Source organism: Pleuronectes platessa, chromosome 12 (genome assembly GCF_947347685.1).
Source record: "Pleuronectes platessa chromosome 12, fPlePla1.1, whole genome shotgun sequence".
Taxonomy (NCBI): Eukaryota; Metazoa; Chordata; class Actinopteri; order Pleuronectiformes; family Pleuronectidae; genus Pleuronectes; species Pleuronectes platessa.
This window is the reverse complement of record NC_070637.1, coordinates 18,646,850-18,718,938: the sequence shown is the minus strand read 5'-3', so window position 1 is coordinate 18,718,938 and position 72,089 is coordinate 18,646,850. Positions and strand designations below refer to the sequence as shown.

Sequence of the window (72,089 nt, the reverse complement as noted above, 5' to 3'; positions counted from 1 at the left end):
AATGCGGTTATCAGACGGTCTCCATCCAATCTGACTGAGCTTCATCTTTTTTGCCAAGAAGAATGAACAAACCTTTCCATCTCTAGATGTGCAAAGCTGGTAGAGACATACCCCAAAAGACTTGCAGCTGTAATTGCAGCGAAAGGGGGTTCTACCAAGTATTGACACAGGGGGGTGAATACTTATGCACCCAACAGATGTCAACTTTTTTGTTCTCATTATTGTTTGTGTCACAATAAAATTTATTTTGCACCTCCAAAGTACTATGCATGTTTTGTTGATCAAACGGGAAAAAGTTTATTTAAGTCTATTTGAATTCCAGTTAGTAACAGTACATAATGGGAAAAAGTCCAAGGGGGGTGAATACTTATGCAAGGCACTGTATGTCCTTTGTTTGGGTCTGTTAAGTCTTTACCACCTCCTGTAGACTTCAAACAGTGCTTTGATGTGTCAAAGGTTCTTTATTTGACCTTTAGAAACAGCTCAAAGCCAAATACTTTACAACAACCCTGTTACACTGGATCCCCTTTGTTCATTTGATAACATATAATAAGATAAGATAAGATTATCTATATTGATCCAGCCACCCGGAAAATTTCGTTCATCCAGCATGAAGTGGATCAACTGCCAAGGAGACAAAGTAGGTTCTGTTCTAAGCAGGACAGACTTCAGGTTAAACTGTTTTTAGTTTTATAATAAAAACACAATCGTCTTTAATTTTTTTGTGTTACTTTACAGTAATTTTACAGAATTTAGCAGCAGATATGTGTAAATGACTAAAGTTCATTCAGCTGTGTGTCTTTGAATATATCTGAAGCTAGGACGGGACAGTGTTTTTACCTGGTATATGTATATTTGTGTCTTTCAGTCAGTTGGACATATGCTGTCTAAAGGAGCTAAGGCCTTCTGCCGAGCCGCCCGCCGATTCCTCTGCTGTTTCCCAGCAGCAAGAGCCAGAGAGGAAAAGTTGGAGAAGGATAACAAAGATCTGAAGACAAAGATGAAAGTGAAGGAGGAAGAAATCTTCTACCTGATCTCTGGACAGATGCTGTCTGAAGGAACTAAGGCCATTGGCCCAGTCATCCTGGAGAAAACTGGTCTAGCTGCTGAGAACGTTGCTCTGGCTGCCGAGAACGCAGCTCTAGCTCCTCAGAACGTTGCTCTAGCTGCTGAGAATGCTGCTCTAGCTCCTGAGAACATTGATCTAGCTGCTGAAATCACTGCTCTAACGGCTGAGAAAGCTGCTGTAACTGCTAAAGATGCTGCTCTTACTGCTGAGTTGCTTGCTCAAGCTCGTGAGAACATTGCTCTAGCTTCTGAAATCACTACTCTAACTGCTCAGAAAGTTGCTCTAACTGCTTATAGTGCTGGTCAAGTTCCTGAGATCGCTGTTCTAATTGCTGAGACCACTGCTCTAATTGCCGAGAAGGCTGCTCTAGTTGGTTATAACAGCGGACTAAATGCAAGGAATGATAAACTGAAGAGGCAGCAGAAAGCTTTGTGTGCAGCTCTGGCTAAAGACAATGGTGCGGCCAGAGCTGCTCTGGAAAAACAAAATATGACACTGACAAAGAAGATAAACCCTTCTGCCTTACAGCTGTTACGGGACTCATTCATCTTGGCCAACACAGAAAAGACTATCGAAACAGCAAGAGCCAAAGAGGAAGATTTGGAGACGAAGCTTGAAGATCTGAAGATGACACTGAAAGTGGATCGGGAAGCCAGATTCAAACAGAGAGAGGATCTGATAATCCAGATCATAGAGACAGAGGAGAAGTTGATTATTGAGCAGCAAGAAGGAAAACTGACCAAGCAGAACACTGAGCTTCAGGTACGCTACATCAGATCATTTTAGATTTGAATTATATGGATTGTAGGGTTAGGGTTAGGGTTTGTTTCATGTTTAGACTTTGCAGAAGAATAATGCAGAAACTTATGTTGTCTCTGACTTTTCAGGAACTCGCATTGAAGTCCGATGAGAATGAGGCAAAGGTCAAAAAGCAGAGGAAGCAGGAAAAAGAGCAACTGGAGAGAGAGAAGAAGGAGAGAGAAGAACTGAAGAAGACAGAGAAGGAGGAGAGAGAAGAACTGAAGAAGACAGAGAAGAAGGAGAAGAAGGAGTGGATAGAACGGAAGAAGAGAGAGAAGAAGGAGAGTGAGAAGGAGGAGAAGGAGCGTGAAAAACTGATGAAGAGAGAGAAGAAGGAGACAGAGGAGAAGGAGCGAGAAAAACTGATGATGAGAGAGAAGAAAGAAAGATCTCGTGCCATCTGCCTAGAGCTCCAGCGAACCCTCAGTGATGTCCTCGTGGTGAAACCTGGTTTAGCTCCAGAGATTGCTGCTCTAGCTGCTGAGAGTGCTGCTCTAGCTGCTGAGAAGGCCATTGTAGCTCCTGACAAGGCTACTCTAGCTGCTGAGAACGCTACTCTAAGTCCTGAGAACACTGCTCTAACTTCTGAGAATGCTGAGCTAGCTGCTAAGAATGTTGCTCTAGCTGCTGAAAACACTGTTCTAACTGCTGAGAAAGCCGCTCTAGTTGCTGAGATCGCTCATCTAACTGCCTGTAACGTTGCTGTAGCTGCTAAGACTGCTGCTGGGGATGCTGAGAAAATTGCTCAAGATGCCGAGATAGCTGCTCTAGATGCTGAGACCGCTGCTCTAGCTGCTGAGATCGGCGCTCAAGCTCCCACCATCACTTTTCTAGTTTCCGAGATCGCTGCTCTAGCTGCTGAAATCGCTGCTCTTACTGCTGAGAAGGCTGCACTAACTGAAGTAAATATTATTCTGGAGAGGCAGCTGGATGTTTTGTTAGCAGCTCGGTCTGAAGACAATACTGAAGTCGTTGCTCTAACAGAACAAAATATTACACTGACAAAGGAGATGGACTATATAACCGTAAAGCAGTGTTGGACTACATTCGAATTGACCCTGAGGGAGACCGCCCTGGAAACAGCAAGAGCCAGACAGGAAAAGTTGGAGCAGGAGATTGAAGATGTGAAGATGACGATGAAAGTGGAACAGGAAGCCAGCTTAAATCAGAGAGAGGATATGATAAACCAGATCAGAGAGACAAAGGAGAAGTTGTTTATTGAGCAGAGGAGGTGCCCATCCAGAGCAGTGGCCTTGATGGGCTGGATCCAAGGTTCCTGATCAACATCCAGCTGCACGGCAAGAGTACAGTCCAGGAGATTGGTGTCGGCCCCAGAGTCAATAAAGACTGAGATTGTTTTAGTCTGTCCTTTGCAGAAGAGCTGGGCGTGGAGAAGGCAGGGTTCCCACGGTACCTGGAAACCATGGAAAACATGGAATTTATTTTTTCCTTTTCCAGGTTTGGAAAAGTCATGGAAACTGAGCAAAAGTGAACACTTACATGGAAATTTAAACAGTTATCCTGGAAAATTGTATTGGATGATGGGTAAAATAGTAATAAAATGAAACTATTGAGCACAGAATCAAGATAAGTTTATAAAAACCCTTTACATGTGAACAGCTCTTACTGTAGATAGAAATGGATGATCCCATGTTGTAGAACATGCTCATTAATGATGGTTAGCAAGCACATACAGTGCAATCTTGCTAGCCAACATTCAGCTTGCTAACTAACTAGCTAGTGTTGGCTAGCTTGCGTTGCTAGCTAACTACCAATACATTTTCACATTAGGCTGTGACATTACTTCTATACTAGTGATGGGAAGTTCGGATCTTTTTACCGTGTCGGTTCTTTGAATCTCGTTCAGTAAAATGAACGAATCTCTTTTTGAGTCATTAGTTTGTTTCAAGGGGGGGTTGCAAACGATCCAAAGACTCGTAAACGGCAGATGAATGAATTGTTCAACTCCCGACCGTGTGTTTGGATCAATGATCGGGTTCATCTGCCCACAGAGTCTTCGGCCGACGTGTCGGCCACACAGAGCGAGCTCATCTCGCCGGTGACCGCGGTGCGGGCGGCGCACGGGAAAATCGCCCGGCACCTCCATACCGCTGCACGTCCACCCGGACATGAACGGGAATCTACGGAGCTGGTGATCCGCACGCTGCCAGCACATCCAGCTGGCCCGCTGCATCCGCGGACACAGAGCTTAATCTGCTGCTGATCCACTGACTATAACAACGCCGCATTCAAATAAAAATGTGGGAAAGAATATTGTACAGTATCTAATATTGTGTTGGTCATATTTAAATCATTCATTATTTTTTTGGGGGGGAAAGAGAGGATAAAATAAAAGAATCGCATATTAAATCTTGATCGTTCAGCCCTATTCAGCCCTATTTGTTATTTTCACTTTACATTTACATTTACAGTTTAGTGCAGTGTAATTATTTCCCGTGATAATTAAATGCCAGTGTGACAATAAATGACAATTTAAACCCATACATACTGTCATGTTTTACTGTATTTACTAGAGGAGGTTTTCTTAAAAAATATATGATCTGCCACACAAAAGCCGTCAGTCATGGCTGCTTTTTAACAGCGGTCACGCGAAAGGGGATGAGGTAACTGTTTCCTCTTCTGAGCCTATGGAGGTCACGTCGAAAATGATCCAAAGACTCGTACCCGGCAGATGAACGAATCGTTCACATCCCGACCGTGTCTTCAGATCAGTGTTTCGTTCTTCTGCCAACAGAGTCTTCGGATCTGTGATTCGTTCATCTGCCGGATACGAGTCTTTGGATCCTTTTTCACATGACCTGCATCAGCCTATGCAACAGTCCCGATGCGCGGCCACGAGAAAATGAACGAATCTCTCTTTGAGAGGACTCGTTACTCCCGAGTCCTTGTAAGGATTCGTTCAAAACGAACGAATCGTTCACGACCGACACATCACTATTCTATACTAGTTGACATGACCATTCTAGTCTTGATCAATTTTGTAACATTCATTCTTATATCTACTTTTAGCTATTTTGTGATTTTTCGTTTTTTCTTTAAAAAAATGATACTACTAAATAGGAACATTTGGGGTGAGACATTTTTGAGGTTGCGGTACTGAGGAACCACAGGGGAACCAGCCTTATGTTTTTCCTTTTAGGTTCATTAGTTTGATTTACAAAAGCTTTTACAGAGTTAAGGCCGAATTATACTCGTGTTGCACGCATACACGCAAGACACGCAACACGCCCCTTTCGTGCCCTCTGCGGGCTTGCGTGCGTCCGCCAATTTTTCTAACTACACGACAAAACGACGCGAGCCTCACGCAGCCCGCAAGGCTTGTGATTGGTCTGCTTACTACATCCCGTCCGGAGTCTAGTTTCCGGTTTCATGTCCCACAATACGCGGAAATCACAGAAGATTTAGAAGAACGAATATGGAACAAATAGAAGAGCACTTGGCAGAAGAGATCCGAAAGTATGATCACTTGTATAACCCGTCACTGACTGGCCGATTTGTCCGCCAGAAATAGGCTATTAGGAGCCGGAGTGGCGATGTAAATAAAGATTCGACGAAGAAGAAGACGTCTCTTCTTTGTGTGTTTTGTTTTCGAAACAAAATGTTACTCCGCCTAGGGTTCTGGCGGGGAATTGCGTTGCGACATGCGCAACACGTGAGTGAAGCATAAACCAAAACGAGTCCGTCGATGCAGCTGCGTGGCCTTCCGCGGTTGCAGTCGCAGGAGTATAATTAGGCCTTAAGGGTAGGCATATTACCTCTTCTACGTAAGACTCATAATCTCAAATGTGTGATGCATTACAGGAGTGAGTGACAATGACACGCTGTAGATTCAGGATGAGGAAGAGAAGAGGGGAGAAGATGAAAGAGGAGGATACAAGAGTAGAGGATGACAGAGGAAAAGGGAGAAGAGTTGAGAAGAGTAGGAAGAGAAGACAGGAGCGGACACGAGAGGGGAGGTGTGGAGAGAAGAGGACAGGATGATATATGAGAGGAGTGGAAGAGAGAACAAATATCAATCCCAGTGCTCATGTGTCTCAAAGTTCCTGTTCAATAAATTGTTGTTCATCTACAGATTGTTGCATTATTTCATGCATTGATATATCAATAAGACATAATCTCTAAGCATTTACAATGTAGACTTGACTGGCACATCTTTTAAATCAAGCCAGTCAGCGGCTTTCGAAGATCCGTCAGGGACAACTGACCGTCCGGGAGGTGGTGATTCACTTCCAAAGTTGATCACGGCGCTCCAAAATGGCTTAAACCGGGACATTGGGAGGGAGAACGAGGCAATTCAACTCGCCATTAATACCGGCGACCATCTCCTCCTGTGGCGTGCTGACTCCGCTTGTTCCCCGGATTACTGTCGCTCCGAACAGCTGACTTCCCTCGGGGCCCGCCGAGAAATGCCGGAGATTTCCGAACCAGATACAATGCAAATAGTAGGGCTGCAACTAACAATTATTTTGGTTATCGATTAGTTTATCGACTATTTTTCCAATCAATCGACCAATCTAACGATTATTTCCCATAGCAAATAAAAAATAATGACTCAAAATGTTGGAATTTGAACTTCAAATGTATTTCAGTAAAAAGTTGTGTAAACATCATAATAAATAAACAAAATTGTAATACAAATTAAAGTGCAAATATGCTTTTAAAAGGAGAGAAAGTGCAAATTAAGTTCTAAAAGTAACTCAAAATAGCAATCAAGCCTCTGCAAGTGCAAAATAACTCAAAAATAACTGACATTCAAAGTCCAAATGTAAAAAAGTAAGTGCAAGTAAGGGTTTGAAAGTAATTCAAAATGACTTCAGGGGAACACACAATTATACGGCAGGTGTGTTATATCTGCCTCGGACCGGAAGTGAGGGATTCGGTTTGTTTACTAAACGGTCCGCTCCTTAAAACTACAGGCACTTATGCGAGGGGTGTCGCTAGGTTAAAAAGACAACAAATTACTAACTTAAATAACACAACACATACTTGAACTTAAAGAACAAAATAAACCCAACCCAAATAATAAATGAAACAATAAGCTTAAATTGGCAGGTTTAGCAGACAGTTACAGGTACTCAAGTGTGTGCACATGCACACACATAAGCCAATACCCTGCCACTCCCCCTTTTAAAGCACCCCAACCATTAAAATAGATTTTTTTGGCCAAAAGACACATTAGATATTGAATGAGGCAAAAAATTTTTCATCCGACAATGAGCTAAGCAGGAGTTTCTATTTAGTAAAATCACTGTACAAAAATCTAACCTGGCAACATCTCATCTCTCATCTCTCATCTCATCGTCATCCGCTTATCCGGGGTCGGGTCGCGGGGGGAGCAGCTCAAGCAGGGGGCCCCAGACTTCCCTTTCCCGGGCCACATTGACCAGCTCTGACGGGGGGATCCCGAGGCGTTCCCAGGCCAGTGTTGAGATATAATCTCTCCACCTAGTCCTGGGTCTTCCCCGAGGTCTCCTCCCCACTGGACGTGCCTGAAACACCTCCCAAGGGAGGCGCCCAGTGGGCATCCTTACCAGATGCCCGAACCACCTCAGCTGACTCCTTTCTAAGTAAAGGAGCAGCGGCTCTAATCCGATTCCCTCACGGATGACTGAGCTTCTCACCCTATCCCTAAGGGAGACGCCAGCCACCCTTCTGAGAAAACTCATCTCGGCCGCTTGTACCCGCGATCTCGTCCTTTCGGTCATCACCCAGCCCTCATGACCATAGGTGAGGATAGGAACGAAGATCGACCGGTAGATCGAGATCTTTGCCTTGCGGCTCAGCTCTCTTTTCGTTACAACGGTGCGGTAAAGCGAACGCAATACCGCCCCCGCTGCTCCGATTCTCCGGCCAATCTCACGCTCCATAGTACCCTCACTCGCGAACAAGACCCCGAGGTACTTGAACTCCTTCACTTGGGCTAAGGACTCATTTCCTACCCGGAGTAAGCAATCCATCGGTTTCCTGCTAAGAGTCATGGCCTCAGATTTAGCGGTGCTGATCCTCATCCCAGCCGCTTCACACTCGGCCGCCAGCCGATCCAGTGAGTGCTGAAGGTCACAAGCCGATGATCCAATGAGGACCACATCATCCGCAAAAAGCAGTGACGACCAGACCACCGAACTGCAACCCCTCCCCACCACGACTACGCCTCGATATCCTGTCCATGTATATCACAAACAGGATTGGTGACAAGGCGCATCCCTGGGAACTGAGAACGAAACTGACTGGCTGCCGAGGACCCGAACACAGCTCTCGCTTTGGGAGTACAGAGATTGGATGGCCCTGAGGAGAGACCCCCTTACCCCATACTCCCGCAGCACCTCCCACAGTTTCTCCCAGGGGACCCGGTCATACGCCTTCTCCAGATCCACAAAACACAAGTGGACCGGATGGGCATACTCCCAGGCCCCCTCCAGGATCCTTGCGAGAGTGAAGAGCTGGTCCGTAGTTCCACGTCCGGGGCGAAAACCGCATTGTTCCTCTTCAATCTGAGGTTCGACGATCGGCCGAACCCTCCTTTCCAGCACCTTGGAGTAGACTTTACCAGGGAGGCTGAGAAGTGTGATACCCCGATAATTGGTACACACTCTCTGGTCCCCCTTTATGAACAGGGGAACCACCACCCCGGTTTGCCACTCCTTTGGCACTGTACCCGACTCCCACGCGATGTTGAATAGGCGTGTCAACCATGACAGCCCCTCAACACCCAGAGCCTTTAGCATTTCTGGCTGGATCTCATCAATCCCTGGGGCTTTGCCACTGCGGAGATGTTTGACTACCTCAGTGACCTCCACCAGGGAAATTGACGACGAAACACCATCAACCTCGAGCTCTGCCTCCAACATAGAGGGCGTGTTATTCGGATTCAGGAGTTCCTCAAAGTGTTCCTTCCAACGTCCGACGACCTCCTCAGTTGAGGTCAACAGAGTCCCATCCTTACTGTACACAGCTTGGATGGTTCCCCGTTTCCCCCTCCTGAGGTGCCGGATAGTCTTCCAGAAACACTTTGGTGCCGACCGAAAGTCCTTCTCCATGACCTCTCCGAACTTCTCCCACACCCGCTGCTTAGCCTCCGACACGGCAGCAGCTGCAGCCCTTCGGGCCTGTCGGTACCCTGCAACCGAGTCAGGAGTCCTCCAGGATATCATATCCCGGAAGGCTTCCTTCTTCAATCGGACGGCTTCCCTGACCACCGGTGTCCACCACGGTGTCCGAGGGTTACCGCCCCTTGAGGAACCTAAGACCCTGAGGCCACAGCTAGCCGCCGCAGCTTCAGCAATGGAGGCTTTGAACACCGCCCACTCCGGCTCAATGTCCCCAACCTCCACAGGAATGCCAGAAAAACTCCGCCGGAGGTGTGAGTTGAAGATACCTAGGACGGGGGCCTCCTCCAGACGTTCCCAGTTCACCCGCACTACTCGTTTGGGCTTACCAGGTCTATCCGGAAATTTCCCCCATTCCCTGATCCAACTCACAACCAGATGGTGGTCGGTTGACAGTTCCGCCCCTCTCTTTACCCGAGTGTCCAAAACATGCGGCCTCAGATCAGATGACACGATCACAAAATCGATCATTGATCTTCGGCCTAGGGTACTCTGGTACCAGGTACACTTATGAGCACCCTTATGTTCAAACATGGTGTTTGTTATGGATAATCCATGACTAGCACAGAAGTCCAATAACAAACGACCGCTCGGGTTCAGATCAGGGAGGCCGTTCCTCCCCACCACGCCTCTCCAGGTATCTCCATCGTTGCCCACGTGGGCGTTGAAGTCACCCAGCAGAACTACGGAGTCCCCTACTGGAGCCCCATGCAGGACTCCATTCAGGGTCTCCAAGAAGGCCGAGTACTCTGAGCTGCTGTTTGGTGCATACGCACAAACAACAGTCAGAGTTTTCCCCCCTACAACCCTTAGGCGCAGGGAGGCGACCCTCTCGTCTACCGGGGTAAACTCCAACACCGCGGCGCTCAGCCGGGGATTTATGAGTATCCCCACACCCGCCCGGCGCCTCACGCCCTTGGCAACTCCGGAGAAGAATAGAGTCCAACCCTTATCCAGGAGGACGGTACCAGAGCCGAGACTGTGCGTGGAGGTAAGCCCCACCAGATCTAACTGGTAGCGCTCCACCTCCCTCACAAGCTCCGGTTCCTTTCCCCACAGCGAGGTGACGTTCCACGTCCCCAGAGCCAGCTTCTGCCGCCCGGGTCTGGTCCGTCGAGACCCCTGACCTTCGCTGCCACCCATGTGGCTGCGCACCCGACCCCAACGGGTCTTCCCACAAGTGGTGGGCCCATGAGATGAAGAGAGGGGGGGTGCCACGTAGTTTGTTCGGGCTGTGCCCGACCGGGCTCCGTGGCAAACCCGGCCACCAGGCGCTCGCCATCGAGCCCTCCGTCTGGGCCTAGCTCCAGGCGGGGGCCCCGGGCTTCCTCCGGGCCGGGTCACATCTCCTCTTCTGTCGAGGACATTAGCTACCGAATTCCATCATGCCAGCAAGTCAAAATACATTACATATTAAATATGGGATAGATTAGTCTGGCCTTGAGCCTGCCATGTGGAGATTGCATTACACACTATTTAGCTCTGTAAGACTTTCCTTCAATTATAGTCCTGGGATTAGAAAGTATTTATAATAGGTTGTACACTGTCTATAAAAACATAAACTAAGTATTAGTCAGCTGGCTGTCCCTCAACAGACTTTATTGAAGTCCAAAAAACAATATTGTAAATTGTGTACTGAGCTGACATTGACTTTTGCATGAAGGTTTGGTAAATGGTCCTGAATCACTTTTTATCTGAGAAAAAGAAACCGGGGTCTGGTTGTGTAATAACCACAACCAATTGGTCATGATATCTGTCTGACACTGTCTTCACAAGCTGGAGAGACACCAAAGCAGAGACGATATAGCTAGTTATATAGCAAGTCCTCGAAAGGTCAGCATCTACCAGTCAGGCTGTGCATGTACATTAGTGATGTGTCGGTCGTGAACGATTCGTTCGTTTTGAACGAATCCTTACAAGGACTCGGGAGTAACGAGTCCTCTCAAAGAGAGATTCGTTCATTTTCTCGTGGCCGCGCATCGGGACTGTTGCATAGGCTGATGCAGGTCACGTGAAAAAGGATCCAAAGACTCGTATCCGGCAGATGAACGAATCACTGATCCGAAGACTCTGTTGGCAGAAGAACGAAACACTGATCTGAAGACACGGTCGGGAGGTGAACGATTCGTTCATCTGCCGGGTACGAGTCTTTGGATCATTTTCTACGTGACCTCCATAGGCTCAGAAGAGGAAACAGTTACCTCATTCCCTTTCACGTGACCGCTGTTAAAAAGTAGCCATGACTTTGTGTGGCAGATCATATATTTTTTAAGAAAACCTCCTCTATTAAATACAGTAAAACATGACAGTTTGTATGGTTTTACATTGTTTACAAATAAAAATCTGAAAAGTGTTGAGTGCATATGTATTCACCCCCTTTACTGTGAAACCCCTAACAAAGATCTGGTGCGACCAATTGCATTCACAAGTCACATTTGCAAGTCACATAATTAGTAAATAGGGTCCACCTGTCTGCAATTTAATCTCAGTATAAATACACCTGTTCTGTGACGGACTCAGAGTTTGTTGGAGATCATTACTGAACAAACAGCATCATGAAGACCAAGGAGCTCACCAAACAGGTCAAGGATAAAGTTGTGGAGAAATATGAAGCAGGGTTAGGTTATAAAAAAATATCCAGAGCTTTGAACATCTCTCTGAGCACCATAAAATCCATCATAAGAAAATGGAAAGAATATGGCACAACCGCAAACCTACCAAGAGGAGGCCGTCCACCCAAACTGAAGAGTCGGACAAGGAGAAAATGAATCAGAGAAGCAACCAGGAGGCCCATGGTTACTCTGGAGGAGTTGCAGAGATCCACAGCTGAGGTGGGAGAATCTGTCCACAGGACAACTATTAGTCGTCTACTCCACAAATCTGGCCTTTATGGAAGAGTGGCAAGAAGAAAGCCATTGTTGAAAGGGATCCATAAAAAATTTGGAGTTTGCCAGAAGCCATGTGGGAGACACAGCAAACATGTGGAAGAAGGTGCTCTGGTCAGATGAGACCAAAATTGAACTTTTTGGCCTCAATGCAAAACGCTATGTGTGGCGAAAACCCAACACTGCCCATCACCCTGAGCACACCATCCCAACAGTGAAACATGGTGGTGGTAGCATCATGCTGTGGGGATGCTTCTCTTCAGCAGGTACAGGGAAACTGGTCAGAATAGAGGGAAAGATGGATGGCGCCAAATACAGGGAAATCCTTGAAGAAGATCTGATGCAGACTGCAAAAGACTTGAGACTGGGGCGGAGGTTCATCTTCCAGCAGGACAATGACCCTAAACATACAGCCAGAGCTACAAAGGAATGGTTTGGATTAAAGAATGTTAATGTCTTAAAATGGCCCAGTCAAAGCCCAGACCTCAATCCAATAGAGAATCTATGGCAAGACTTGAATGCGGTTATCAGACGGTCTCCATCCAATCTGACTGAGCTTCATCTTTTTTGCCAAGAAGAATGAACAAACCTTTCCATCTCTAGATGTGCAAAGCTGGTAGAGACATACCCCAAAAGACTTGCAGCTGTAATTGCAGCGAAAGGGGGTTCTACCAAGTATTGACACAGGTGGGTGAATACTTATGCACCCAACAGATGTCAACTTTTTTGTTCTCATTATTGTTTGTGTCACAATAAAATTTATTTTGCACCTCCAAAGTACTATGCATGTTTTGTTGATCAAACGGGAAAAAGTTTATTTAAGTCTATTTGAATTCCAGTTAGTAACAGTACATAATGGGAAAAAGTCCAAGGGGGGTGAATACTTATGCAAGGCACTGTATGTCCTTTGTTTGGGTCTGTTAAGTCTTTACCACCTCCTGTAGACTTCAAACAGTGCTTTGATGTGTCAAAGGTTCTTTATTTGACCTCTAGAAACAGCTCAAAGCCAAATACTTTACAACAACCCTGTTACACTGGATCCCCTTTGTTCATTCGATAACATATAATAAGATAAGATAAGATTATCTATATTGATCCAGCCACCCGGAAAATTTCGTTCATCCAGCATGAAGTGGATCAACTGCCAAGGAGACAAAGTAGGTTCTGTTCTAAGCAGGACAGACTTCAGGTTAAACTGTTTTTAGTTTTATAATAAAAACACAATCGTCTTTAATTTTTTTGTGTTACTTTACAGTAATTTTACAGAATTTAGCAGCAGATATGTGTAAATGACTAAAGTTCATTCAGCTGTGTGTCTTTGAATATATCTGAAGCTAGGACGGGACAGTGTTTTTACCTGGTATATGTATATTTGTGTCTTTCAGTCAGTTGGACATATGCTGTCTAAAGGAGCTAAGGCCTTCTGCCGAGCCGCCCGCCGATTCCTCTGCTGTTTCCCAGCAGCAAGAGCCAGAGAGGAAAAGTTGGAGAAGGATAACAAAGATCTGAAGACAAAGATGAAAGTGAAGGAGGAAGAAATCTTCTACCTGATCTCTGGACAGATGCTGTCTGAAGGAACTAAGGCCATTGGCCCAGTCATCCTGGAGAAAACTGGTCTAGCTGCTGAGAACGTTGCTCTGGCTGCCGAGAACGCAGCTCTAGCTCCTCAGAACGTTGCTCTAGCTGCTGAGAATGCTGCTCTAGCTCCTGAGAACATTGATCTAGCTGCTGAAATCACTGCTCTAACGGCTGAGAAAGCTGCTGTAACTGCTAAAGATGCTGCTCTTACTGCTGAGTTGCTTGCTCAAGCTCGTGAGAACATTGCTCTAGCTTCTGAAATCACTACTCTAACTGCTCAGAAAGTTGCTCTAACTGCTTATAGTGCTGGTCAAGTTCCTGAGATCGCTGTTCTAATTGCTGAGACCACTGCTCTAATTGCCGAGAAGGCTGCTCTAGTTGGTTATAACAGCGGACTAAATGCAAGGAATGATAAACTGAAGAGGCAGCAGAAAGCTTTGTGTGCAGCTCTGGCTAAAGACAATGGTGCGGCCAGAGCTGCTCTGGAAAAACAAAATATGACACTGACAAAGAAGATAAACCCTTCTGCCTTACAGCTGTTACGGGACTCATTCATCTTGGCCAACACAGAAAAGACTATCGAAACAGCAAGAGCCAAAGAGGAAGATTTGGAGACGAAGCTTGAAGATCTGAAGATGACACTGAAAGTGGATCGGGAAGCCAGATTCAAACAGAGAGAGGATCTGATAATCCAGATCATAGAGACAGAGGAGAAGTTGATTATTGAGCAGCAAGAAGGAAAACTGACCAAGCAGAACACTGAGCTTCAGGTACGCTACATCAGATCATTTTAGATTTGAATTATATGGATTGTAGGGTTAGGGTTAGGGTTTGTTTCATGTTTAGACTTTGCAGAAGAATAATGCAGAAACTTATGTTGTCTCTGACTTTTCAGGAACTCGCATTGAAGTCCGATGAGAATGAGGCAAAGGTCAAAAAGCAGAGGAAGCAGGAAAAAGAGCAACTGGAGAGAGAGAAGAAGGAGAGAGAAGAACTGAAGAAGACAGAGAAGGAGGAGAGAGAAGAACTGAAGAAGACAGAGAAGAAGGAGAAGAAGGAGTTGATAGAACGGAAGAAGAGAGAGAAGAAGGAGAGTGAGAAGGAGGAGAAGGAGCGTGAAAAACTGATGAAGAGAGAGAAGAAGGAGACAGAGGAGAAGGAGCGAGAAAAACTGATGATGAGAGAGAAGAAAGAAAGATCTCGTGCCATCTGCCTAGAGCTCCAGCGAACCCTCAGTGATGTCCTCGTGGTGAAACCTGGTTTAGCTCCAGAGATTGCTGCTCTAGCTGCTGAGAGTGCTGCTCTAGCTGCTGAGAAGGCCATTGTAGCTCCTGACAAGGCTACTCTAGCTGCTGAGAACGCTACTCTAAGTCCTGAGAACACTGCTCTAACTGCTGAGAATGCTGAGCTAGCTGCTAAGAATGTTGCTCTAGCTGCTGAAAACACTGTTCTAACTGCTGAGAAAGCTGCTCTAGTTGCTGAGATCGCTCATCTAACTGCCTGTAACGTTGCTGTAGCTGCTAAGACTGCTGCTGGGGATGCTGAGAAAATTGCTCAAGATGCCGAGATAGCTGCTCTAGATGCTGAGACCGCTGCTCTAGCTGCTGAGATCGGCGCTCAAGCTCCCACCATCACTTTTCTAGTTTCCGAGATCGCTGCTCTAGCTGCTGAAATCGCTGCTCTTACTGCTGAGAAGGCTGCACTAACTGAAGTAAATATTATTCTGGAGAGGCAGCTGGATGTTTTGTTAGCAGCTCGGTCTGAAGACAATACTGAAGTCGTTGCTCTAACAGAACAAAATATTACACTGACAAAGGAGATGGACTATATAACCGTAAAGCTGTGTTGGACTACATTCGAATTGACCCTGAGGGAGACCGCCCTGGAAACAGCAAGAGCCAGACAGGAAAAGTTGGAGCAGGAGATTGAAGATGTGAAGATGACGATGAAAGTGGAACAGGAAGCCAGCTTAAATCAGAGAGAGGATATGATAAACCAGATCAGAGAGACAAAGGAGAAGTTGTTTATTGAGCAGAGGAGGTGCCCATCCAGAGCAGTGGCCTTGATGGGCTGGATCCAAGGTTCCTGATCAACATCCAGCTGCACGGCAAGAGTACAGTCCAGGAGATTGGTGTCGGCCCCAGAGTCAATAAAGACTGAGATTGTTTTAGTCTGTCCTTTGCAGAAGAGCTGGGCGTGGAGAAGGCAGGGTTCCCACGGTACCTGGAAACCATGGAAAACATGGAATTTATTTTTTCCTTTTCCAGGTTTGGAAAAGTCATGGAAACTGAGCAAAAGTGAACACTTACATGGAAATTTAAACAGTTATCCTGGGAAATTGTATTGGATGATGTGTAAAATAGTAATAAAATGAAACTATTGAGCACAGAATCAAGATAAGTTTATAAAAACCCTTTACATGTGAACAGCTCTTACTGTAGATAGAAATGGATGATCCCATGTTGTAGAACATGCTCTTAGCATCCTATCTGGTGTATTGGATGTTGGAATTTGATGAGGCAACCTGGTGATATGGACTTTAAAAGTATAGTTTCGGGTTGGTGGACTTCGGGAATAATAACCGAGAAACATTACTCGCGATCTCAATAGAAGGGTCAAATACATGCATTTCCCAGCCAACACGGGAGCCTTGACATCTACAGTGAAACTTCTTATGCAAGTTTATCCTCAAATGTAAGAAGCTGTTTTTTAACTGTGTGGTAAACCTGGGTTTATCAACGTTAGTTAGTAACCTGTGCAATCTTGCTAGCTAGCAAGCTGCAACTTGCTAGCTTCAGATTACACTAGAATTGTTGATGTAATTTTTACCTTGCTTTTAAAATACTAGAACTATGTTCGATCCCCATATTTATTTCACTCACTGTCTTTTCCTAAAACCGTGTTATTCACCACATTTAGGGGAGTTTGTTTTGAATTTGGATTCATTAATGATGGTTAGCAAGCACATACAGTGCAATCTTGCTAGCCAACATTCAGCTTGCTAACTAACTAGCTAGTGTTGGCTAGCTTGCGTTGCTAGCTAACTACCAATACATTTTCACATTAGGCTGTGACATTACTTCTATACTAGTGATGGGAAGTTCGGATCTTTTTACCGTGTCGGTTCTTTGAATCTCGTTCAGTAAAATGAACGAATCTCTTTTTGAGTCATTAGTTTGTTTCAAGGGGGGGTTGCAAACGATCCAAAGACTCGTAAACGGCAGATGAACGAATTGTTCAACTCCCGACCGTGTGTTTGGATCAATGATCGGGTTCATCTGCCCACAGAGTCTTCGGCCGACGTGTCGGCCACACAGAGCGAGCTCATCTCGCCGGTGACCGCGGTGCGGGCGGCGCACGGGAAAATCGCCTGGCACCTCCATACCGCTGCACGTCCACCCGGACATGAACGGCAATCTACGGAGCTGGTGATCCGCACGCTGCCAGCACATCCAGCTGGCCCGCTGCATCCGCGGACACAGAGCTTAATCTGCTGCTGATCCACTGACTATAACAATGCCGCATTCAAATAAAAATGTGGGAAAGAATATTGTACAGTATCTAATATTGTGTTGGTCATATTTAAATCATTCATTATTTTTTTGGGGGGGAAAGAGAGGATAAAATAAAAGAATCGCATATTAAATCTTAATCGTTCAGCCCTATTCAGCCCTATTTGTTATTTTCACTTTACATTTACATTTACAGTTTAGTGCAGTGTAATTATTTCCAATGATAATTAAATGCCAGTGTGACAATAAATGACAATTTAAAACCATACATACTGTCATGTTTTACTGTATTTACTAGAGGAGGTTTTCTTAAAAAATATATGATCTGCCACACAAAAGCCGTCAGTCATGGCTGCTTTTTAACAGCGGTCACGCGAAAGGGGATGAGGTAACTGTTTCCTCTTCTGAGCCTATGGAGGTCACGTCGAAAATGATCCAAAGACTCGTACCCGGCAGATGAACGAATCGTTCACCTCCCGACCGTGTCTTCAGATCAGTGTTTCGTTCTTCTGCCAACAGAGTCTTCGGATCTGTGATTCGTTCATCTGCCGGATACGAGTCTTTGGATCCTTTTTCACGTGACCTGCATCAGCCTATGCAACAGTCCCGATGCGCGGCCACGAGAAAATGAACGAATCTCTCTTTGAGAGGACTCGTTACTCCCGAGTCCTTGTAAGGATTCGTTCAAAACGAACGAATCGTTCACGACCGACACATCACTATTCTATACTAGTTGACATGACCATTCTAGTCTTGATCAATTTTGTAACATTCATTCTTATATCTACTTTTAGCTATTTTGTGATTTTTCGTTTTTTCTTTAAAAAAATGATACTACTAAATAGGAACATTTGGGGTGAGACATTTTTGAGGTTGCGGTACTGAGGAACCACAGGGGAACCAGCCTTATGTTTTTCCTTTTAGGTTCATTAGTTTGATTTACAAAAGCTTTTACAGAGTTAAGGCCGAATTATACTCGTGTTGCACGCATACACGCAAGACACGCAACACGCCCCTTTCGTGCCCTCTGCGGGCTTGCGTGCGTCCGCCAATTTTTCTAACTAGAGAGCTGGAGAGACACCAAAGCAGAGACGATATAGCTAGTTATATAGCAAGTCCTCGAAAGGTCAGCATCTACCAGTCAGGCTGTGCATGTACATTAGTGATGTGTCGGTCGTGAACGATTCGTTCGTTTTGAACGAATCCTTACAAGGACTCGGGAGTAACGAGTCCTCTCAAAGAGAGATTCGTTCATTTTCTCGTGGCCGCGCATCGGGACTGTTGCATAGGCTGATGCAGGTCACGTGAAAAAGGATCCAAAGACTCGTATCCGGCAGATGAACGAATCACTGATCCGAAGACTCTGTTGGCAGAAGAACGAAACACTGATCTGAAGACACGGTCGGGAGGTGAACGATTCGTTCATCTGCCGGGTACGAGTCTTTGGATCATTTTCTACGTGACCTCCATAGGCTCAGAAGAGGAAACAGTTACCTCATTCCCTTTCACGTGACCGCTGTTAAAAAGTAGCCATGACTTTGTGTGGCAGATCATATATTTTTTAAGAAAACCTCCTCTATTAAATACAGTAAAACATGACAGTTTGTATGGTTTTACATTGTTTACAAATAAAAATCTGAAAAGTGTTGAGTGCATATGTATTCACCCCCTTTACTGTGAAACCCCTAACAAAGATCTGGTGCGACCAATTGCATTCACAAGTCACATTTGCAAGTCACATAATTAGTAAATAGGGTCCACCTGTCTGCAATTTAATCTCAGTATAAATACACCTGTTCTGTGACGGACTCAGAGTTTGTTGGAGATCATTACTGAACAAACAGCATCATGAAGACCAAGGAGCTCACCAAACAGTTCAGGGATAAAGTTGTGGAGAAATATGAAGCAGGGTTAGGTTATAAAAAAATATCCAGAGCTTTGAACATCTCTCTGAGCACCATAAAATCCATCATAAGAAAATGGAAAGAATATGGCACAACCGCAAACCTACCAAGAGGAGGCCGTCCACCCAAACTGAAGAGTCGGACAAGGAGAAAATTAATCAGAGAAGCAACCAGGAGGCCCATGGTTACTCTGGAGGAGTTGCAGAGATCCACAGCTGAGGTGGGAGAATCTGTCCACAGGACAACTATTAGTCGTCTACTCCACAAATCTGGCCTTTATGGAAGAGTGGCAAGAAGAAAGCCATTGTTGAAAGGGATCCATAAAAAATCCCGTTTGGAGTTTGCCAGAAGCCATGTGGGAGACACAGCAAACATGTGGAAGAAGGTGCTCTGGTCAGATGAGACCAAAATTGAACTTTTTGGCCTCAATGCAAAACGCTATGTGTGGCGAAAACCCAACACTGCCCATCACCCTGAGCACACCATCCCAACAGTGAAACATGGTGGTGGTAGCATCATGCTGTGGGGATGCTTCTCTTCAGCAGGTACAGGGAAACTGGTCAGAATAGAGGGAAAGATGGATGGCGCCAAATACAGGGAAATCCTTGAAGAAGATCTGATGCAGTCTGCAAAAGACTTGAGACTGGGGCGGAGGTTCATCTTCCAGCAGGACAATGACCCTAAACATACAGCCAGAGCTACAAAGGAATGGTTTGGATTAAAGAATGTTAATGTCTTAAAATGGCCCAGTCAAAGCCCAGACCTCAATCCAATAGAGAATCTATGGCAAGACTTGAATGCGGTTATCAGACGGTCTCCATCCAATCTGACTGAGCTTCATCTTTTTTGCCAAGAAGAATGAACAAACCTTTCCATCTCTAGATGTGCAAAGCTGGTAGAGACATACCCCAAAAGACTTGCAGCTGTAATTGCAGCGAAAGGGGGTTCTACCAAGTATTGACACAGGGGGGTGAATACTTATGCACCCAACAGATGTCAACTTTTTTGTTCTCATTATTGTTTGTGTCACAATAAAATTTATTTTGCACCTCCAAAGTACTATGCATGTTTTGTTGATCAAACGGGAAAAAGTTTATTTAAGTCTATTTGAATTCCAGTTAGTAACAGTACATAATGGGAAAAAGTCCAAGGGGGGTGAATACTTATGCAAGGCACTGTAAGTCACCCTCTCAGTTCCTCCGCAGATGTTCAGGGGCTGCATCCTTTTTCGACGGCCCTGGTTCACACCCACATGTCCTACTGTCAGAACACAGAAATGATAAATGGCAGGATTTGAGACCTCGGATAAGAAATGTGTCAATGCTGACATTTGGGAAAACACATCAGATCCTGTTGTTCAGTATAATCCATTTTTAAAAGTGAATAGAAGATGATTTACACTGGTTGTTCACACACTCAGGACTGTTCAACTGGTACCAGACACACATACAGACGTCCAATATACACACACTCATATTTACATGATACAAACAACATTTCAGGAGCACACCCAGCGCTAAAATAGGACCTTAGATACTTTGGCGATTCGGCCAAGTTGTCAAAGCTTCAGTACAACAACGAGCTCCGTCTGTTCCAAATCTTAAACAATCCTTTGGCAAGTTCCGCAGGATAGTAAATGGTTGTCTTTAGTTGATTTGGCAAATGCATTTTTCAGTGTTTAAATTGATAAAGACAGCCAAGAGCCGATACTGGTTTGAGTCTAACAGGGAAAGTTATACTATCGTGAATCAGCGACCATTTACAATCAGGCACTAAAGGAAAGCTTAAGCTCATTGGAGATAACACCAGGAAGTGCACTTTTGCAATATGTTGATCATGTTATGAGTTGTTCTCCGACTAAAAAACAATGTGAAAAGGATTCGGTGGCTCTTCTAAAACAAAGGGCCACAAGGCAAGTCTGAAAAAAAAGAACAAGTTTAATCTGTAGGGCCGTGTGATCACAGCTGAGGGCAATGGAAATGTAAAATATTCCTGAAAGTGTTACAAAAAAACAAGTCGTTACATTCCTGGGAATGTGCTCGTATTGCAGATAATTTATTACTAACTATGCTGTCCTCGAGGCGCCACCTCAGAGCAGTCCCACACGGGCGAGGCTAAGAGCACATGAGGTCACATGGACTGATGACACAGAGAAAGCTCTCACTGACTTAGAGCTGACGTTACAATCGACCCTGACCTCAGGTCTCCCGAACCCTGACTGACCTTTCACACAAACAGTTGATGAGAAGGGGGGGGGGGGGGGGCATGACATCGGTGACATCGGTGCTACTCCAAGAACATGGTGGCTAAGAGAGACCTGTGGCATATTTCTCAGTGAACCTTGATCCTGTTGTTGCAGTCCTGCCTACTTGTCATAGAGCTGTAGCAGCTGCAGAGGAGGCTGTAATGGCCTCCAGACCTTTAGTGGGTTACTCCCCACTCACTCTGCTGGTCCCACACGCTGTGTCTAGGATTTTGTTGGAAAAAAAGACATCTCATTTGTCTGCTGCACACTGGCTTCGTTATCGTGCTATTCTGTTGGAAATGCCGAACATCACCGTGAAAGGTTGTGGAGCAGTGGAAAGAGAAAATGCACACTAAACAACAAATTGGCTAAACGCTGTCAGGAAACTGGATTGTCATGGACTGAGGCTCTCCCACTCGTTCTCATGCAAATGAGAATGAGAGTCAGACCAAAATATGGATTGAGCCCATTGGAGATTCTATTCGGACGTCCAGCAAATTGAGAGAAACAGTGGATGGGAAAGTGAAAATAAATGTCAACAAAATCAATGCTGAAGAGAATTTTTGGAGTGTACATAATACGTTTGTTATTCAGTTTCTCATATGAGCTGAAGTAAAAAGGAATCAGATATAATAAACAATAATTACATAATAAATACACATTTGTTACATGTGATATCGTGTGAAAAGCACAGTCATCAAAGATGTCATTTAAAATGAATACTGTCTGAGTTTAGTAGCCTGATAGCAGAAGGAAAGAGAAAAGACATTTTAAGTATCACTTAGTTCTCCTCTGAGGTTCATGATAACAGCGGCCTGAAGGCATCATCTTGAACTCATGAGACAAAACATGAACACGTTGGCTGATTATATTCTTCACCTTCTTCATCATCTTCATCACCTTATCCTCACATTACTCCAATTATTTTGGAGCAAACCTTGACGATGCTATACATGCTGTTCTGGTTTTTATTGGATAATCCATTGAACCAACAGATAACAGAAAAAGTTGAAAAACCTTCGATCAATGAATAATAAAAGTTACTTGAAATCCGCTGTCTGACATTGAACGAGTTCAGCTTCCTCGTCAAATGGACTCTCTGTTGTCCAGGTTGGACAATAGACTCAGTGTTAATGTCAAACTTACGTTGATTGTTAAACAATCTGGACGTCTTCTCAGTGCATGAGACTAGCTTCATATTCAGTGAATGACTTGTTTCTGAAGTGATTTTCTTCCTTGGTTTTTGATGCATTGAGGTCGAGGTTATTATCATCACACTATTTAACAAACTCCGGGGTAGTACAGGACCATGATCAGACTCTGAACCCTGAAGTGGAGATAAGAGGACAGTGTCTAAGAAAACTTAATAACAAACCTGCTCTCCTGAGAAGTCCTGCAGCTGTCAGTGTATAAACAACACACAACCCTGAGGTGACCCTGTGTTTGATCTAGCAACAAATCGGGCGACTTTCCACCGTTTTCGCAAATTCACATTCACTGATTTGTGAATGAAGTCACGTTTGCCTTTTTTAATTCCCTCCTTCTCTAGAAACAGCCGTTTTCTCTAGGGGGGTCATCTCGCTTGATATATTGGCTTCACTGCAGTCACACAAGGAAACTTGAACCCATGCTAGATCTGTTTTTAATAATATATATATATATATATATATATATATACAATATAACATATAAATAATGTCTTTGTTCTTGGAAAAAGGCAAGAGGCAATTACAAAGTTTAGAAAGACAGAACTTGTCTGTGATACCCGGATCATTAATAAAATATTTTAGTCAAACACTCCTCTGGTTTGTCGCAGCTCACATGATTTTGACTAAACACAGTATTCTGCGGGAAAAAATGTAAACTGTGTCATCGTCCCATTTGAATTACTGACACGATCCGTTTGCACTCGAATCACAGCCTCTGTTGTTTTGCTTTGGATAAGATGTGACAGCGTCTCAGGCACCTTCCTCAAAGTAACAGCCTCTGTTGTCAACACAACAACACCCAGAAACAACAGAATGCATTTGGGTTTGATTTTTTCTTTTTTGGAAGCACTCCATCCTCAGATAATGAGCTGGAAGAGGGTTTCTGACTCTTTAAGCTATTTGGGTTAAGTTTGCAAAATTTAGTCTCAATCTGGTCCTTTAACGACAGCCCTGCACCTCGCTGTGTACTCTGTTGATGGCGAATAGATGAATATTATTAAAATGGCTTGAATATATGTAAACAAAGCTGGAGTGTCAAGTATTTCTTGTTGCACCCTCAGACGTTTCAGTAGAGTCCAAAGCAAAATAACAGATGTGAAAGGGGCCTTGAACTACGATTTGGACAAATACACCATCATTTAGTTCAACAAAAAAAAATTGGCCTCAGCCACAATCAAACTGAGACATGATTGAAATGTTTTTTTTTTATAGCTGACTTTTGAACCAACGGCACGATGTTCAAACAGCATTAGTGGAAAAATTAACTCTCCTTCCCCCACCATGGAACCTGTCTGGATTAGTTCAGAGGGACAGCCCTAAGTCCTCCTATATAAGATATGTGTTCTTGACTGTTCTGCATCATCACTCTGAGATCCTTGTGGTTTCCCTGTGTTGATCCTTTCTGCAGAAAGCCCCTTATTAAATACACGTAGATGATATTGTTGTTTCCAGCCTCTTGTTTCTCCAGATTTCCGTCACATACTTTTTTCTTTACCAGCGTTGAGAATACAGAAACATCCTCAACGTATAGTTTGCTAATTCCCCAATGCACAGGGATTCTTCTTAATGCAGCAGTTGGGTTGAGACATGTTTATAGCCTCAGGGATCTTTTGGTATATATCTCAAAACCTGAATAACACCGAGGTGGAATCATTGAACATGATCTGTCTCTGGGTTGTTTCTGTGAATGTGTGACATCCCTGTTTGTGGGCTTCAGATGTTGTTTTCATCTTCTTGTATTAAGGCAAAGGTAGTAAAAGCACGTTCAAATCAAGTTGAGCAATTCAGATCTGGGAGTCAGACACAGTCTGAGTTTATCTTCTCATCACTGCAGCAGAGCACAGGGCAGAACATATGGCGACTATCAACACCGAAGCACTTCAGGCAGACTTTGATGCATTTGAAATTTCTGAGGAGCTTGGATTTATCCTCCAGGAGCCACTGGTAAGTTTCATTGTCATCTCTTCTCTTCTCATAAAAACTCTTTGTTTTTTTACCATACAGTAATCAAAGCAGATCTGATACAAGACGGCAGAATGTCATGACAATAACACTTTAAATACTGCACAAACAGAGACATGTTTGTTTACCAGCAAGGATTAGCTTCTCAGGTATTTGATCGGAGGCACATTGGTCTATCTGGGGTGAAAATGATAATCATGCTTGTTTTTGAGTCAGGTTATAGACAGTTATTGATCCGCTGAAAGCCTGTCTCTTCAGGTTTCTATTGAGCCATTCACATGACTGGACCTTCTCTGTAGTCAGCAGAACGAGAGTTCCGTATATACCCATGTTGTCAAATTTTTGATAAAGAAACTCAGAACTAAGGACTTTACTGCATATATTTGAATTTTGAAATTTAATACACTTTCATCAACCTGTGAGAATGATAAATAATCAACTCTGGCATTTACTTTTCTAATTTTGAACAAAAAAATCAAACAGTGGCATGAAGCACAGCCCACTCTCCTGTTTACATAGTGATTTCCCATCAGGGCCTCCCTCATTTTCTACCCGACTCATTTTCTCAGCTTTCTCCTGCCTTCTCATTTAAATTGCTGTCTCTCTCTGATGGATAGCACCAGTCATTCCCTGACATGCAGGTCGGGCAACACAGCAAACATGAGCTGATGATGGTGCTTATTACATTCTACACGAAGAAAAAAAATCAATCAATCAATGAACAATTCATCTGACTCTTTATCATCTAGACCAACCTTCCAGACTATTATCGGGTGTGGCTGGACCTGGCAAATAACCTCACAACTCTGATAGAGTCACCTAAACTACGGGACCTGGTTCATGAGGTGAGAATGAACAAAGCTTTGATGGTGTTTGTCGCTCTCGAACATGGACCCATATAAACGCATGTGTTCCCAGATGCCGATGTTGAGTCCCCATCTCTTGAGCAACCACAGGGAGCTCAGGCTGGCTCAGCTGGTGCTGGGGTTCCTCACCATGGGGTACGTGTGGCAGAATGGACGACATGCACCTGCTCAGGTAAAAAACTGCCGAGCAATGGAAGGACAGATGGCTGAAATTGTTTTATTATGATGAATGTTAAAAGCAAGGAGACACATTAAGTCTACGGTACCTGCTGCTCTGGGATGCTGTACTTTACAACAGCAATGATTCAAGCTAAATTCCTGAGGAAATGTTATTTTTTGTGAATATTTGGTCATAAACCAGAGTTTTGGAGAAATACAAATGTGGAACTGATGATGGTGTTTTCTTTAAACCATTGAGTGTGTGTAAAGATGGATTTCTCAAGGTCCTCCCAACGTCCAGAAATGAAGCCATAATATCCCAGTTACAGGTGCTGTCGTCAGCTGTCAATCATGAGGCTTGACAAGAAAAACAAACACTTTAACAAACAGTGTGATGAGAATTACAAATGGAAGGTCAGAAACCATCTTCGATGTATTCAACGTGCGCAGTAACTTTTTTGTCTGGTCCACGTTCCATCATTTAACATGGAGGAGGTTTGGTTTATGAGCTATGCTGCAGCCAGCCACCAGGGGGCGATCAAGGCCCTTTGATTTCACTTTTGGGGAGCCATTAACTCATCCATGTTTATGCAGTCCACAGAAAGCTACTATTTTACCTGGAGACTCGTCACCAACATGGTCGGAAACCTCTTGATTGAAAGCATTGTTTTGCTTGGTTGACAGATTCTCCCTAAAGCTTTGGCCTGTCCCTACTGGGAGGTGTCTCACAGACTTGGACTTCCACCCATCTTAACTTATGCAGATTCAGTTTTAGCCAACTGGAAATTGAAGGACCCCAAAGGGTGAGCACTGTTTTTTGTTGCCTTATTAATGTCTTTACTTGATGCACGAGGCCAAACCCCCTCCTTTATCATGGTAGAAACCTCAGCATTAAACTGCATAGTCTGTATTACAGTCACGTAGAATAACTGTTCTATAAGAACAGTCTCCGCTGATGCTACTGTTTCTTTCATTTTCATTTTAGGGCAATGGAAATTTGGTGAGTAGAAGGAAAATAAAACTTGGTCACTCACATCATTTTCAGAGTGTGATGATGATGTTGTGCTCATGCATTTTCCAAAACAGGAACATGGATTTGATTGTTTCCTTACCCGGTGAAGAGAGTTGCAGGGGATTTTTCATTGTGTCGTTATTTGTCGAGATGGCCGCTAGTTCAGGCATAATGGTTTGTACTGGCTGCTGTTACTGTTCCTCTTTCACAACAACTGTTTCTGAACCACAGACCGATGCTGCCTATTGTGTGTCCCTTTGATTGTCTGTGTGTGTTTGCTCTTGTTTTCTTACTGATGATTTTCAACCTCCAGGGGGCGCTGATGGTGACGCACACAATGAAAACCTCTGACCTCAGTGGTGTAAGGAAGGATCTCATCAAAGTTTCTCAGTCTTTGAGGAAGATGAAGGAAACTTTCAAGCTCATGCACAGTAAGTTTAAATCAAAGCCCAGTCTGAATTTAATAAATTTGCATGCTGTGATGTACATTTAAGCAATCAAATTCAAGGTAATTACAATAAGTGGATTTGTGCTCTTTCTAGATCACGTAGATCCGACTGAGTTTCATGGAAAATTGAGAATTTTTTTCACAGGGTGAGTTTCAGTCTCCTTACGACGTTCTGCATACTGCAGTTATTAATGGTTTCAATATTTATCTCATCTTATCAAAACCTTTTTGGAGTTTCAGGGATAAACGGTGTTACGGCCCAATCCAATACGATTAAATTTAATTGTGACTGATTCATCAAATGTAAAAAAAAAACACAAAAAAACCCACAACATGCCTCCATACTGCTGCTCTTGTGTGAACAAAGTGTCCGTAAGTCCAGACATTCAAATTTTTCTCGATACGGCGATATTTAACACACCATGTTTTAAGCCTAAATGTCCGCCACCACAAGTAGCTATGCTAATCGAAATAGCGACGCTACCACGGCACCTCGAACGAGAGCTAATGTTCAGTGTGTGTGTGCGAACATGAACATGGCTCCAGAGGAGAATAACGTAGGTCAGTGGTCGCCCATTTACTTCAAATGTATAAGATTTGGCTGAAACACTGTTTACCCCTGAAACTCCCAAAATGTTTTGTGGAGACAAACACTTCACCCACCCCTCCATCTGCATAGTGGCGAGTGGATAATGAGTGAATTTTCATTTATTGGTCAACTATCCCTTTAATACATGGTTTTGAACTCTTTTAGGTGGGGAGACAACCCGATGCTTCCAACAGGGCTGTTGTATGAAGGTGTGAGCAATGATCCAATTTCGTTATCAGGCGGCAGTGCAGCCCAGAGTTCAGCCATTCAGTGTTTCGATGCTTTGCTGTGCGTCCGGCATGAAGATGAGACAGGTAATGATGTATTTCCCTCGACCTCTGACCCCCGTTCCGCTGCTTCTCATGAATGCATCACTCTGTTTGTGCAGTCACTTGATTGCTCTGACAGAAATTGTTTCGAGGAGGAGCTGTAGTTTTCTCTTTTCTGTTCCCTTCACTGATCCAGGGGCCTACCTGACACGCATGAGGGATTACATGCCTTCTGCCCACCGTCAGCTGATAGAGACTCTCTCCGCTCTTCCACCTCTGCGGGACTTGATCTCCTCCTGCTCCAGCCCTGATCTCTGCCAGGCCTTCAGCACCTGTGTGTCAGCGCTGGTGGATTTACGGAGCTACCACCTCAACACTGTGACCAAGTACGTGGTCATGCCTGCTAACCAGGCCCGAGCCGTGAGCTGCCCGCTCGGAGGCGTGGCTTCTCTCAAAGGGACTGGTGGATCCGACCTCATGGTGTTCCTCAAGAGTGCTCGTAACAATACACAAAAATCACTGATCTTAGAGACATCACCTGTGTCAAAAGAAACCGAAATGTCACATATTACCTCCGAGAAGAAGATGTTTACACCACTGTCTGTGCTGTGGTATGTTTGCTTGTTTGTAAGCAAGATGATGCAAAACCTACTGGGCACTTTTAGCAGGAAACCTGCTGGAAAGATGCAGTAGAGGTCACAGAATATCCTGTTCAATTGTTTTGCTGATCCAGGGGGGGGGGGGAATCCGGGAATTTCTCTTTAGTACTTCCCTTAACATTGGGACACAATCTTGGTCTCTATGATTTGATTTGGTTCAGATCAAAAATAAAAGCGAGATTATAGTTTGACTAATTGTTTTAAGATATTCAATCAAAATGACTAAAAAGTGAATTTTTGAACCACTATCTCAAACAAAACATCAAACTTTTTAATGTTCTTTTTATTTGGCGGGATTGGGCTTCCATACTTTATATTATTAATGAAATCATATCTTAACAATCTACACAAACTAAAATGGCATCATCTTATTTGGAAAGTGATGAGATTGGACACAAGATAATTAAACATTGATGTAAGTCTATTTGTGTATTTATTCTCTTGATGGGAGTTTTCTTGGTATTTGGACTGAGCTCATAAGGATGTTTATTGCAAGGAAACACAGCCCTGGTCCAAATAATACATTTCACTGGGCGTCTAAATATCCTCACTGGGTGTTGACTGATGTGTCTCAGCCTGTATTATACATGTGTTCCAAACAGTGAAAGCATAGTAAAGTGCCAGGGAGAAACAGACAATGGGAATGTGGAAATAAATGTCACCAGAAATCAAAACTGTCATTTGTCTCATTTCATGCTGAAGTGAATTTGGGAGAGTACATAATACGTCTGTTGTTCTGTTTCTCATATGAGCTGAAGTACAAAGGAATCAGATTTAGATGCTGTCGCAGGACAAGACAATACATTTTGGAAACAATTCTACACCTTCCCTCTGAATAATGGGTGTTTCCAGCTCCGCTTCCAACAGAGCAGAACAAGAGTGTTAAGAGCTTCTGTATATGTGTTTGCATGAGAGACTCAACCTGAAGCATCAGGTGGTAAAGGGAGAACACGTGAACCTTACGCATGGAGGACTTGGACCTTTTTATTAAATTAACCTTCATAGTTGGAGCTCAGAGAGAATTAGCATCAATAAAAGGTGCTTTGGTAAACACAAAGTGCAAATACAATGTTTGTCTCGACAATCGAAATCCTCTTAGGGCTTGAAAAACATTGGAGATGCTCTCGTGACAATAGATCTAAAGACTCATCTTTGCTTACTTTACATATGAAAAGAGACGTGTCTGAATAAGACTGCATGTGTCTTTTACATTAGCGAGGTTGTTGTGCGATATATTCACAACATGGCAGTGCAGAGAGTGAGAGTTTTTGACAGCAACAAACACGGCGACAATGGATGAGGTCCTGATATTGTTCCTTTTAGGAAAGAGACAGAAATGGCCACTTTGTAAACGTTGGTGGCTAAACATCCTACTTTTGACTTTTAAAGGTTCTTCCATTGATTCCATTTCTTCTTCATGTTTTTTCAGATTCGTTTTTTGGCACCTTTTTATCTCCAAGGAGGGCAATTCATTTGCAGTTTACAGAGTTGACGATCACACAAACAAATAGAGTTCTGTGAGGGCATCAAGATAAAGATTAAGGAGGTAAAATAAAGAGCAATAAAAAATGTTCCCAATAAATAGACATTTGTTATATCATTTAAAAAGCACAGTCATCAAAGATGTCATTTAAAATGACTGCTGTCAGAGTTTAGTAGCCTGATAGCAGAAGGACTGAGATATTTTGAGTATTGGTTCTCCTCTGAGGTACAAAACAGGAACATGGATTTGATCGTTTCTTTACCCGGTGAGGAGAGATGCTGGGGGTTTTTCAGTGTGTTGTTATTTGTTGAGATGGCCGCTAGTTCAGGTATAATGGTTTGTACTGGCTGCTGTTACTGTTCCTCTTTCACATCAACTGTTTCTGAACCACAGACCGATGCTGCCTAGTGTGTGTCCCTTTGATTGTCTGTGTTTGTTTGCTCTTGTTTTCTTGATGATTTTCAACCTCCAGGGGGCGCTGATGGTGATGCACTCAGTGAAAACCTCTGACCTCAGTGGCGTACAAAAGGGTCTCATCAAAGTAACTCAGTCTTTGAGGAAGATGAAGGAAACTGTCAAACTCAAGCACAATAAGTTTAAATCAAACCGAGCCCAGTCTGAATTTGATAAATGTTCATGCTGTGATGTATATTAAAACAATGGAATTCAAGGTAATTAGAATAAGTGGATTTGTGCTCTTTTCACATCACGTAGATCCGACTGCGTTTCATGGAAAATTTAGAATTTTCCTCTCGGGGTGAGTTTCAGTCTCCTTACAACGTTCTGCGTACTGCAGTTATTAATGCTTTCAATATTTATCTCTTCTGGTGCAGATTTATCTCACTATGCATCATAATTATCTGCCCCTCTTACCCTTCCGTTGAACTTTCATTCTCGCTGCACAAGGCAGCGTGGGAAATGTTAGCACACGCCTCGATTTGCAACTGTTAAACAGGAAGCTAATAAAGCATGTTTATGGTTTTGAGCTCTTTTAGGTGGGGAGACAACCCGATGCTTCCAGCAGGGCTGTTGTATGAAGGTGTGAGCAATGAGCCAATTTCTTTATCAGGCGACAGTGCAGCCCAGAGTTCAGCCGTTCAGTGTTTCGATGCTTTGCTGTGCATCCGGCATGAAGATGAGACATGTAATGATGTATTTCCCTCAACCTCTGCAGGACTTGATCTCCTCCTGCTCCAGCCCTGATCTCTGCCAGGCCTATAACACCTGTGTGTCAGCGCTGGTGGATTTACGGAGCTACCACCTCAACACTGTGACCAAGTATGTTGTCATGCCTGCTAACCAGGCCCGAGCCGTGAGCTGCCCGCTTCGATAGATTGGGTACGGGAAGTTCTTTTTAGCACTTCATTTAACATCTGGAGTTTTATGACATTCACACCTGTTTTCCCAGGGGAATAACTAATGGATCTTCATTCAAATAAATCATAGTTTCTACATGATTTGGTGCAGATATGACATCACGCTGTGGCGTCTCAGTGAGGGTGGTCTAACAGACCTGACACTGGGAACCAGTCAGAAACTGCTTTTCAGCCTGGATTTGAATTAGTGGAACTTTTGATATGATAGTCTGACTCTGTGTGATGACATATTCTATCAAAATTTGTAGAAAGTTCATTGTTGACCCACTATCTCAAACAAAGTGTCAAACTTTTTAATGTACTCTTTTCTAGGATTGAGTTTCTACACACTTTAATACTTATGTAATCAAAATATATGACATTCAACATTTTAAACGATCATGCTGCAGAGGGGAACTTGTTTTAGTTCTATAATCACTCAAGTTATTAGATTCAGATATAATATTTCTATTGCCATTTATATTTATATAAATGCATTTTCACACTATTTGTATAAACCTTGATTATAATCTCTAACTATTATATAACCTTATGATTTTGCAGTTGACCTGTTTTCATCTTCACTATGGAATGTAAATGTACTGATATTACAATGTATGTAATATATTTTCATGCTAACTAGACGATTTTTCTGAGCTGCATGTGATCAATAAACTGATTTGTGTGTAGAAATAAAGTGAAACTGAACATTGGAACTCATATGTCCGTAACAGTAAGAAGCCGATGACAGAGGAGGAAGGTAAATACAGAGAGAACTGTGTTTTGGAGGGGAACTAGAGGGAGGAAGTGCTGCAGGAGTGAAATGATGCCATTAGGATGAATGACATAGAGACAGACACAGTGGGAGTTCTCAGGGGAGACGGCTGAACGGACAGACGTGGGATCAGGTCGCTCAGTTTGATCGACTGCAACCCCCCGCCCACCTCCCAGTCGTCACTTGGAGGTTTGAGAAGTAATCACATTAGAAGAGAGGAGAGAACAGAGCTGCACCGCACTGCTGGTGCTGCTGCTGATGATCCCTGGTCATGGTCCAGCTCTGCTCCACTAAAGCACAAAAGATGTACAATGTGGACGGCTTGACACTGGCTTGACACCGGCTTGAATCCGGCTTGAATCCGGCCAAACGCAGCTCTGGCTGTGGCGACACTTCACAATGCTTCTAGCACTCAGTGGACACAGGAGAACAGCATATCACCTTCAGTTGAAAATGTTTTAATGATGTAGAAACAGTAGAAAAATGCATAATATTGCACATAATCGCGAAATTGCACTTTCTCAAGGTACAGATCTTTGCATGGAAATGACCTGAATAATGTCACCTACTGCGTGATCTAAGAATGGGAGGCCTGCGTGTGTGTGTTCCTGACATGAAACAGTGATGCCGCTGTCATACACTTCCAGTAAATAACAGCGAGCAAGTTCAGTGTCATTGCTACATCCTTTGTTGTTTTGAGTTTTTGAACCAAAGCTGGTGGCTACATGTTTTCTCTGCTGTATACGATTGCTACCGTGGATCCTCTAGCACTGTGTATAGCCCTTCCACTCGCGCAAGTTCAGTGCACGGGTGTTTGTGTGGGGTGGGCAGACAGATGTGTGGTGGTGTTCCTGTTCTCTGTGGCGAAGGAGAAGAAAAAGAAGAGAAAGTTATTTAATTTTACAAGATGGGACTCGCAGATGAATGGCAAGATAAATCAATACAACAGCACTTTGAATGTTAAATAAAATGCCAACTGGATGAAGGAGATAAATGGACCTAAAATAGATTCAGTTCCAGACACAGTAAATGACTGAGAGGCAAACTCTTAATGGACTCTTGGAGAAATGTTAAAATAGCCTTTACTTTTCATAGTTCAAACTTTCTAAAAAAAAAGAAAATGGAAAAAAAAAACATAATTTACATTATCATAGAAAATACTCTGCCTTAGAAGTAGTCAAAACATTATACTGTATATGCTGCTTTAAAAAATCTGTAACCCAGAAGACATTTTCAACAGTGCCTGCTTCAAGAGGAGGGGCCTAAACACACACACACACACACACACACACACACACTAACACATATGTGTGTTTTAAATTTCATCTTCAACTTTGCAAAAACAAAAAAAAGTATCATTAAAATACGAATTCTAAAAATAATGTGTTAGTGTGGCCAACAGAAAAGGAAGACACAGTTTTAGCACAGTGAAACGGAACGAGGGACGGAGAGAGATAAAGGGAGGGATAGAGCGAGAGGGGGAGGAGACAGGGGTTATTAACAGAAGCAGGCAGATGTTCAGTCAGACGCACAAACTGAGCAGGACGTGAACAGATCAGGGGGACGGGACGGGGGGGGGGGGGGACGGGGCTTATAAGAGCAGCAGCGACACACTGTCATGTACTGTACTGTGTTTCAGTCTCTTTACGCATGTTCCTGTCAATAGTCAAATGTTTGTGCTTTGCCGGAGGTCGGGCGGATGTCCATTCAAAGATTATAGCTCCGCTCATAAAAGGCCCCCCCACATGGCGCCTCCTCTCGTTGCCAAGCAATATGCTCTGAGGGGAGAGAGACCAAAAGTGCATTGCATTGGAGGATGCAATAAAACCATGTGAACATAAAGTGAGAGGTGCATTAAACCCAGAATATAAATAACATCCGTCGTAACGCAGGTTTAAAAAAATACATGTACAAATATCCTTAAGCTCACCTAGTTTGTCGACACCTCTCCAGCACACGAGCCAGAAAAAGGTTTGACAGAAATGAAAAATGTTTTTTCTTTCTTTCATGTGTCTGCTGTCCCCTCAGCTGACTGGACGTGATGTCTCAACTCAAATGAACCGGTGTCCGTCGCTATCAATCCCAATGGGTTGATTGCTCCTTCTGATCCGTTTAGAGAATAACAGGAGTATTAATGTGCCCCCATAAAAAGGCCGTTTTCCGAAGCCTTCGTGTTGGATTCAAAGGAACCAGAGTTTCCAGCGAGCGTGCTTTTTGGACTCTGTCTTGGACTTGCGTTTGGGGGTGGAGGTGAACACTTCGTTGGAGTAAGGCAGGGCAGGGAACTGTGGGCTGTCCAGGGGGCACAGCCTCCTCATCAGGGGGTGCAGCTTGTCCTCCTGCAGCTTGAAGTCCAGCTCCACACTGAAACACAAACATAAATACGGAGAATATGTAAAAGAGGTTATGTTTGTATTGTCATTTGTTCAGCTTTCAGTTAGCAGCATTACACAAAAACTACAGGACAGATTAACCTGACTGAAGGATGTGCTGTGGGTGGAGGGGAAAACCCAATAAATCAGAGGGGGGGGATCCATGAGTTTTGAGAAAATATTCGTCAACATTTGCGTTGATTTCTTTGGAGAATAATTCATGGACCTCAATGAAAAATCTGTCTTTAAGAGAGATTTAAAAGAGGATAAGAAGTATCTCTTCAACTCCCACTTCAACCTTAATTATAAAGCACTTTGAACATTGTTGATCCAAAGTGTGTTCCAAAACAAAGTGATAAGACAATCCATTATAACAATGATAATAATAACAACAACAACCCATAATATTACACGACAATTTATTCACATTGAAATGCTGAAGAACAAAGCCTTTCAGTAAACTTCCATTGAGGGGGACAATGGGATGATGGGAGGGAGAGAGTTCCAGAGTTTTGGGGCAACGATGGAGGAAGGCCTGTCCTCAAACACATCTCTTCAGGGAGATTGTTCCAAGGAGTGGGAGCCCTGACCGAAAAGACCCGGCCACCTTTGGTCCTCACCCAGGACTGTGGAATGGCGAGTCAGGTCTTCACTGAGGACCTCAGGTAACGAGAAGGCACATGTGGGTTAAAAATAACGGAAATGTTCTCACATGCAAGTCCAGAAGGAACCTTAAAAGTTAACAATAAAATCTAAAAATATTTGCAAGGATTTGATTAGACTTCACATTTATTGCACATAAAACACCAGCATCAGGTGCATTAGAAGCGATTTATTAGTCTTTTTAGCATTTATGACTCAGTTTTTGACTTATTTTTCAAGCTTGTAATCCACTGAAGTCCAGATGGAGGCTGGGAGGGAGGCGAGCGGTTCACACACCCTGGCAGCACATATCTCCTGTGGCACACATCCATATTTCAGAGTCCTGCGAGTTATAGGCTTCCTCTGCATCACCCCAGTATTTTTTTTTTTATGCATGCAGTCAAAGGGCTTTTCCTGCATAGATTATATTTGTAATAAAAAAAGAGAGAGAGAGAGAGAGAGAGAGGCTGAATGTGTTTTGCTCCTGACATGAGTCGTCAGTGTAATCCCAGCCTGGTCATTGTCTGATTTTGTTCTGGCAAACGTAGCTGAACTCTCTCTCTCTGATTAAATCTCTCGGGGCCCTGCGATATATGTGCGGGGGGGCTAAATCCCATCCAAACGAAACCACTGGGAGGCCAAGCAGACCTTGATTAACTGCCCGCATCCAAGCGTGGGAGAAATGCACTATTATACACCATCTCCCATCGTTTTATTGCTATTGATCTCCAGCGCTCTGTTAATGTATTTATTCCTGCGATATGCTATAAATTGTCAAAGCATCATCGTGGAAAACATGAGAGAATGGATCATCTGCTCTGCTCCGACGACTCACGCTAAAAAAAAAAGACTTTCACTCTGGTTTGACGCATCATCCGGCAACATTACACACTGCATTTCAAAAGCTCTGCGACCACTCCGACTTACAGGGGTGGGGGAGGGGAGGGGGGGAGGGAGAGAACTGTAGAACTGAAGAATTTAACTGAATCTGCCAAAAGCAATGACATCTGACATGTCAAGGTCAAACGAGTCCTCTCCTCGTCTGCAGGCGGACAAAATGGGCGTCAAAGTACAAAGCTGGGCCCGATACAGTAACCGCTGTGATGGGCAGTGTAATTAGTTCACTGAAGGATATGCTCCACACTCAGAGTGACATAATGAATCCTGGGAACTGTCCTCACCCCTAAGATAAGTGTCAGTTAAGAACACAGCTCTATTAAAGCCTCCTTCTTTATTTATCTCGTTTTCCACTCCAGATGAAAGCTTAGAACTCGCAGGTCTGCTGAATGATGAATTCCCTGACAATGTAAAAAACTCAGCTTCATACACCGAAGCCTGTATCTCAGCAGAACTGCAGTCACTTCTCTTATTCTCATTATTAATCGACTCGTTTCCTCTTGGGTTTTTTCTTTATCTCCATTTGTATCTTTTGTTTTATGTTCAAATCGTTGTGTCCTTTACATGTGCCGTTTTAAATAATGTCGACTTGGCAGAAAGCAGAGCAGAATCCCAGCAGCAGCACCGTGCAGCGTAGAATAGCCTCGGCAATTATTGAGCAATTAATCACTTGGCAGATCACCGCAGCTCCTGCACGCTGTGGACAAGTGGCTCGGTGGGAAGCCAGAGGCGGCACTGTACGATGCGGGTGGCGCTCAGGCAGCAGGTGCTTCAGCATACACAAGCCCAATATCTAAGATCACCTCAGCACAAAAACAGATCCGAGCGGAGGAGGACAGGGAGGTTCTTCTGGGGCGTTCAGCGCGGCAGATTAATCATCTTTTTAGTGATGCAGCGTGAGGAGCTGCTGCTGTGATCAGTGGTCGAGCCGTTTGTTTGTCTGCGGTCGTGGTGCGCCGAGCACCGCTCAATGCTCGGTGCTCCTGGGAGGGATTTGGCCGCTGTGAGGGGCCTTTAATGCACAACACACACCATCCATTCAGCAGTGTGTACCTGCTGTTCCACTCTTTTTCCTGCTACCGGCACCTTGCAGCTCAAAGTCATCTCCCCACCCGTGATTTCCCCTTCGGCCGTTCACAGTTCAAAGTCTGCACTTGACAAGATGAGTGGTTGAGGCCCTGTGCGGTGTAACATCTACCGAGCTACATGATGGGGGGAGGTAAATTAAACCACCACAGAGTGACAGTGATTTCCTCCGCTGACAGGCAGCAGTCGAAGCATAAACTTCCCACAGGTTATGTAAATCAGATCTGGAAAACTCTCCCCCCCCCGTCATGTCTATCAGATTTATTTCTGTTGACTGTTACATGGCTTTCTGCTCCACAGACACACAGAGAAACACAACGTTAATGAAAACAAAACAGAGTCTTGACAACTCTTCACCAAAAAACAACCACAGCTTTGCCATCTCAGCGTGGGACACGAGCACTAATTAGCTCCGTGCGTCTCATTATGTTTCATTGCAGTCGCCTTTCCCCGGGACGTAACTGTTTCTCAAAGTCATTGTTAGTTTGGAATTGGAAACACTGCGTTATGTACTTTGATGCAAATTCAACACAGCGTTATAGAAATATAAAAAAAAAAGACTTGAATCCTTTGATCTGAGCTGCTGTTTTAGTTACTGGGCCTCCTGCTGCAGCCCACTCTGACTCAGTGGTGGGCCATGTTTACTTTATAACTGATGCTCTGGCAGATCTTGTTTGAGTTACACATGTACTGTGGATGAGTGTGGTGAGGAGACGTGAAGTAAACACCATGTCCTTCATAAGCAGATTATTAGTTTAATTTAACTAAATTATTTCTCTCCTAAAGAACGTGAATCACAGCAGTGAAAAAGTTACACAACAATACACATGTTTACACGGAGCAATATTCCAGTAATAACCCCATGAAAACAATAGTCTGAATAAGACACTGCCATGAAAACAATATTTATTTTAAACTGAATGAGGTCAAACATGCAATAAACAATAATCAAATTAAAACATGTGGAGTGTTCTGACCTTAGTTGCATTATATAGTCATTAGAGAATTTTCTGAACTTCCTTTTTTTGTTTTTAATTCTCCTTTTTTCATTTTCTCCTGGATCATCTTTGTCTCTGTTGCACATTGCCGCTAGAGACTTGAAATACTCTGCACTATATCTGGTGTCTGGTAAATCATGCATGAGGAAAAACTAAGGTTAAAATATCATGTTATATTTTCCACATTAATGATGTATGAGGCCTATTTACCCACCTGAACCCATCTGCTATTAACATGTTCATTTTTACAACCCTAGCCACCTGACCTGAAGATCAACAGGGGTAAGCAGTTATAACTACAATCTGCGCATCACTAAGTAGACACAATATATTTCAAAGTCATAATTTCCCTCCCCCTTATGGAGTTTTCACAGCAGTTTGCAACATCAGCATTCAGCAGTCACCTAAGCTCAATGACACATGGCCTGGGTTGTGTAAATAAGATAAAAAAATAACAAGGAGTTGAAGCTTTTGCTAAATTATAAAGAAAACCCTGATTGTATTCCACAGTAGTATCGTGCACTTAACGATTTCAGGGTTCGGGTTTTAAAATCTTGTTGGGAACATGGGACGTATATTATGGACGTAATGCTGATATGAATCATTATCAAACATAATAAACGGAATAATTGTTGGTGTTCATGTAAACATAGCCACATTCCTTCTTACCCCAACAATGTCTACCACAAATGTGAGCAATCAAACCCTAAACAGTCTGCATTAAGAGATACCCCTATGGCGATAAGTTGGTTTCTTTCTTTTGCAAAATGGGTAGAAATACCCTTTTAGCAAACCCTTTCCCCCCCGACGTGAAGGACAGTATCATTATCCTTCCTGCTCGAGTTTATCGCCTATACGTCCAGCCTCTCTCCCTCTCTCTCCCCCCCCCCCCCCCCCCCCGCCCCCCCCGCCCCACCATATGTATGCCCTATTTGTTGCCGTGATGTATGAGATGCTGCAGTCTGCTGTGGAGCCTGTCAGGGCAGGGCTGAAGTCTGGATAACACCCACAGATTGACTACCTGAGCTCGGTTGCAGCTCCGCTCCCAAATTTATCGAACACATGGGATGTTGGTCCGCTGCGAAATTAAGGGCTTCGTCTGGCGAGCTGCTAATCTTGGCTGCGGTTGTGCTGTCTAACCTCGAGGGGTAATTGCTTCTTTGGTCCCGACTTAAATTGTTTTAATTTGCCTCACTGTACTCGGCCCTCCCCGTTGATTTGTCTCAGGGAATAGTTTGTCCTGCAAGGTTATTGCTTTTGCCCTATCAGCAGAGTGACCTACGGATTAATAGGTGTTTTATAATAACAGGAATGGCAGCTGTTTGAGTAATGAGGTTGCTCTATATGCGACAGTTAAACAGTAAAAAGTATTAAAGAGCAGAGACATAAAGAGAGGCGACAATAAAGAAAAAACGCTAAAGGAGGATTTGAGCTGCAGGGTTTTGCAGACGAATACTAAACAGCACTTTTTGCAGAATTGAAGATATTTATGACGACTGCTTTGGCAGAGACAGATAGAACCGTGATGGATTACCACCCTGCTTGCCAACCACAGCTCCTCTCGATCCAGTGACTGTTAAAAACCAGTTGGTTGAAATCAAATCAACGACTGTTTAATGACGGAGAGCACGGACGAAATGACAATCTTCCACTTTATTATTACTCGGGCAGAATCCATCTTCATTGGGATTTTGTCAGCGCACCACATGGCTTTGGTTTAGTGAAAATAAACTGAAGGGACATCTTTCGCCATCAGGAGTCGTTCAGAGTTTGTTAATTAAGCCAAGTAGCTTCACTGATACACACTGTTGGCCCACTTTGTTTAATCTAAATATGATCAGGGAAATAGAAAAAAAGGAGAAACTCCACTGTAAACTTTAGGACTTCTCTCCTCTATGCAGTGCGCCTCTTGCATCAGTCTTACAAATTGCATTACTGCTACATCTTTAATGTTGCCCTCTCAGTTCAGTGAAACACAAATGCACTCCAACACGTCATTTATCTGCAGTAAGACGTCGTTAAACTATAGATACAGTAAAAAGTACACGGCACACACACACACGGCATCGTTCACAGACTCATGGACGTTTATTTATATAGTTCTTAATATTCTCCCATACTCTGTTTAAACTCCCATGTTGAAAGCCACACTAACAGCAATGGTTAAAGCTATGAAACAAATCAATGAGAAGTCCTGTACGATCAATATGGACACAAATCCACAAGCACACACACAGCAGAGATAATAATGTCCCAATAAAACAAGACTTGGAGGAGGATGAACACCAGATAAAATGAATTTTAATAATTAGAAAATCCTCTTTGTTTAGGTGAAGATTTGTGATTCTTGCACGATTCATGAGGATACAAAATAAATTACAAACACTGTGATACTAAACAGCGAATTGTAATTTATTTTTCTGACACTGGAAACTGCCTCAATTCTCCATGTGAAAAATGTGAGTGTTGATACTATAGATCTGTGGCGGATCAAATTTTTCTCATTTTAAGCTCCATAAAGCCGAGGGAACCTGAATTATTTACCATTCAATGTTGTTGCTTGGAAAAACCCTGCAGCAGTTCTCAGGTCAGGTTTATTACCTCAGCAGAGATGGTTATGTGTTCACCTGTGTCTGTCGGTTTATTCGCCTGTCAGCAGGATTAAGCAAAAAGTACAGAAACAAATTGGATTATTTGTTTATTAACCTGTTGTCAGAAGCTACTTTGTTAACTGGAGGAACAACCGTCCTAACTGGAGAATGAGGGCATGTTCATCACTTTGTCTACAATGTAAATTCAATTATATAGATATTATATAGATATTTGTCTAAAGGCCTGTGTACAATGATAGCTGACAGGTGTTATTATAGCTGCATATTCAGGAATGCAGAAAAGACCTGGGCCCATGACTGAACCTTGAGGAACACCACAAAAAACACACAAATCAGCCCCAAGATGACAATGGATATAAAGTTTTCTATCCAGGAAGTTTGATTAAATATGGCCTTGTTTACTCCAACATTTAAAGAATATATCAAAATAGCTGCATGTATTGAAGGTTATAGTGTAAACAGATTCTAGTGTAAACAGGTTTTTCTCTCTGGACTGCAGGGAAACAACAGACAAAGCAAATACCACTCGACCAACCACTGTTGTGCTTGGGATCCCTGCTGAGTTTTTTTATGAAGGGAAGAATTGCTGTCTTTGCAAGCCACGTAAGACACTTTTGTGTCTTACGTTTTTTTAACAAGATGTTTAAGCCAAAACCTGCTGGGTTTGCCGTCATCATCATCATCATCATCATCATCATCATCATCATCATCATCATCGTCATACATCAGCTGCCTCACTAAAGCAAAGCAGTTCTAGCCACCCAATTAGAGAGGTTAGTGGGATGTGTGCTAAGTAATTTAACATGGCTCTCAGAGGATATTATAAAATTGTTCTTGCTAGGAAGAAAGGTTCCCCACCACTGTTTAAGGTGAGGTCCATCGATTAAAAACATTATTTAGTCTAACATCGAGTACATGGAGTCTTTACGGATGAATAGGTAGTCAGGATTTGAAGAATCTAGGTCAGACAGCAGTTCATTGAGTGAGCAATAGCTTTAAAGCCATAACTGCTGCCAATCTATTATCTCTCTAATAGCAGAATCAGGGAAAATCATTTGCTGTTGCTGAGATCTGACTTTGCCTGAGCAAGATGATTCAAGTCAGTTTATCCATACTTGCTAAAGAAGTGGTGTTTTCCTTTCAATAGATACTCGGGTTCATTCTGAAGGAGCTTGAATCTACTCTCCAGTTTTATTGACCACAGTCCAAAGCTGCTCTCTTCTTACACTGGTGTGGGAGGAGTGGGAGAAGCTCTAGGGCTCTGTTTAGTTTACATCCTGTAATGTTTTGTAGAGGTATTGACATGATAAAGTCTTTTGTTAGCATTTTGGGTTTTACCCTGACTGACATCAGATCAAAGCTCCTTTTTTGATGCATCAGGACTAAAACATGACAGACTTTAGTCTTGCAAGCCAGCGGGTCATGTCAGGATCTTGTCCGAGCTGGACTCTATAATAGTGTGCAGCCCGGATCAAGGGACATGTCGTCAAAATCTCCAGTCTGAGCTTTATTCTCATTGGGCCTGATAGGAACATGACCATGCTCTTATTCTTCTGTTACACTTTTCCCCTGAGGCTTGCCGTTACTGGGGTGCCAAGTTTTAACTTGATGTGTACTGCCTGTTCCCGAGTGGTGCACCTTCACCAACGAATTAAAAAACCTGCTGTTAGGAATCAGAAAACAAAAAAAAGACTCAAATTGGCTTCATCAGTCTTTGTCACGTGAGCAAAGCCATACTGACTGAATTAGGGAATGACCTGAGACGAATTCAGATGCCAGGGAGCATCTTGCCGGAGCGAAACAAGCCACAGGAGGTGGTCAATGAGGCATGATAGCCTAGGAGATGGACGAGAGAAAACATTATAGTTGATGTTACACTGCCGGGTTTCCCCTGGACAGCACGATTCATTAGAGGAAGAGGAAAATCCTCACACTCCAACACTGCTCTGATTTCCCTTGTTTGTATCACATTTGCTTTTAGTTGTATTGTTGATTACTTGATTACAACCATATTGCATTCATTCATAATAAGACCTTATAATCCCAAAGCCCAGCAGGTTTTTTTTCCCCTTGTGGAGAAAATGCTGACTCATGCAAAAGACCTAGAACATATGGGAAGTTTATTTGTGCCCAAAAGACATTTCTAAATATATGGAAATTGGTGACTATGGCACAAATGTTTCCATATGTGGTTTTTCAGTGAGACACAATGATTTCTCATCCAAGTGCCTCTGATATTAAGGAAAGAAATATCCTTGTGGTAACAGGAAAGTATTTCAATTTTCAAACAGCTCTTATTATCTTAACATTACAAAGCATATTCTAGCATTATGCAGGGACTATTGAAAATAAATATGAAAGTAAAGAGAGAAGGATGAAGCAGAGATTAGGATATACACAAAGGATACACTGTAAATATTTCATCTCTAATTAGTGATTTTGTATTTTTTGTCTGCTGCTGTCACTCAAGTCCACATGAAAGAAAGTGAGAGGTTCCATTGCACAAAGTGTTTTTTCTGGGCTTGAGGGTATTTTCCAAGCAACTGTCTATTTCCTATTTTAGGACACTGCAAAGAAGGGACTCTGCAATGGAAGCTTCTGGATTGAAGTGATAAATGACACAAGGTTCCAGCTTTAGTGGATTTTCCACCTGCTCCTCGGCCAATTTTTCAGCTCAGGAACATACGAGAACACACTTGCACCTCGCAGAGTCGTTGTGCGTTTTGACAGGAATACAGTTTACAAGATAAACTGACGATCAAAAAAAAAACGAGAGCTGTGCTGACTGGGATTGGTACAAGGGCACAGAACTAAGCAGGTATTTGACACGTTTTATGGGATATAAGTCATAACTCCTCCTGCTCTTTGTGACAAGGTCATTTGTAATTCATCGCATTAACTTCCCGGTGATATTAAGTTTGTCAGTCCACAGAAACCCTTGCAAATGATATTGGAAGTAATATTTATTTTATGTCGTATTCTAGGAGATAATCATCTCCCTGACTCTTTTGACTTCTCGTCACTTTTTTTTCTCCATTTATTCAACATTTTAAGCCACATCCTTCCATCCCATGCATTATCTATAGAGCTTGTTCCTTGAGGCTAAACCATTCAGACTTACATTCTCACCAAGGGTCAATTTATAGTTTCAAATTAGCCTCACCCCAATCTGCTTGTCTTGACTGTGGGAGGAAGCTGGAGCACCCAGAGAAAAAAAAAACTCACACAGGGAGAACATTCAAACTCCACATAAAGAGACCACCATCGCACCAGGATTCAAACCAGGAACCTTCTTGCTGTGAGGCGACAGGGCTAACCACTGCAATACCACTTTAGCCGTATACCTCGGTCAAATAATCACTACTGTAAATGTACAGAAGAGCAATGCTGCACTTAAGCCCTCTTGTAAGCATCGGTTTCACATTGAAGCACTTCATCACACAGGTAAACAGCATTATTGACACTGGCAGTGAAACGTAGGGGGCCCACCTGTAAATGATGCATGCGCTGTTTCGACAAGTGTCACAATTTGCTGTGTCTTGTCCTGTTCGGTAGGAGAGCCTGTGAAGAGACAGATGAAAAGATTTATGGAATCTCCAGAGAAAGGCTTGAGCTTTGCATTTCAACAGCTGTGGGGCATCAGCAATGAACAGCCAGATTTGTTCAGCATGGTTTTCACCCCCTGTGTTGTTTATTCCTAACAGGTGAATATGGGGTTAGGGTTAGGGTTAGGGTTAGCAGCGGATCTGATCCTGTGGCTCTCTCAGATTCGGTTAATCAAGTGTGTAGACTTGCTGATTTTACATAATAGTATTACCTTATTTCACCGTAGCCATAGTTGAAAAAGGTGGTATGTGTCTCTATTCCATAGCCTATAGGCAACAGGAAGTAAGTGGGAGCTAAATGCAGCATGAATCATGTGTAATGGAAAATCTATATCGTTTCAATCTGGGCTTTCCTGTACATATTCATTAATTTGCATCCAAATCAATTTGCCACAGACATAATTCATACATCAAGAATGAATACAAATTAACAGGACAAATTGTGTCTCATTTGTATACGCACAGGTACATTTCCCCCGGGGACTGTTTTCTGTATGTCATAATATTATATGTCAAAGGACGTCCACAAAGAACCAACTGTAAGCTATTTATTTGGGAAAAACAGACGCTTATGTATGCATAAATCGAAAAGGGACGTTTTTCATTCATTTTGCCTCACTTGAGTTTACTTATGTAGGTGTGTGTATTGGTATTCATGCTTGTGTCCCTGCACGCCATGGCAGGCTGCTGCGGTATGGGCGCCGAGGGGAGGGGCTGCGTTAGAGCTGCACATGTAATTGCTTGCTGTCGCCGTAGCCCTTCACCCTGATGGATGACATGTGGAGGGGGGTTGGACCTCAGCGGTCACTGTGACATGAGAGGAGACCTCATCGGGGGGGGGGGAGCTGATGGGGGGCTCAAAGTCAACAAGTTCATCCATCCTGCCCTGTTCTGAAATCAAGTGCCTTTGAACAGCTGTGAGCAAGGACAGTAACTCACTGCGGAGACAATGTCCACACTAGCGCTGTGCCGTCACAGGGCTTATCCTGTACGTCCCTGTAAATTAAAGAGCCTCGCACTTATAATCAAAGCACATTAACCTTAATTTATGATTTCTACATTTACTCAGCATTGAAAAAGAGATAAAAGGTTCTCTTTCCCATTCAGGGTAAAACGTTTCGTGACCCAGTATACTGCAGTGGCACTGTATTAAAAGCGCAGAATGTCACAGAGTACGAGCTCACGTATTACAGCAAATAACTGCTGCCTCTGAAAGTCATCCTCTGAGCTGACTGTTTGCTGGCACAGTAGCGCTGCTGTGTTGTTTGCCCACGTCAGCTGTCCTGGGATATGTCCTACCCTCTTCATTCCGGTCTCACTGTCCACACCTACAGTACGTGCCTGCAGCTCTGCCGGCCTGAGAACTGCGTCATGTTTTGATTGATAACGTGTGAGTAAAAGCAACGGTCAGGTCAGGGGACACATTATCTCATGTGGCGTTCTACACTTTATGTAAGAGGTTAACGCTTTGTGTTATCCAATGTCAGACAAATTTTCTCTGTATACAGACAGAGCACAGAGGACATTTACTGTACGCTGCGGTTCCCTGACAAGTATTAGTAGAGACCTTCATATTATATATAGCTGTGTATATACACAGGATTATGACAATTTGATCAATGCGGCATGACTCTGAGTTTATATGCATCACACATAAAAATGAGGCTCCAGACTAGTGTTACTCTGAAATATGATGTTGTGCAAAAGACTAATATTCTCTGTGTTACTGAAAGGCCTTATCGTTTACAACCACCTTGAGATAAAAACCTTGAACACTAGAGTTTGTTTTATACACAGAATCTGGTTGAGGTCTTAAGATATATTCAGTTATGCTGAGATTGAGTAAAAAACTGGAACAACGGAGCCAAACATCAGACATTATAATAACTTTTTCACTTTCTCTGTAACGTTTTCCAGAGAATTCCTTTCATCTATTTGGTTAGCAGGGGTGCACATGCCCAACAACTACAGCTGAAACTATGAGATCTGAGGGTCTGTGTGGACGGTAACAGCATTAATGGCAAACATGAGAATGCGGCACACAGTTATTCAATGCAGCAAAACACCAAGTAAGAGATATCTTATCTTATTATGAGTTGCTCATTTCGAAACTGTGGCAGGACAAATTACAATGTGGCTGGCTGCCACTCGAGGTAATTAATGGAAAACTTTGCTTCGACATGACGAGATAGTGTATTTACCTGGGTGGAGTGGTGCACTCCTTATGCTAAAAGCAGTGCCATACAAATAACTGGACATTGTGTTTGGTCTTGGTGAGAACAGACAGGTTTAAAGTTTATTTTTGGCTCATTTCACTGTAAAGTTTATCGACTATCTGACTCTCCAGACGTGCCACAAAAGTATTGAGGAATATACGGATGCCGGGCATTGTGCCCTGTGACTGCTCATCTCTAATAACACCCCTGGAACACAATGCAGTGGAGACACTATGGCATAAAGGGTTCTGTGGACTTGAAAGGCGCACGTGTTATGAAGCTGCACTAATTGGGCCTTTAAAACCCACTTCCACAGAGCCACACTGGGGTGCCTTGTTCTCCGCTGGATGTGGATACGGCTTAAAGACAATTTGGTTTGTGTTTCCAGGGGTTTTAGAGATGGAGTTCATTGATTTTTAGAATTACACTGCTGTAAGAGTCTTACTCTGGACATGGCTCGGGGACTTTATGAAGCATGTTAATACATTTTTTCCGATAAAGGTATATCCCTAATGGAATATGACACTTGGTCTTACAATAAATAGCAGAGAGACGGTACTGAGGTGAATTGTACTGTATTCGAAAAGCCCCATTACACAATGTAGATTGATTATCATGTAATACTACTAATTCAATTTTGAGCCATGGCTTCTCCTCCAGCACCACCAGCAGGTAAAGATTTTCACTTATTCAGTGAAATAGCCTAGGATCTAATGGGCAGATTGCTATTGTTGTACACAAGTTGATGGTTTCTAAAGGATGAAGCCCACGAACTTTTGCGAACCACATTTCTTCTAGCGCCACCATGGGTTTCAATTAAAAATATCTCAACAGCTTCTGTATGGATTGCTGTGACGTTTGGATCAGGCTTTCATGGTACCCAGAGGATATACTGTAACTCTTTGATCTGATTTAGCTGCATCATTACATTTCTATTAGCCTTAGCTATACTTCCTTCATGCTACCATTGTGATTGGGAGTAGGTTAGCATGCTGATGTAGACCATGGGTCAAACGATGTGGATAAACTTGTATTCTTTATATATTACATACAGGAAGTTCCATATCATATTTAATCCATAAAACATGATTTTGCTGTCAGTGTTGTTTTGAAGCAGTGAAGAATGCAATCGTAAATGTACTTAGTCATCAGATATTTTGCTAATATTTGGGAAACAAGTATTACACACCTCTATAGGGGTTTCTTCTAGGTGTAGGACTGATACATAAACATGGGCACATTGTATTGTTTTGAAGCGCAGGCTAGTAGAGGCTCGTCGTAAAATCTACACGTATGGTGAATTGAAACTTAAGCAGTTGGCTGTGTGGCCGTCAGCCAAGGAAACTCTGCAGTCACTCCCCTAGGTTGTCAAAGGCAGCTGAGAAAACCCTGGGACCCTCTTTAGTCCACATGAATATTTGAGTTTGGGTCATTCAGCTGCCATGCTCACTCACAGTGTCATCCCCCTTCTATTGGCTTTTTCCCCTCTGTCTCTCCTTGGATCTACACTGACCTCATGCAGGGCTTCTCTGGAACCCAACTGAAATCCATCAACGTGACGGAGAACTTAAATCACTGAATCACTGAATTCAAATATGATGAAACTAAAAAAATACACTGGCAGAGAGGGGGTAAAAACACGCCTCTAGATTATAACCAAACTTAATTGAGAGAGAAACCTCTTCATCATAGCTTGTTCTGTTCCTGACAGCACTCTGGACTGGGCATCTGCACAGTGTATAATGCATGTTTGGGTTGCATGGTGTAAATGTGGGCACTGTAAATCTCACTGTACTCACCCCTCTCTCTGTGCTTCGCCTTTCTCCAGCTCCTGAATAACTCCAAGCAGGACCTTGATGGTTTCCTGGCTCGAGCTGATGAGGTTCTCCATGGCCTGCAGCTGTGCTTTGATATCCTTGTCTCCTGATACGGGCATTATCTGCTGGCTGCTCCCCATGCCTGGGGCTCTCGTGTCTCCTGGAGGAAAGCCCTCGTCACCCCCGACTGTTTGCTGGAGTTTAGAGGAGGCTGACACGTGCCTTGTCCGACACTGCCCTTGTGACTGTACAGAACATTTGGCACTATGGGGAAGTGTCTGTGACTGCTGTTTGTTTAACTGTGTGCCCTTTTTCCGCTTACAGCTCACAGAGGGGCTTCCTAAAGACTCCACCTGTGTTATAGTGTTCCACTCAACGGGGCCCATTCCCTTTGACTTCTCCTGTGAAAACTCGGAGTTAGCCAGCTGACGCTTTGAGGACGTGCCAGCATCCACGCCTTCTTTGGGTAATCCTTTGTGTTTGGTCCTTGTCCCACAAACCTGGTACTCTTGTTCACTTTTGGAAGGAGGGCTGCTAGGATGGCCCTCTTCCGAGAAATGCGATTCCGAGCACGAGGGTCCATCCAGACAGTTGGCACTGGAAAGCAAATCCTCTGTATCACTGCTGTCATCAGTGTGGTGAAGTAGTGCTTTCGTCTGCCCCACAATCTTACCTTTGTACTTCGATGACTCCCCGAGAGGTAGTCCGTCCTCTCCTGCCGTCTTTATATCACTCAAAAACCCATTGTTTTGTCCTTTGTAATCTTCCACCAGAGCAGTGTGTTTGAACGTATGTCCCTTTTTCCTCTCGAAAGGGAAAGTCTTGTATCGCTTAGTGAGGTCTGGCGATGTCTGGACACCGGTACTCTTGGTCACATTCGGAATTGAGCGTCTGGCAGGCATGGTCATGTATCTTCTGTGAGTCACTTTGCAGGAAATGGATCTGGAGTGTTTCCCCTGGTGCTCATTCTGAGCTTCGCAGATATCTTTAAATCGCACTTGTAGGGCCTTGTTTCTCTTCTTCACCTGCGGCTTGCCTGATTCCGGTCCGGACTGAGTATCGAGGTGTGATTGTTCTGTCTCTGAATCTGAGTCGTCTGAGTTTGAGAGTACAACGTATGTGGTGTCCTCTTTGCTCACCATATTTCCTGAAAAAGATAAAAGAGGTAATCAGAGACTTTGTGTAACTCTGATGACCTGATTCTTTTCTCCTTTTGGGAACATAATTTTACATTTTGGCAACACATTATAAGCTTCTGATAAAGGAACAATCTGTGATCCGAATTCCTAATTCAAGTACGGGGAAATATTAAAAAACTAAAACATCAAAACCCACAAGAATAACCACATTAATCAATCAATCCCCAGCCCCCATTTATGTATTTGAATACAGTTGTGTCTCACACAAATTACAGACGGGGATGTTTCAGAAGTTTTTTTTCCCTTCTCCTGAGTAATGCAGCTATCTCATACATTTATGCTATGCACACCGCCACTTAATCACTCCAATTGATTTGGCATGGCAGTCAGCTCTTAAAAACTGCAATACCCAGGAGCCACGGCCACCATCGCAACGGTGAAGAAGAGGCGTGAGTCAGAGCTGGAACCGTTTCAAAATGCTTTACTGATGCTAATGAGAACATAGTTGCTTTTCAAAAAAATTCCCCTGGATTTAATCCAACCTGCAGATTGTGAAATATTTTTATCACTGTATTTTTTTGTGTCCACTCAGCATTAGTGACGCATGCAACAGAACTTCAGAGTCAGGAACTGGATGTTCCTTGAAGAAATGCACCTTGGAAGTTGCAGTTAACTTCTCACCTTTTGTTTTAATGTGCAGTGGACCATCAACCTTTCTGAAAGCATTTCTTCAACTTTGGAAATGATCACTCAAATTTTTTCTAACTGATTTCAATGAGAATATTTTACTGTGTTTCGACTATATTTCCTGCTGCTGCTGCTGCCAACATCAGGATCTAAGTTCACTGACTGTTATAAATAAACACCTCAAGCTAAAGGTACAATTTCAGTCTTAACTTGGGTTGTTATCTTCTTTTCAGTTTTTCTTTCCTCTATCCTCTAAGTTGTTTGTAAATGTACTTACTTTTAACAATGCAACAAACCATAGTCATATTTTTTTATAATTCACACCTCGTGGCCTATCTGGCACACACCCTGACAAAACTAAATAACGAGAGCAGAGGCTTATATTTCCAAAATGTGCTGGAAGCTGTTGACCAATTACAACAGAGTAGGCCAGTTGGAAAATCAGAGCAGAATGGACTATATTGGGGGATGGGGGCGGGGCTTAAAGAAACAGAAGCTAAAACCAAGCGTTCCAGACAGAGGCTGAAAAGAGGAGCTGCAGCAAAAGTAGAGCATGTTAACTTTTAACATGTACTATTTTAAGTAAAAATTACGGACCTGAATATTTACAAAACATGTGTCCTTTAAGTAACACGTAAATAACGTAAAGAATATGAATTCACAACAACTTCAAGTTGTATTTTGGCTCTTGATACATGTGTTTGAGAATATCTTGAAACTACAGGGCTGCTGTTTGTTTTATTGTTCCCCGACTTTCCATCGACCTGCTTGTGACCTCAAGTAACTTCGAGTGGCAAACATTATTTTTCTTCTGGCTATTACTTAACAAACGGCTTGTGACACATTTATCTTATTGATTCATGTTATAGTAACATAATAACACTCACATTTCAGGATTATGAGTGTTTTGGGCTGAGTTGGGTTTGTGGCTTATTTCCCCCTTGGCTGGTGTCATTTGTTTGGAGTTGCCTTTTGGTTCGCTACAAACTCTGGTCTCTCTTACAGAGAAATGGTTCATATAATATCAATTTCATTTAACATGATTCTCACTTGCCTTGCTGCACACAGGAAAGACCTATTTATAATTTGTCCACATGGCTCATATTTTATTTTCCAGATTAAACAAAAAGGTTAATGTGACAGTTCAACTTACTGTTCTTCATATCATAATTACATCTGAACTGTTGAGCTCCTGTCCACACTTGTGGCTATCAAATTGTCAATGCTATGACTTAAATTAGATATAGTTGCTGTGTTGTCATAGCAGTGGCTTGAGGTGTTCTGTTATGGCTGTGAGATGGTTGGTGCTTGGTCCCCTCGAAGGTGTTTACTCTATAATATATTCCCTTTGTGCGCTGAGGTCCAAAGCAGAGGAAATGACCGCACAGCAGCTGGTGCCCACACATAGACTCTCCATAATGGCTGATATTAAGCTCCTCCACATGTATCCACCTAAACTCCCCAGGGGAAAATTTACTATCATCCATCCCAGGTTTCTGCTGGCTGAGTGGACTGACGAGGTCGGAGCTCAGACACCTAATATAAACTATGTACACACCCTGGGACGACATCATAAATCGGTTCCGTGTGGCTGAGCTGACCTTAAACCTTTAATGTTCACAAAGGACTTTTTTTTTAATATTAAGATGCAACAGTTAAAAATACATGTATTACTCAACCCGCAACTGCATGAATAATGAAACATCTTCGTAAATGAGAAACTGTTTTCTCTTCAGAGCAAGAGTGTCGTGGTCTACAAAAGAGTTCAGCATATTTTCCAACAGCTGTTTTAGCATATGGTTTATAAAACACTGGTTTGTACCGGAGTTTAATTGTATAAATTTGAATATTATTAGACATCCAAGATCAACAAATCGTTTATTTAGACTTCAATAATTTCTGGTGTTTGTAAATGTAACACTATAATGAGCCAATTGATGTTCCTCATTCATAGGATGTATCTTATTTATAGTAACTGCTGTCATACAAATATCGCACAGGCCATTACCACAAATTCATCATGCAGTTAGCGACTTCAGTTTTTAATTAGTAATTACCAAATAGCTCCAATCGCTTTTAATGTCAAGTGTATTTTATTTCCAGTGTCATAACTTGATTTATATTGATTAAGCCACAAATCCACAAACAGCTTCGATCACATAAATTAGTTAAAATGTCTTTCACAAGACAACAAAGTTAGTTCAGAGTCGCTCCCCATTGCAGAGCTCAGAATTAAGGTCCATACGATCAAATGAGAAATATTGCATTTTTCTGTCTCGTCCGTGATGAAACACATTTCAAAGCTTGTGCGGGAAATATATAAAGCAGCACGAGGAAATGAAATGATGTCTGATATGGTTGAAAGGAAACATCAGAAAGAGCTGGTTAATCATTTTCAGATGACAAGACACGGATGCGATAAATAAACTCCGATGAATCATTTATTACCACACAAAGCAAGCCGCTGAAGGTAATCATGTTTTATCATTCGGAGACAGTGTGAATCCATCACTGTGATTGTTGTGGTGGGGACATTTATACTGAAGAGACATTTCCTCACTGTAGCTACACATCTGTCATGTGTAGGAACAAGCACTGGTAGAGTGGACTGATGCTAATTTCTAATGTGCAGTGCATATAATGTAATGACGGAATCTATGAAAAGTAAACTACTTTTGTAATGATGGAAAACTCTCTTTGGCTCTGCACTATTTTGTGTGGTTTAAGGTTGTGTACATGCAAATGCAGTTGGTCACATGTATTCACACATGTTTGCATATATGAAGCTAAATAGTCTTGCTTACTCCCCTGGTGGCTGGCTGCAGTCAAGGTCATAACCCTGCCCTTCTCCATGTTAGTGGATGGGACATGAAACTAAATAAGTACAACGTAAATCTGAAATACATTTTCCTCGAAGTTGTTTTCTGACATTTTATGTAGTTCTTATCATACATATTGGTGTATATTTTCTTTTTTGAATTGGTAAAACATCATGGTAAACAGCTGAGACTAGCTCTTGATTGGTCAAGGGATACGTGTGGGGGCGGGATCTCAATGCTGTTGCTCCATACCATTTTTAACTTCTGGGAGCACTGGCCTCATAGAACGCTGCATTTTTGCCTGTGTTTTTGTACGAGAGGAAGTGGAGACGTGTGGTCCGTCCTCATATAGAGTCCACGGTCGCTCTAGTCTTGTGACTGTGAGAGTGAGGCAAAGAGAGAAAGAACGAGTATTGGTCTGTGTCAGCTTTGTTCTCACCTTTTTCAAAGAGAGGGCATTTGCCGGCAATGTAAAGAACACGCACACAAACACACACACACACAAACACACACACAGCAGACAATGTACAAGGTTGTATTTCTTGGGACTCCTGCCATATGTTTCACCTTGCATACTGTCCACTGTAACCTAACCCTCAGCGCTAACTGATGAAATTGAATATATTTAGAGTCATCTTGCTTCCTGTTGATGCCGGGGGAGGAAAAAAATCTGCATGCCAACAGCTTCTAGTGTCACTTCAGTCACTGCAACGCATTCGGTGCCAGATGAGACAGGCAGCAAAACAAAACACCAAGCAATTAGCTCAATCTCATTATACGTGAACAATATGGCATGCTGTGCCACGAGTTTATACACAGTTGTTTTGGAATGTGGAGCAGCAGAGTTTTATTGCAGGGTGGTATTTGTTCTGAAACACAGCTTAGTATGCAGTTTGATTTTAGCCTAAGTTGTTTGTCAGAAGCAGTGCCACGGATAAAAAAGAATTTGTTCGAGGCTGATTCACATGGGATCATACTATTTCACACCCAGGAATACCAATCTCACACCACTGAAAAGGTAATCACATCTGCAGGAAGTCTCCTCTGTGCACATACAATTTCTCATGCAGCCATGTGCGGCATGTAAAGCAGCTAAGTGGTAATTCGCACAAAGGGAATCAGGAAAAAGCTCTTCAGCGACTTATTATTGTTGCAAGTCAGATCCACACGGAGAGAGGGAGAGTGAGAGGAAAGACAGACACACGGATAGAGAGAACCACTCGTGTGACACACATTCACAGAGTCGAGCGAGAATCTCCTCTTCCTCGTTGTCGTCTTTCTTCTTCTCCTCCTCCTCCTCCTCCTTCTCCTCTTCTCAAAGCAAACTATATCTCTGCTAATGACCCGAGGTCCTTCCCTGATTTGGCCTCAGCTATCCAAAGGATTATGAATAATGCATTGACTCTAAAATTGCTAAAGTAATCCTCTGAAATCTCCTTATGTACCCTGGCAGACCACGTTGTCTGTTCCAATTGCCCTTCAGTTCTTCACGCTAAAAGGCTGCTTGTATGAGAGCAGAAGGGGGAGAGAGAGAGAGAAAAATGGCAAAGACGGTATCATGATTGATTTATTTTGACCACAATGCTGTAGAAACGTGTCTGCTTGTAAAGGATGTTAATTCGTGGGCCGGATTCATTTTTCCCGTGCCATCCCATGCAGGTCTATACAACACTGCTGACTCATGATTTATGCCCCATCGCAAAAGCAGAAAGAGAGAGAAAGAGAGGGGCGGCTTTGCGTGGATCGCTTTACATCCTTGTCACACCGCATCAACGCAATTATTACTGAAGTGCATCTGCAGAGTATTTACATAGGATAACAGCGTCTAGCCACTCTCATTACTGGTGAAGTAATGTCATTACGGTGGCCTCGGTCTCGTCAAACACGGCGAGCGGCCGCTGCACCACCGGTATAAACTCCGTGCGTTGCAAACCCCGGCACGTTCTCCGAGGCCACAGCTCGTCATTACCCTGACACGTGCCACAACAAGGCATTGGCTCCTCATTGTCCTGACACATGGTTGATGCTGAGCTCATGTGTTCTACTGTATGCGTTGGGACTGGGCAGTGTATCCATTTCCCCCCTGTTTGCATAAATTACAGTGTGTGACATTGCACCAACTAGGCCTTCATAAGCACAATGTAAAAGACGCAACATCGAATCAACGAGCACCGTTTGTCCAGTCCATAAAATGTTTGTGTGAGTGTGTGTTTTATGTGAGTGTCTGTGTGTGTGTGTGTGTGTGTGTGTGTGTGTGTGTGTGTGTGTGTGTGTGTGTGTAGTCGTTTGCATCCCTTCAGTACAGTACTGTGTGTATACTATAGGTTCGGCTCCTATATGCTTCGTGCTCCTGTAATCTTTTTTCTCAATGCACCATCAGGCTTTTCTCACAGCAACAATCTAAACCCCTTTCTAAGCCCGGAGTTTTACATTTTCTTCAGTTCAACTTTTGAAAACAACCTCAGCCACCTTTGAGCGCTCCTACAGTCATGCACACACACACAAACACACATGCACGCACACACACACACACACACACACACACACATGCACGCACACACACACAGTATACATCTTCTAACACCAGCTGTCATCCGGAGCTATCTGTATCCATCCGGGCTGCAGGCTACACCTGTGCAAGTTTGCTTCATGACATTGGCTTAAAAGATTTATCACTGAGCAGCACTTTTTGTTATGGAGGTTTTAAAAAAGCTCCCATCCATGTATCTCCTGCATGAGAGCACTGGCTGTGAAATGGATCCCTGGGAAGAGTTTGGACTGACTGAAATGCAGAAGGGCATTTGGGGTTGTTTTTTGTGACGCTCACACTCTCCTGCTAGTGTTGCTTTTCTTTTTCGTCTAAAATAAGAGTGAAGACAGTGTCTATGTGCATCTCTTCACTGCTTACATCTGTAGTGCATCTCGCTGATGAGTTTATTGATTAATGCAGGATTGGGCTGTGGGGCATAAACACGTAATCAGGTTGACGTGATCATTAACTCGGGGCGAAATGTAAAAGATGATTGAACAAGTGCAAATAAGGACAAGATAGAGAGGTCGCTGTGTGTGTGCACCTCAGATCTGGACCCTGTGTGTTCCCTGTGAATTTGGGTAGTCAAGGAATGACGTGCGGGAGAAATAGAGTCAGAGGGAGAGAGGGAGAGGTTGAGGGAGGCAGCAGCTGAGAGCAAATATAAGTACAGCTCTGTATGTGATGCAGCGCCCCAGAGCCTCCCATGATCACACATGTCATTAGTCATGATAAGTCGGAATCCGTCTTTCATCAAATTCAGCCTTTAGGAGCGCATCACTCACCGCATATGAATGTCATGTCGCCTACGCCACTTGATTAGATAGGTGTTTTCCAATAAGTGGTCATCTCTCTGTCAGTCCGTTACAGTACGATATACAATTGTCTGTGAGGGCTTATCAATATTCTTACTCTCAAGCAATTCCCAAGTAGAGCAATCGTGATGATCAGCCCCTGCCTCATCAGACAAAAGCTGCATGTCTATGACACGCATTATGATAAGTGCATTATTTAGAGTCATTTCACAACAGAGCTCATCTTAATTCTGAGGGGAAACGTTGGACTTGGTCTTGTGATTAGTCATTAAACCTTCTGCTGCTTGGATGCAGAGATGCCCCCCCTCCCTTATGTATCCTTATCTCATGCAGGCAGGGATCATACACACATGTGTGCAACACTTTGACAGCATTTCATCATAACCTAGGAATGCTTCAGAATGCCACTTTGATTTCATGGAAATTCTGGCACAGACGGATGAGATCAAACCCCCCCCCCCCACACACCCCTCCTCACACTCCTTTTGCAGTACCTGTGAATATGTGTGCAACTCCTAAAAAAAAACTAAAAGGGGGTGAGTATAACTCTTACCTTGACAGACAGATTAGAGGTGCAAAGGATGAGAAAGCACAGATCCCCCGCAGAGCCAGTGTTCATCCATGTATTCAGTGGGAGCCGGGGAACCGTCCAGCCACTGGAGCAGCTCTCGCAGTCTGCGGGAGGACCGAGAGCGAGGCAGCCGGCGCAGTGACAGCTGGAGTAGTTGTGGCACATCCGGCAAAGATTCAGGTTATCGAGATGAAAGAGGGAGAGAAGCAGACAGACATTTGCCTCAAAAGCCACACGGGGTCCTCGCTGATGTCCCCCCTTCTCCTGCCTTCCACTCTCTCCCCCCCTGGTCTCCCTCACACACCTCATTCAAGCATCGCTGACACTCATTCGCTCTTGTCCCTGCACTCACCGGGAACAGACACTCACACACACAGCGGAGATCTCCATCTCGCGGTGCCGCCGCTGCTGCAATCCCTGTGCATTCGTGATTGAGTGTAGCTATGTGTGTATGTGTGTGTGTGTGTAAGGAAGGGAGGGAGGAGGTGGGCTGGTGGGTGGGTGGATATGGCAAAGGGAGGAAAGAGGAGGATGAGGAGGAGGAGGAGGAGGAGGAGGAGGAGGTGGAGGAGGAGTGAGGGGTAGAACGCAAGCTGCTGGGGAAAGTCCAGAGTCTCTGAGCTGCATCATCGCCGAAGACCCCTTCAACTTGTCCTCCACAGGCTGGCTGCGTTGACACTGAGCTGTTATATAATCTGAAAGGCTTCGGGAGACGGCAGAGAGGGGGAGCTGTGAAATAATAATGCATTGTGCTTTTAATTGGATGTCTCCTGCCCCCCCACCCCGTTACTTTCATACGTCCACACATTGTTTATGAAGGGAGGTGTAGAGGGGCTGAATCCGGAGAAGAAGTGGCTCTGTAGCTGCACAAAAGGGGGGGAACAGAGGAGGCGGGTGAGGCAACAGGGCAGCTGTGTTAATGAGAATCTGAGACAAGAGAGAAAATGAAATGATGAGAGGGAGTAATAGAGACAGTGAGAGAGTGAAGCGAGAGAGAAACGGTCGCCGGAAAAATGAGAATATTGATTCTGTGGACATCTCCAATTGCCTACATTTATAATACGGCTGTTCAAAATGTATGAGGCTCTGTCTTTACAGAGAAAGTACATATAAGTACATGGACATGTAATATGAACAGTTAAAGGTTTGCACTAAATACTGCATTTTTTTAATCACATCAAATCCATAATAATATAAGTTTGAGGAAACAACAATGTAACGAGTACGTACAAGATGATAATATGCAAAATACCCTAAAAACGATTCTACATTTATACAACTAATGGAAAAATCAGATTGTGGGAGCGAGACTATGATGCAAAATAACTGTTATTCTGTGAGAAGTTGATTCAGTGTTTTAGTTTCTGTTAACACTGCCGAGCTAAATCCAACATTCTTTACTTTAGTAATTCCTCCTCCATGAAAGATGTTTTTTTTCCCCCCAATTGGTGTTTTTCTGTTGGTTCTCAGTTCTAACATCGACTTCATCTATAGCTGTTGTGTTGCACTGATACATTTCTAACTCACACCTAGTGGCAACTTTCAAAAAGACACTGTGGGAAACAGCAACACACTGATCCAACCCTGGCAAAGGTGGATATAATGAGCTGAAAGATGCACATGGACCGAACCATTTTTACTGCGATTGTTTCATTATAATACTAATTATTAAATATAATAATAATAATTTGAAAGATCTCATGAATGTTCTACACATGTGGGACTTGTGCAATGTTCAGACCGTCTCCACACAGCGAGCAGGTTCCTGCGTGGTGTCCGACATGTTCCTACCGGTGTCTGTGTGGGTTTTCTTTGGAAACTCCGGCTTCCTCCCACAGTCCAAAGACATGCCGATCGGGGGTTAGGTGAATTGGAGACTTGAGTGAATGTGAGTAGGGAAAGGTTGTTTGTCTCTGAATGTTGTCCCTGCAAAACACAGGCTAACTCTCCAGGGTGGGACCCCAAAAGAAAAGCATTGCTTCTCACAATATGCTCACATACTATAAAAAGCTGAATCAGTATGGATAAAATCCCCAAAGACCTGTGACCTGTTTATCTGCTGAAGAAAGTCACTCAAACATTTTGCAAACCAGAGAACTCGAGGTATTTCTCAGGAGATGACAGACTAAAATAAGAACCCAAAGGCGAAGCGAGCCAAAGTTGCCGTAGTTGCCAAACCACCTCCACAAATGTATTTTTTGTCAACAGTCTGTTCTTCATACGAATATACAGTCTGTGAATATACGGTAAATATTCTTCTGTATTAAAATGCTTCCACAATAACACTCTGAAAAGGTGAAGTAGTAACTCGCAGCTGCCTGGCTGTGAAATCGTCCTTTTAATTTTCTGGGGAGTCGTGCCGAGTGTCGTTGTTTGGCACTTCACTTCACGAGATCGCCCTCCAGAGTGAAGCCTGTTCTCAATCTTGCCAAAGTACCCTTCACTGTACTGGTCAATTCAATAGTAAATTCAAGTTGTCATTTACTGCAGGAGGAAGATTATAGATCTCTGAAACCTTGAGAGGCCTCTCAAAGACCACTTTACCTTGTGCTTGTCTATCTTCCTTCAATTAGGTTGATTGCTCTTGAGTGACAGGTTGAAGCGAGGACAGGACGGTGAGAAGGGGAATCGACCACAGCATCAAAGTTTCACCGTTCTTTGCTAATGTAAGTAACCTGAAGCTGAAGAGTTTAAAAGCTTTTTCAAATGACTTATTTTCTTCCAAAAGGCTGGGGATGGGGGGGGGGGGGGGGGGGGGGGGTAGCCGGTGCGGTGATCTGCTGACTGCTGTCTTATTGATTTAATTGTCTGTTTTCCTCCCAGCCCTGCCTGCTCATGGGCCTATGACGAGCTCCTGGCTGTGCTCGCTGCATGCATGCCAATCCAAAACGCCACCAACCACGGCTTCCCCCCCGGTCCCAACACCGGCTTAATATCACTGTGCTTAATGAGTGGAACAACAACGAGTTGACAAGTAGGGAAAATCCCTCCCACCACCACCGCCACCGCTCTCTCCAATCCCCACCATGCTGTTTATTGACCTGCCAAGGGCTGTGAGGGGAGTGTCCAGATTTATGCAAAAAAAAAGGGTACTTGCTGATGACTGTCAGCTTAACCATTCATTACTGTTGGATCCCTGAGGACAGCTTGCGCCTCCGGGCCACTGTACATACAGAGACTTTAAGGTTGTCATATTTCACCGAACACGGGGGAAGTGTTTATTGGAAAAATGGAACGGGATAGTGAAAATAAATGTGTAAGAAAGGAAAACAGCAGATGTTGCATAAAAGATTGAGGGGCAAATGTGGAGGTTCAGACAAAACCACTATTCTCTCTCTTCCAGTTGATTTCCCAATCTCTACTGAGCTCTCCTGAGTCCCAGAGGTACAGGGAAGTGTGCACTGTCAAATGCCTCTCAGAACATCCCCAGGTGAAAGGGAAAATGGGGGCATTAGCATATGAAACCGCCATAGGAGTAAACATCAAATTCTTATCTTTTATCTAAATTATTCATGAGTATTTCCCCATTGTGTTCTGCAAAGGCGTGGGGGATCGGAACAAGTGAGATCACTGCATTCAGCCACAAACATGAATAAACAAGGAGTTTCTCATTATTAGAGGTTGATCTACACTTGCAGACTGCAACTCCTGCAAAAACAACTTTTTGCTGAGTGATGGGATCGGCTGGAAAGCATCGATCATGCTTCAGAGATATGCAGCGACGATGCCATCACGTCAGTCAGTCCGTCGTTCAGATGCAGACTGAAATACCTAAGCAGCCACTGGATATATGATCATGGAGGATCATGATTTTGGTAAGGACCACGTTGTCCCCTGGGGATGTATCTTAATGACTTCGGTGAGGACCAGACTTCTCTACTTTCTACTTTAAGTGAAATATCCCAAAGCCTACTGGATAGTAACTCATGAAATTCTGTAAATGTGACAGTCCTTTACAGATCTGGGACTCAGTAGCAGAAAAGAAGCACGGGAAGCAAAATAAAGTATAAAAATAAAACTTTACTTCAAAAATCCAAAGTCATAGATCCAGGCAGAGTCAAAAAGCAGGTAGTCCAAAACACGAAGGAAATAGCTGGAGAGCATGCACACACGGCGGCGACAATGAACAATCTGGCAGAGGGTGAGGGGAAACACAGGGTACAAATAGGGAGTGCTTAATGAGAAACAAGGTACAGGTGCTTGGGGAAACAAACAGGAAGTAAAGTATACAGGACACAAGAACCCGGACAACAAAATAAAACAGGAAGTGGATACAAACAAACAGACTGAACAGGTGTAACAGTAAAGCTATTGATGCTCCCCAGAGGTTTGTACCCTAATGACTTTGATAAGACCATGACTTGTTGTTTTTGAACTTTCTAATGGTTGTTTGTTTGCATCCCGGTCAGGCCGGGGTCTTTCTGTTTGGAGTTTGCATGTTCTGCACTTGGTCTGTGTGGTTGTTCACAGGGTCCAAAGACATCCAGACTAAGGCAGACACAATAAATTGATCATAGGTGTGATGGTGAGAGTGAGTTTGTCTTTGCATGACAGCCCTGTGATGGACTGGCGACCTGTTGATGGTCCCTCGGGGATGTTTCCTCATGACTTGACACTCATGTTTTTAAACGTATTTCCATGAAATGTAATATTGACATTCACATCTTGATCAGAATAATTTGTATTAACTTTTTACTTTTATCACATAAAAAGTTCAATAAGGAGATTTGGGAAAAAATGCATGTAAAACTAATGAAACTCCCACTGCCCTTAGTTGAACTTTCCATGTTGTGCTAATAAGCAATTGGTAGGATGCTAACACTGAGAGCTAAGAAGTGATTATGACATTGTTTATCATCCACCTCCCACTCCCACTCCTGAAAGGATACACACACGGACAGAACACGATGTACTCCAAACTGCCATAATGTTAAATGAGATTATACTTGTTAGGGAGAGAACAGGTATTAATGCCCTGGCTCTTGCTCTGTGCTTTCACAGAAACATCACTCCAGTTGTTATCCCAATAAAAAGCATTGAAAGCACAACCCATTAATCACTATTATTGTCAGTGGAAAATTGGCTTATTAGTAAAAGCTCCCACAGAGAAGCTTCTTAAATAATAATACAAAATAAGCCCTTAAACACACACAGAGAGAAACAAATAAATAAGTAAATTAATATAGAAATGTTACATAACCCATTATTCCCCAGATGGCTGCAGATGATTACTGGATCACTATTTGTTATGGTGTATCAACACAACGACAATCAGTCCAAACACACTGATGTTATGAAGTGTGGCTCTCTGACCCATACCTAATATAAATACAAAATCCAAATTATAATTTAATCCAATACATTATAATAAATGTGTCTCCCGCGTCTGTAACTCTGAACAGCGAAGAACGACAGGTCTCTCCTCTGCGGCTTCCCTTTGTTTGAAGAGTTTTCAGTGTAATTGGTTGTGTGTAAATCTATTTGCATACGCACACTGTGTGCCGGCTCCTCCTGAGACCACATTCAAACACAGCTAATCTGGTGTTGGGGATTTAGAGCAGCATGCTTTCGTATGATTAATCAACGATAGACATGGAAGAAGGAACAAATCCCTTTGCTGTTTTATTGTTTTTTTTTAAGTATATTGTCACAGTTTCTTTGAAGGGTGTTAATGTTTGTACACCAGTAAAATCTGATCAGAATAATTCAATTATAAGAGATGGTGTTTGCGAGTGAAACTTTGACAGGCGACACTTGACTCAGCAGAGGATCGGTGGATGTGACACCAGCACGACGCACATTACATAAACCAGTCTGCAGCCGAGCTGATGGTTCTGTGAGGCCTCAGACTGACTTAGATGCAGCTGTGCTTTGTAAACACCATGTTGAGATGCTGGTGCTGCATGTCACTAGTTCTGAAGGTACTGAGTCATAAACCAACGTTTGGACGAACAAGAACATTAGTTATCTTAGTGATGGTGTAAGATAAGATTTAGTTCCTCCTCTGGGGATCACGAGAATCTGTAATGAATTGCTGAGCAACAAAAGCATGGAAATTTGGAGGAATTTTTATGGCAATCAATCAAGTAATTGTTGAGACATCTCACCTGCAGGTGACATACGAAGAAAGTCACCAAGTCATCAGAATTTATCCTCTAGGGACATCAAACATGTGAAGCAACTCCAGTAGCTTCTAGTGGCAAAGCTTCACTATTAGGCAGACATGTCAACCTCATGGATGTGCTAAACATTTGTAGGTTTGATCTTCTGGGGACCATGAACATCTTCCTTGCATGACATGTTTTTAGCAGTTAAGATTTTGTAGTCTCGATCAAAGCGGTGAAGCACTGGACCAACCAGTTGACAAGTTAACATCTCTGTTCCTTGAACAAATGCTGCTGAAACAGCTAAAGCAAATGTGGTACAAACAGATTTCGAGGGTTTCCTCCTACTTGTATTCACTCTTGATGTTACCAGTTGTTGCTTTGCTTGTAACCATAACACGGCAGCATGAAGCTGATGAGGGATGTGACAGTTTATTTCCCTTGTGAGCTCGATTCCCTCTCCATGTGATGACTTATCAAAAAAATAAATCTAGCATTTAATCACATATTGGCAAAAAAGTGAATACAAAGAAATGCTTAGTGTTGCAACTCATTTCTGGTTTCAAATCACACTACATTGCAGCCACTTCAATATTTCCACATTGTGCACATGAAGGTCTTGACGTTGCCAATTTTCTTTTTTTAATTTATTATTTATTGTCGAGTCTCTCCAGCGGCACTGAGAGCATCTGTCCGCAGGAGGTAGGTGGGGTGTGTGGGGGGGGTACCATCTCTACATAATGGGCAGATTTTGTTTGCTCCCAGTCTGTGTCATAACCAACTGCAGGCTCCGGTCGACAGCACACTTCAAAGTGAGAAATGATCTGTGAGCCTCAGCGGTGCTGGATGCGCTCGGTTCACATTCATTTTCACGTGCACCGATTCAAAGTGGAGGAGGTGTCTTTCAATGGCTGCACATACTGCAGCAACTAATCAGATGGGCTGTGTGCTGTGTTTATCTTGTATCAAATAATGCCCCTGAGGACTCGGAGTGCACAACAAAAACATACACACTCTGCTGCCCTGTCAAAGAAATCAGCTTTTGAATAATATTCAATGGGATGGATTAAAAAAAGAAAATCCCACATATATTTATATAGTGGAGACTTTGGTATGTCTCGGTTAATATAAGAACTCCAGAACACCGCTCTCAGTCGGCCATCATTTGTGACTCACCAAATAAGGCTTTGAAGTTTGCTCATGCGTGAAGATGTCATCAATGCTCATCCAAATTAAATCTCTGTTACTCATCAGCTTTTTCCATTTGAGCTCGTATGGTAACGAACCCCACCGGCCATTTAGTGGGCCAGAATTACAGACTGCACTGGACTATCAGGGGATTAACCCTTTGACACGGCGTCTTGGAGCTTTATTACCAAGGAATGCAATATTTGACTGTGTAACTCTCGGTGTCTTTAACCTTGTTGGGCACATCAGCATGGGATTGTATTTAAATTGGATTAAGCTTGTCACTCAAAGGCATCCAGGCTTGTCTGCATTTTGTATTCAAGTCTACAAGCAATATAATATATTGCATACGTGACATGTCGGTTTCGTGCTGACTTTTCATCGGCATCAAACTTTTATGCACCTTTGACATCATCTTTACTTAATATGTATTTTTATAAAATATTCCTCTAGCAGCAGCTTTTCCTACTTTGAAGGATTCATTTGTTTTTCAGTGATCATTATTTATCTGTACTTTTGTTAATGACTTTATGTTTAATGTTGTTTATCCCTAACCTGCAGGCAAATTAAACATACTGTGTCAGCCTCCACTGTCTGCCTGTTAAATGTAAAAAGGATTTCATGAGGCATTTTGAAAATGTTTTGTTCGATAAGCTAACTCTTTTGACTAATTCCCATCACTGTTCCGCTCATATATTTACAGTATAGATTGTCAATTACTTTGGTAGGTAAATGTAATATTTAGGCAGTTTTCTTGGCATCCTTCCAATCTTTTATGAAATGGAAAACAGCTCGGGGGGGAGGGGGGGGGGGGGCTTTGTTAAAGCAGCTGGTGTTCAAAAATAATACTGACAATGCTTTAATGTATACGTTAAATAAAGTTTAAAAAATGTATATGATTTCTCCAGTGTAATAATTAAAATCATAATAATATTCAGCTCCATATGGTCTAATTCAACTTGACTATCGATATGATGTGTGATGACCTGCAGCCGGCTGTTTGAATAACGTGAGTACACATACAAATATATCACACACACACACACACACACTTACATCCATGTTCACGTCACGTCACTTCACTGTTCATTATTATACATGAGTGCAGATGCTGTTCTAATCCTGCCTGTTTGGAATGGGCTATTTGCCTGGCTGCTGCTTTTCTTTCTTAGACTGTAAAACTGACCTGCAGTAATTAGGCCGTGTCAAGAAAAGAGCGGCTGCAGGACCCGGTGGAATCTGCAAAACCTGTTTATTCAAAGTTTGAACCCAGAACTAGAAAAAAAAATTGTTGTTGCAGTTGTGATTGACAATGTCACTCACCTCCATGAATCCCAGCTGCTGCTGCTACAGAGCGCTGGTCACCAGTTTATTAATATTGACTGCACCAAATTCAACACGCCACTTTGTCTGGCCCTTAAAAACACACGCATGCAAAGTGAGAAGGCGATAAAATGATCGGCTCTGGAGATCTGCATTCCACCTACAGACACACAGACATTTGTGGAATCAGATGCAATCAGTGCTTCATCTGCAGACACACACACAGACCTGCAAACACACATCACCTGGAGCAGAGGACCTTTGCTGTGTGGAAATTCTAATCACGGAAATGCATAAAAACATCAGCTGCTCTCAGGCTGAAAAACACTTCCCACATCACCTCTCTCACCCACTGTTTGTTCTTTTCTTTCAGTTGTTTCCAATTCCACGCACTCAGTCATAACACTCCACCCCGTGTAGTGGGACAACCGGTTCATACCCGGACGTTTGCCCGAGTGGTTCTCAGAATCTGTCTTCTGGAAGAACCTCCGTTCGAGGCTGCCCCGCTGAATCACGGCAGATTGCATTGAGGACTTAATAATGATAGTTCTGAATCACTCCCCGAATAATCTGTCTCAATTCATACACCCTTGAGATGAAGCTGCAGCTCCGTGTTACTGGAGAGAAGCTGTCAGATCTGTCAGGAGCAATAGTGGAAGAGCTTACTCATCACTGGGTTTACACACTAGCGCTCTTGAACACCCACTACTGATCTCTCTGCAGAGTGGACATAAAGGCCTACTGCTTATTGAATGTTTCTCTGCAGCATTCGGTGCCCATTGATTTCTTTTTGGCCCAAATATGCACACACTGTACTGCACTGCACACTTAGGCTCTTTTACTGTATCTGGTATGTTTGTCACGTCAGCCCAAGGCACTGAGGAAACTCTGCTTGATCTTAATGTGCATCTGGCGATAAAATAAATTAATAAATAAATCAGTTATTCAATCAATCATTCTCTAGCTTCTGTCTTGCAGACACACATGCATTCAGGCTGTGACTCAGCAGAATCTAAGCCAGTCAGTCTCATGCATGGTTTTGATGGACAGCACAGTCATGATGAAACGAGACCTGAAATGAAAAGGGAATATTCCTGACAAAGCAAATTCAAGGTGCTGGCTGCAGGCTGGGCTAAAGAGTTGTCTCTAATTGGATAGAGGTAATTAAAGCCGTATGACACAGGTCACAGGCAAATTGGTTATTCCAGCACGAGAATGAAAGGAGGTTTCTAATTATATAACCAGTGTTTCCCCAACCTTTCCTCCAGACCTACACACGGAGGACGGTGTTTACAGTTTAACACTAAAGTTTGAGAACACCTCCATTTCTCCAGTAGTTGAATTAACTGAATTCAGTGTCTCAGTGCTGAAATGAAAGCATTGAATATTCAAACGACAGCAACATGTGTCACACCGCGGTGAGGGTTGTCTTGTCTTGGGGTTTCTGTCTCATAACTTCCTGTTTTATTTTGAAATCCTAACTCTCCTCTCGTTTCAGGTCACTTGCCCTTCCTCATGTGTCACTGATTCCGGATTATTTCCACCTGTTCCCTTCACCCTCATGTGCTTATAGTCTGCGTCTCCCCTTTGTCTTGTGCCAAAGTGTTTCGTACTTATCTGTGCACCTAAGCCCTTATCCACAGTCATTGTCGTTTTCTGCCTATGAGTTTTGCTACGCCACCTAAGTTGTTTTCTGTTTCCTCCTTGAGAGTGATTTTTCGTTTGTTAAAGTTTTCTAGTTTAGCTTCATTTTGTGTTGTTTGTAATCTGTTTTTCTTCCTCCCTTTTGGAGCGATTAATGTTTAGAGAGTTTTAGTTAGTTTGATGAGCCTCCTGTTTAGGTGAGCCTTTTCTTTTGTACCGTTTCATAGTAGTTTGGTTTTCCTCCTTCGGGAGCGCTTTTGATTTCTTGCTCTAGCCTTTTGTTTGTCCTCCTTCGGGAGCGATTTATGTTTTATCTCTTTCTTTTTCTAGTGAGTGTTTTGTATATATTAAGTGAGCTTTTTCATAGCCCGATTGTTTGTCACTCTTCTTAGAGGATCAGAATTCAATAAAGTGTGCTGGTACGTGTAATCCTCTGGATCTGAGTCCTCATTTAAGTCCAGGCCTGACAACATGCTGTTGGACCAACTTAACAAAATAGTCCAATTGGTAACACACAAATTAATTAAGTTTGTTCAACTTCAAGTTAACAAGTTACATTAACACAATTGTCAAGTTTGATTTGAAAAAATATTTAAATTTGGACATTTGTGTGTTACCAATTGAAGTAAAAAAATTCAAGTTGGTTTTACTTTTCTTGAGTGAGTAAAAAATGTAACGATATTTCTACTACAGATATCCAGTATTGTTCAGAAGAATTGATCCAACACCTTTTCAGAAGTAATTTGCTTTAAGAATGTCTTCTACCTTTGGAGACTGTGCTGGTCCTTTATCGTTTGAAAAAGGAAGAACTGCTGAAACACCAACCAGCCTATCTTTTTAGTTTTCTTGTCTTTTTCTCACCACTCTGTTTCTGTGTCAACACACAGCAGCACTTCCTGTAACACAGTGTTGTCCTAATAACGTTGTTTTAACACAGCTTTGTACAGACAGAGGGTTTGTAAGTAACAACAAAAGTTGGGGCACTTTCAGAAATGATTTGTAGCAGCTCTCAGGGCTTCATTTACTTCCACTGCTGCAGGAAGCTCTAACCATTTCTTAAACTCTGTTCTTCTATTATTCGTTCTTCAAAGTGGCATTTTTGGTTTTACCTCGGGCAGTTTACCACAAGCAGGGACCCAACACTGGTCCACCCATTGGTTGGTGACCTGCTCTTTCGAAAACTCTGATATTGGCAGCTCCATGTTGTTGTTTTTTAAATCCGAAGTGACCATACTTAAGTTTTCATCACATGGTATCCATGCCCAAAATATGCTATAGGGCCTATTCTACTCTGAACCATTGTTTTTAAAATGCACATCATGATGTATCAATCAAGACTTGAAATTAGCTACTGAGACCATAAACTCCTGGAAAATGTTTATTGAGATTGTAAATCAATAGATCAATTTTTCTTTAAATAGAGACAGAATTATTTTTGCAACCAGTGGAGCTACCCTCTGCTGGTCATTTGAGAAAATAAACGTTTTAAGTACTTCCTTATCGGCTTCCCTTTTCCAGGCCCAGTGACCCACGTCCATTTTTATACATAGTCTATGGCTTTCCGATGACCTTTTTACAATATCAATTTATTGACTAGACTTAATTAAAAAATGTGTTAAACATTCGACAGGTAGGACAAATAATGAGATATTGTGTATCTCACTTCCGATGAAACATGGGAAGCTAAGCTATACAGTAAGGCGCTCAGATTAGCCTGAATGCTGTGGAATCAATTTAAAAAAGCACCAACACTGTGTTTCAATGTCTTTCTCAAAGGTGCTTCAGGTAAGCTTTGATGTGACAGAAATATAAACCCGGCAGATGTGAGCTGCATACTGATGAGAGCTGAGTGTTACAGAGCGGCTGTGTCAGTTGTCGAGAGTTCAACTTCAGCTGTGAGGGCTTCTCTGCAGACCGCTCTGTTTCCCCACAGCGAGCAGATTGCAGGTTGTAAAACAACAGCATCTCTGACGTCCAACGGATTTCAGTGTTACTCCTTCCATGGTAATTGGAATGCATCTATAACAGTGCTTTTCTCCAGTTGTAGTGACCACTCCAGTCAGATTCAGCCATGCACACAGCACTTTAGGGAGTGAAGTTCAATCATACACTTTTCACTTTTACACTCCGATGAAAGCCATCACGGGCAATTTACGGTTCTGAGACTTGTCCAAGGAAGCTGTGGCATGCAAACTGAATGAGCAAGAGATCGAACCAATGACCTTCGGGTTAGAAGAAGACCCATTATACCTCCAGAGCAACAGCCGCCCATTTAGGCTGAAGAGGTGTTATTTCAGAGTTTAAAGGTTCAGTGTGTAAGATTTAGTTGAAAGGGATCTATTTGCTGAAATTGAATATAAAATAATCCTAGTGATGTTTTCACTTGTGGGTTTCATTTAAATTGTACGAATTATTGTTTTCTTTACCCTAGAATGGGCCTTTTCTATTTAAACAAGTTATATTTAAATCAGGAGCAGGTCCTCTCTACGGAGGCTGCCATGTTTTTACAGTAGCCCAAACTGGACAAACTAAACACATTTTGAGTTGATGGGACAACTGAAGGCTACCACAGGTTCTCCTTCATGTTTGGAAGGGGAGGGTGAGTCGAGGGGTATTCAGCTGCAACATGCAATTTCACCACTAGGTGTCCCTACATTCTACACACTGAACCTTTAAAATGAGATACAAATTTGTATTTGTCAGCTGAAAAACTAATTTAACACAAACTCTTGCAGACAATTCTTTGTTGTAGTTGTGGTTTTAAAAATATGTTTATTATCAGAGAAGATGATTACTGTACATAAAGAAGCAAATGGCTTCCGTACAATTTGGTTTCACAATCTTATATATCAGGGCATGACAACATACTGCTTTGGTCATTGGGCAACCTAGTTGCTTAGGAACAATAACAATGATGGCAAACAGATTTTTTAAATATGCAGTTCAAAGCAAACAAAGAACAAACACCTAATGCATTTTTAATAGTATGCACCACTTTTTTTTTTGTTGAATGAGCCACGCTGTGAATGTTGTATGTTCCTGAGTCAGTCGAAGTGTTCCTTGAAGAAACAATGGCGTTGAACTGCCAACAAGATAATGGCTCAGCTCAGTTTGAACTGTTACTGTGTCAGTTACATCAATGCAAATGTCAGTGGTTTGTATTAACTGCTCTTTAAAGCGATGCTTGTTTGCATTAAGTGATGTTCACTCAGCAGCAGTCGGTGTTAAATCGCACAAGCACGAAATTAGTGGTGTCATTTCCCGTTTGTGTTAAGAATGGATGGATTAATTTTTTCTTCTCTTTTTTTTTTCCATTTGCCGTCACTGATGAATTTTAATTGTGAGAAAACTTGACATGAAATTAATTAATTAATTTCTCATATCTATTGTCTCCTATGAGAGGCTGTGATTGTTGGTCGTTTTCACCCATCTAAACAAACTGCATTCTGGTATTTAAATAATCCAAATCCATTTAAAAATTACTTTGTCTCTCTTTCTGTTTCTGGGTAGATTGATCCTACACTTAATTGTTTGCATTCGAGTTCATCATCTTCATACAAATCTGGAAGACTGAAGGCGAGATGAAACATCAAGATTGGGTTTACTAAGCAAGTGTGAGGCTTACAATGATCCCCATCTCAGTGTAGTATAGCATGCTAGCATTTCTGAAAACATTTGACCGGAGACTCATGGCTTTGAGAAAGTAAATCAAAGCTTTGGACACAACTGTTCGTACCAGATTTTAAGTCAGTCCATAAAGTGGTTGAGACAAAAAAAACCTTCTAACGTCAGTCGAGTGGTGACGGAAGATTAACATCTAGAGAATCACAACTGGGGTCACTGGGATTCATCCATTGAAAAAATGCCTTTACAAATTCTCCTGTCAATCCATTCAATAAGATTCATGGTAATTAACAATAAAGGCTTATTTTTTGGGTTCACATTTACTAAAGTAATCTTAAACGTCAGAGAAGCTACATTTAATTTAATTTAATCAGGGCTGAGGAATCCTGCTCAGCATGAACAAGAAAGAATTTGATTGCTGGAGGAGGTGGGTTTTAGACCCAAATCCTGCTGGAGTGAGATTTAACAATATGTTTAAAAACAAGTAAATATAACCCCTTTCATTACTCTACCTCCTCCAGTTACTATATTACTACGTGAATAAGTGTTCAGTCTCCGGATCAATATGCCCAGTTCTTTAGACACTTCTTCAGCACAGATTGCCACAGCGATCAACGTGTTTACTCGCCTTTTCAACCACTCAACAAACAGCCGCGCTCACATGCACGTGCGTGTTCATTGATCCGCTGTCAGCGAGCATTGTGCTTTTTGGAGAGATCTCTTCATTTATATTCAGCAGCTGTGGGGACGGGGGCTGCTGGAAGTCCCTCGTTGCTGCATTCGCATGTGACCTATTAGGGCCAGCCTGGAAATGCTGCAGCTGCTCTAATTGCCTCTCGCTGTGCTGTCCTGTTTGTAGACTCTCATCAAACTCCATTGACTCATATGGAAGCAAATACTGCAAGAATATGTTTTATGCAGGATTTGGTAATTGATGCGGATATAAGATCCTCTTAAACTAGTAATGCTGTGGCTGAATACACATCCCCTCATCTTATTTTGAGTCTGTTATTTTACAGTCCACAGTATTCATTATATTGGTTTGATTTACTCGACTATCCATTAAATGTAGAATGTGCAGCCTGTAACAAAAATGATAATACCACCAGTTGTCCTGCTCGGGACCACATGCACACAGTACATGTGGCCTTGTGGCCGGTTGTATTCCCCGAGTGTCGTCGGCACATGAGTGAAGAAGAGCTGTGGTCCCGTCTGTGTCAAAAACTCCTGACCTGGACCGTGTGAGACATGAATGCAGAGGCCGCTGGTTGGAAACAAAACATATCTCTGCAACAGTTCCACTTTCTGAACCTCACGGCTGCATCGATGTAAATGTAAGGAGGTCTTTTCATTTGGTCTCTGGTGAGTAATAGTCCACCGAGCGTGCCCACCTAATTGTTCCTGTCGGGCTTGTAAATCACGGCAGTCTCCCCTCCTCTCCATCACAGATAGGCTCTTCATGCATAATCCTATTAGGCACAATGCTATCACATA

The 72,089-nt window shown here is 42.9% G+C and overlaps 3 protein-coding genes and 1 pseudogene across 3 annotated transcripts; 3 read left to right on the top strand and 1 right to left on the bottom strand.

The window, feature by feature from the left end:
- Positions 1-2,238: 2,238 nt before the first annotated feature.
- On the top strand, positions 2,239-14,254 carry LOC128453845 (M protein, serotype 24-like). Its single transcript, XM_053436939.1, has 2 exons — positions 2,239-2,772; positions 13,268-14,254. Exons 1-2 carry the CDS (start codon positions 2,239-2,241, stop codon positions 14,252-14,254), a joined length of 1,521 nt encoding a protein of 506 aa, XP_053292914.1.
- A 9,929-nt stretch (positions 14,255-24,183) lies between these two features.
- LOC128453844 (indoleamine 2,3-dioxygenase 2-like) lies at positions 24,184-28,327 on the top strand. The gene is made up of 10 exons (XM_053436938.1): positions 24,184-24,273; positions 25,041-25,136; positions 25,210-25,329; positions 26,001-26,119; positions 26,302-26,316; positions 26,403-26,502; positions 26,642-26,759; positions 26,871-26,922; positions 27,531-27,679; positions 27,831-28,327. Exons 1-10 carry the CDS (start codon positions 24,184-24,186, stop codon positions 28,325-28,327), a joined length of 1,356 nt encoding a protein of 451 aa, XP_053292913.1.
- A 1,209-nt stretch (positions 28,328-29,536) lies between these two features.
- On the top strand, positions 29,537-31,109 carry LOC128453843 (indoleamine 2,3-dioxygenase 2-like; annotated as a pseudogene).
- Positions 31,110-34,086: 2,977 nt separating this feature from the next.
- insyn2ab (inhibitory synaptic factor 2Ab) lies at positions 34,087-49,293 on the bottom strand. Its single transcript, XM_053436861.1, has 3 exons — positions 48,134-49,293; positions 44,003-44,074; positions 34,087-34,270 (listed from the first exon to the last, which is right to left on the bottom strand). The coding sequence occupies exons 1-3, from the start codon at positions 49,291-49,293 to the stop codon at positions 34,087-34,089; spliced, it is 1,416 nt and encodes a 471-aa protein (XP_053292836.1).
- Positions 49,294-72,089: the final 22,796 nt, after the last annotated feature.

Excerpts from the sequence above, each read along its gene's own strand:
- LOC128453844 (XM_053436938.1), top strand. The coding sequence starts at position 24,184 with ATGGCGACTATCAACACCGAAGCACTTCAGGCAGACTTTGATGCATTT. Across the intron at positions 24,274-25,040 it reads TTATCCTCCAGGAGCCACTG|ACCAACCTTCCAGACTATTA; the intron begins GTAAGTTTCATT and ends TTTATCATCTAG. Across the intron at positions 26,760-26,870 it reads AACTTTCAAGCTCATGCACA|ATCACGTAGATCCGACTGAG; the intron begins GTAAGTTTAAAT and ends TGCTCTTTCTAG.
- insyn2ab (XM_053436861.1), bottom strand. The coding sequence starts at position 49,293 with ATGGTGAGCAAAGAGGACACCACATACGTTGTACTCTCAAACTCAGAC. Across the intron at positions 44,075-48,133 it reads GGCGAAGCACAGAGAGAGGG|GCTCTCCTACCGAACAGGAC; the intron begins GTGAGTACAGTG and ends GTCTCTTCACAG. Across the intron at positions 34,271-44,002 it reads AGCGCATGCATCATTTACAG|TGTGGAGCTGGACTTCAAGC; the intron begins GTGGGCCCCCTA and ends TTTGTGTTTCAG.
- LOC128453845 (XM_053436939.1), top strand. The coding sequence starts at position 2,239 with ATGAGAGAGAAGAAAGAAAGATCTCGTGCCATCTGCCTAGAGCTCCAG. Across the intron at positions 2,773-13,267 it reads AGAAGGCTGCACTAACTGAA|TCAGTTGGACATATGCTGTC; the intron begins GTAAATATTATT and ends TGTGTCTTTCAG.